Source organism: Nelumbo lutea, chromosome 3 (genome assembly GCF_056320005.1).
Source record: "Nelumbo lutea isolate HS-2025 chromosome 3, American lotus-T2T, whole genome shotgun sequence".
Classification (NCBI taxonomy): domain Eukaryota; kingdom Viridiplantae; phylum Streptophyta; class Magnoliopsida; order Proteales; family Nelumbonaceae; genus Nelumbo; species Nelumbo lutea.
Genome location: NC_142686.1, coordinates 92,405,575 through 92,477,663, shown reverse-complemented (window position 1 = coordinate 92,477,663; position 72,089 = coordinate 92,405,575). Strand labels below are relative to the sequence as shown.

At 38.7% G+C, this 72,089-nt stretch overlaps 1 protein-coding gene, 1 long non-coding RNA gene and 1 other non-coding gene across 4 annotated transcripts in view; all 3 read right to left on the bottom strand.

Moving 5' to 3' along the window:
- Positions 1-23,793: 23,793 nt before the first annotated feature.
- Positions 23,794-41,818, bottom strand: LOC148866876 (uncharacterized). The gene is made up of 3 exons (XR_016110315.1): positions 41,176-41,818; positions 24,183-24,247; positions 23,794-24,080 (listed from the first exon to the last, which is right to left on the bottom strand). It is a non-coding gene; the product is annotated as an uncharacterized LOC148866876 (long non-coding RNA).
- Positions 41,819-51,259: 9,441 nt separating this feature from the next.
- LOC148866875 (small nucleolar RNA R71) lies at positions 51,260-51,366 on the bottom strand. Its single transcript, XR_016112125.1, has one exon. It is a non-coding gene; the product is annotated as a small nucleolar RNA R71 (small nucleolar RNA).
- A 13,865-nt stretch (positions 51,367-65,231) lies between these two features.
- The window catches only part of TRANS11 (translocase 11), a 17,210-nt gene continuing 10,352 nt past the window's right edge, over positions 65,232-72,089 (bottom strand). The window contains exons 6-8 of one of the 2 annotated variants that reach the window (XM_088975912.1): positions 71,597-71,793; positions 68,699-68,907; positions 65,232-65,620 (exon numbers count right to left, since the gene is read on the bottom strand). In XM_088975912.1, the coding sequence (XP_088832038.1) occupies positions 65,438-65,620; positions 68,699-68,907; positions 71,597-71,793 (589 nt within the window). In that variant the 3' untranslated portion in view covers positions 65,232-65,437. The remainder of the gene's footprint in view (positions 65,621-68,698; positions 68,908-71,596; positions 71,794-72,089) is intronic. The other variant, XM_088975913.1, reaches the window with a different exon arrangement.

The window sequence follows — 72,089 nt, the reverse complement described above, 5'->3', positions numbered from 1 at the left end:
TTGGTTGAGGCTGATAGAGAGAAGATTTTAATAAAATACCCATTGTCCTAAACATTGAAAATGATCCAAAAACCTATAGTGAGGTCATGACCTCTAGAGATGCTGTCTTTTGGAAGGAACTATAAATGATGAAATGGATTCAATAATGTCAAATAACACATGGGTACTAGTAGATCTGCCTTTAGGATCAAAACCAATAAAATGTAAATGGGTGTTTAGAAGAAAATACAACACCGATAGAACTGTGCAAACTTTTAAGGCTAGATTGGTAGCCAAAGGATTTAGTCAAAAGGAAGGGATTGATTACTTTGACACCTATGCACCAGTGGCTAGAACAACTTCTATTAGAACACTTATAGCATTAGCATCCATTTATCACTTATCTGTTCACCAAATGGATGTTAAAACTCCTTTCTTAAATGGTGATTTAAATGAAGAGGTTTACATGGAACAACTAGAAGGATTTGTTCTTCCTGAAAACGAGAAGAAAGTCTGTAAACTTGTTAAATCTCTATATAGATTAAAACAAGCACCTAAACAATGGCATGAGAAATTTGATTCTTGCATTCTAGCTTTTGGTTTTAAACATAATAGTGCTGATAGATGCATCTACTCAAAATTCACTGAAAATTATGGAGTAATTGTGTGTCTTTATGTGGATGATATGCTTATTGTGGGTACAAATATGGTTGGCATAAATGAAACTAAAAACTACTTATCCTTTGTTTTCAAGATGAAAGATTTAGGAGAAGTAGATATCATCTTGGGAATAATGGTTAAAAAGCATAGTAGGGTCTATGCATTAGGCCAATCACATTATATTGAGAAAGTACTTGAGAAATTTAAGCATTTAGGGTTTAAAGAATATAGCGCGCCATATGATTCTAGTATAAAACTAGTAAAAAATATTGGTAGAGCAATTGCACAACTTGAGTATGCTACCTTAGTAGGGAACTTGATGTATGCTATGCTTTGTACCAGACCTGATATTGCATTTGTAGTAAGTAAACTCAGTCGATTTACAAGCAATCCCGGTGCAGAGCACTGGAAGACAGTTGGGAGAGTTCTTGGGTATCTCAAGAGAACCTTGGAACTTGTCTTGTTTTATTGTGATTATCCAGCTGTACTAGAAGGGTACACTGATGCAAGTTGGATTACCGGTAATGGAGATAACAAGTCCACATCTAGATGGATTTTTGTCCTTGGTGGGGGTGCGATCTCTTGGGTATCCAAGAGACAAACTTGTATATCTCACTCGACCATGGAATCCGAATTCATAGCCTTAGCGGCTACTGGAAAAGAGCCGAATGGATTAGGAATTTATTATTGGATATAAAACTTTGGCCTAGTCCTATACCTCCAATTTCCATTTACTGTGATAGTGTGGCAACTCTGTCAAGGGCCTATAGTGGTACCTACAATGGTAAGTCCAGACATATAAGTCTTAGACATGAATTTGTTAGGCAATTGATTCAAGATGGAGTCATCACTATAACCTATGTGAAGTCAAGTAAAAACTTGGCTGATCCTCTTACCAAGTGTTTAATCAAAGAATTGGTAAGAATGACAACCAAAGAAATGGGATTAAAACCCTTTACTTAGTCACCTGTAATGGTAACCCAACCTGAACTGAAAAGCCATCAGTATTGGGTTTAATGGGTAACAACAAGTTACAGCAATGTGACTGTTAGCACTGACATTGAGAAATTTCCCATCACAACATAAACAGTGCTCTCCGTTATGATGAGAGGTTGAGATAAACTCTTAATGAAGTTCTGAAATGTGTCAAATAACGAAGTACATAGTGGAACTTCACCTATGTGAATATAGAAGTGGTGCCACTTCTCATGAGGGTTTGGGTTTGCTCTCGGGATTGTTCATGAAACCAGGAAAGAAGCACATGGCCATAACAGTGCTGAGCAAAATTTGAAACTCTTGCAGAGACTGAACATTTTTATGTGTATAGGTGTCTCCGGTCTGTCTTGAGAGTAGTTGGTTTAAGGTCTTATCACTAATAACTTTGACAAGGATCTGAGATAACTATACTAACAAGAGGTTTAAGTAGATAAACACATTTTGTATGCATAACTGTGTCATAGTAGTTTGGATTGAGAGAGAACTATGTAATTGATCAATCAATGTGGGGGATTGTTGGATTTTAATCTCATAAGAGATTAAATCCAATGGGTTTGATTGATCAATTACATGAGAAATTGCACATGCACAATTGGTTGAAAAATCAGTTTTCTCTTACAAAAAAAAAAAAAAAAAAAAAAAACCCAGTTTTGAACTTGTCCCACATTGGATAATTACAAGGTTTGTTTTCATTATTTCAATAAGAGTTGATTTACACTCCTTAGAATTAGTAGAGGAGAGTATGGGGATTCGATACCGCACACGCGTGTGTGCACGTGTGTGTGGTGCAATTAGGCACTTTAGAGGCGCACTTTGCTCGCACTTCGCATGGCTCGCGATGGGCGGCTCTGATTTTGGTGCGTTGATGACCGTTGATCAACGGTCATGATTCGATCGGGTGTGATCAAGAGGCACAATTCAAAGTTAATAGTCACCAACTGTTAACAACTTTTTAAACAGTCACAAACATTGTGACTATTCAATGTGCCTTCTCTAAACCAACACCTACCTTTTCCCCATACCTCTTCACAAATTATTTAAGGAGCATGAATCAGACTCCAAAACATACAATTTCGAAATTCACTATCTCTCTCTCTCAATCCGGTCTGCTACTGTCTCACAGAAGGTTTCTTTGGAGACTCTTCAACTTTGCTGGTTGCAGATTCTCGTCCAAGGCTCTGTTGTATCCTGAGAACGAATTTGCCTGTAACCCAACAGAAAACTCAGTAAAACTGAGTGTGGGCAAATAACGTTCTAAAGACAGTGTCTTCAGACGCGCCTCAGAGCTTCTCCTCCTAAGTTACAGTGACCCCATCTTCCCCAACAATCACTCAGGTGCTTTTATTTATGGAAAATCCATTAAAGTTCCGAATGCTTCTCCAGAAGAATTAGAAGCAAAAGCTGCTCATGCAGCCCTTTTGCTTGCTTTATATTTCGGGCTCTCTTCCATCATTCTTGAGGAAGATTCTAGAATTGTGACTACAAGTCTATTGGAGTTTGGCTCTCATGCTCCTTGGCGGATTCACATGTTGATCGCAGATTGCAGACTTTTTATTAAAAATTTCTCCCACTGGTCAGTAAATTGGGTTGCTTGTTTTGGTAATGTGGCCGCTCATATGTTGACCAAACATGCCCTAACTATTAATCACATGCGTACATGGTCTTTGTGTCCATCTTTTTTACATTCTGCTGTCTTTGTGTAATCTTGAGCAATTGAATTAATGAATTTGGTTATGAGGCACTTCGCCTTATAACCTATTGACCTTAAAAAAAAATTGCCATTTAATTAACTAATTAAACCAACCAATACCAAACACACCACCTCAAATGATTTCATTCCTTCAATCCCGTGATCTGTTGGCCTCACTTTGATCACCTCCATTATTTTTAGTTACACTGAAAGATGGGTATATAATACTTCATATCAGATTATTAAACAATAAAAAAAATAAATGTACATGGAGCAAGGCTTTTAAAATCGGACCGGACAGGAACCATGCCAGGACCCGTTCCCTGGTCAAATGGTCTGACCATCTGGTTAGAACTGATGGCCATTCTGACTTAAAAAATAAAATATGGTCAAAACCGTTGTCCAATTTGACGGTACAACTGTCTTGATCAACGATTTATAGACCAAATTCAATGGTTTTTGACTAAAAAGTGATTTTAGGATGAAACGGAACCAATCAGATAATCGGTTCCCAGTTTTTCCGGTCCAACCCGGTTTTGAAAACCATGGCATAGAGTTATATACAAAACCCGACCACTTTTCCAATGTGCATACAAAATTTGTCATTTAAACCAATCAATACAAAACACCACCTCAGATGATTCATTCCTTCAATCAAGTGTCTGTTCTGTTGGCCTCACTTTGATCACCCCCTCTCCCCTTCAATATATCATGCACCATTGAAAAGCGATGTAAAGCGTATGGGTTCTCTCCACTACAAACCTAATCATGGGCCAGCTGGCTAGTTTTGCCATGTATGAAATCCAATCGAGCTAATCAATTAACGGGTTGTTTCCCTAACCTCTCTTCACTAAGACAAATGATCTACCATCCATTTAACCCACCAAGACCTAGCATTGATCTCAAGTGGGTCCATCCATCTGCATGTTATAGTTGTTTTTTCGATAAAGTTTTCATGCTGTAATTTTGAGGATACATTAAAATATTCATGTAAGGAGTTTTTAGACGTATACAAAAGTAGAAATTTAGATATGATGAATGAAGTCGAGAGAAGCTTTACATAATTTCACTTTTGCTGGATCTCAAATCCAATCAATCATGATTCATGAACTGCTCCTTCCCTCTATAAAAGTAGTGTCTCAAGTTAAATCCAATTTTTCCATTAAATTATTATTATTATTATTATTATTATTATTATTATTATTATTATTATTATTATTATTATTATTATACAATCAATTGCTGGGGCTGAAACCATCTTTCCCATTTGGGCCACTTGGGTCCAAAAGATATCTTCTATGCACGTGATAAAAGTATTTTAATCAACTTTTTCTTAGTTAGAGTTATTCCTAGGTTTATTTGAATGAATTTACTTTTCATCATATACTTTTTAATTTTTTCATTCATCCATCTAATGTACGTTTCTGTGGTATTCATTTTTTAGACATAGTTATACAATTCTATGCAGCCCCACGTCATCCAAAATTACCTTTGAGCAAAAACAGCCAAGGAGAGTTGAGACGGCATAAAGGAGACTTATTCTCAATCCCTTAATGTGGATAGAGCTTATAAACTGAAGTGTGAAATAAATAACTTCGAACAAGGGGAGAAGTCAGTCTCAGACATGAAATTGATCACTTGAAAACTATTGAATGGGAAAGCCAAAGAGATGCAGCAACATGGGTCCACATGGGTCCAAAAGATATCTTCTATGCACGTGACAAAAGTATTTTAATCAACTTTTTCTTAGTTAGAGTTATTCCTAGGTTTATTTGAATGAATTTACTTTTCATCATATTCTTTCTAATTTTTTCATTCATCCATCTAATGTACGTCTCTGTGGCATTCATTTTTTAGACATATTGTTTCTTGCAAAAGTAAATGTAAGATTAATTTTCAATGTTATTGTATCATTACACTTCAGCTACTATGTAGAGTTTGGGATAACAAGCACAAGACCCAAGTTCTCAAAATTGCTTATATGAAGAACATGGAATAGTAGAAGAAAATGCTTACTTGTTAAGCTTCTTGCAAAAGTAAATGTAAGTATAATTTACGACATTATTGTGCGGTCATACTTCAGCTACTATATGTGAAGAGAAGAAAAAGATCTGGTAGGGAGGATCATGAGCTGGGAGCAGGTTGGCTTATTACAAATTTGGATTAGGTAAACACAATGGTTGTGGAGCCGATGATAATGTCTATACCAGTCATAAAATACTCGGGGCCCATGGTTAATAGTTGTGAGCCCCATGTGTTTTATGCATAGTGTGAAGTATTATTGATTAAAGATGATTTTTCCTTCCAATGACATTGTGGCACATGGCATGCATGGCAGGCCCGTCATATGACACTCGACGTTATGTAGATAGTCGTGTATCTCACCAAGTCAAAGAGATGCACCCCGAAAATTAGTCCAAGGCACCTCGCAGGGTGGCTAATAGCATCTTGTCCAGGGCTGACTTGTGGAACCTCATTGTTATTGGTCCAAGGGACCTTGACGTGAGGAGCAACCTCCCTTAATGACTTGCCGACCTGATTGAGGTCCAGTTGGCGATCTGTGAGACATGCTCGCCGACCTCCTCTACAGACATCTCATCATTCTTGGGTCCTCAGGAAGTCAACTCCCGTATTGGATGTTCTGAAGGAAGGCACAAAAGCCTAATTTGCATGTAAAACTACCTCCGAGTACTTCGGACCGGTCAGCCACGTCTTTCCGGAGATTTTGGATGCGGTGTGTGGAGCTCAAGCCAAACAATACCTATATAAAGGTCTCATTTCCATCTTCAAGAGGTATATGCAATTTAGCTCTCACAACTCTTTACTCTTTCCAAAATCTCTAGTTCGTTGACTTAAATATCAGAGTGCCCACCCCGGGTAAAACAGCCTCAGTACTCTAATACTATATCTTTGTAGATCAACCCGGTGAACCAGCCAGATCAGCATCCGAGTCACCTTCCAATAGGGAGCTGCTAGATCATGCATCCTCAATTGGCGTTAAGTCGACGAAGGGCCAAATCACCCCTCATCAATGATACTCCACAACCCGATGAACAGCTATTGTGTTCTGCTAATCCTATATCACTTATGGTAGTAAGAATGTTTTAGTTTGCTCAGTCCACACCCAAGCTTGATAATATATGTCTAGGCCCAGACCTAGGCTAGGGCCAAAAAATTTCCAGGACAAGCTGGACCATGCAGATCGAAAGGATCATCACTATGGCTCAGCCCATGATCATCCATAATTCGAGCCTGCATTATTCTCATGTTTTTTAGCCTAAGATTTTACCATTGTACCAAGAAATGAAATATTCTTCTAACACATTTGATAGTACAAAATTTTCTCTCTCCATAGAAGAAAGGAAAACATTTTTTTACTCCAATCCTTACAAACTAATCCTCTCCCTATCCTTTGTTCCCCAACTCCAATTTGGTTTATTGCTGCCATTACTTCTTGTTCTTTCTGTTATTCATTTTAATAATTTGCAATTTAACCCTTTAGCATGCAAAGGCCTAAATTAACATGCATTTCTCTCTAGTGCATTTCAAATTAATCTTTTGAAAAGCAAAACAGAATTTTTGAAAAGTAAATCTAACTTCTAAAAGTTAATGAATACATGCATACTCACACAAAAAATCATAAAGCTCTTTTCTACCTGAAACATTGTGAACTGATCAATATAAATTGGCATATGGAGATGGCACCTCTCTTAGAGTGGAATGCATAACGCTCTATGATGGACTGAAGCTTTGCCACAGTGATGGTTTAAATAAAGTAGAGGTGGATTGTGATTATAAGGATATATTAAACTCTCTCATACGCTCTGGGATACGTGTGCAAGTCGGATTGGCCCGAGTTAATAGTTTATACTGTTTTTGGTTCGGGTTTTGGATTGGGTTCATTGAATTTTTGACAAAATTCCAACCCTAACCCGAAAAAGTTGCACCCATACTCTGGAAAGGTAATAGGTGTATAAATTGTCTGGTTTAAACTGATGTGTTCTTGTTTTGTTTTTGTTTCTTATTTCTTGTGTTTTGTAATGCTGTTGGGCAAGGTGGAGCTAAGAGATAGGAAGTGTGATTTTTGTATGGGCAAGGCGGCCTATGTTCTCTATTTTCATTTACTTTTTATGTTCTCTATTTTCATTTACTTTTTGATGTTGGTTGATTATAGTTAAAACAAACAAAGCTTAAAAATGTATGTGTGGGGCTGATGATTGGCATTTAGGCTGTGTTTGATTTGAAGAAAAAAGTAGGGAAAGGCAGGGAAAGGCACAAAAACCTATACAAGATTTGTAAAGATTTCTCTACATTTTTCTTCCTTTCCCTACTTTTTCCTTCAAACCAAACATAACCTATAGTTGAAACACGTATCTGTCACCAGTATTGATCAACCCAAAAAATTGCAGGTGGAAACAGCTGGTACTAAATATGCTAGAAAATCTCTGTCAACCTTGGTTATTAGTTATAAGAGGGCCAAGATGTGGAATTAAATACTATAAAGATGATGTCCTATCTTAATTCTGGTATGGCTATATATATTTTGGGGGAGGGAGAGAGAGAGAGCACTAAGAACCATTATATATTTGGAACTACATACTTATCTAGCGGATGCCCTATCCAATCAACAGTAGTATGGTTTCGTCCCCTTTAATGGCTGAAAAAAAGAAAAGAAAACAAACTATTGGAGGAATCTTGGAGACCACTAGAAAATTTTGGTTTAAGAAACCACAGTAGGTACCATAATCAAAAGCAATCAAACATTTAGGGTTTATTTGTTTTGCAAGAATAGGGGCTTGGGATCGGAATTACAATGGCCCATTCCACTTCTAACCATTTGATTAGATGGAATCAGAATCAGAATCAGATTCCCATTCTTGGGTAGAAGGGCATTCCCTCATTTGAGGGAAAGGCCATTTCTTCCCCATCCCTTGGGAATGAGAATCCAATTCAACCGGTTCTGATTCTAGCTGATTCCCATCTGAACCAAATAGCTAGGCGGGGAATAGACCATTTTCATTCCCATTCTCATTCTAATTCCAACTGTGAACCAAAAAGACCCTTGCTACTGCAGCCAGCAAATCCGCAAATGGTGTCAAGGTCTCAAACCATTCAATTTCATTGAACTAATTTCTTTTCCTACTTGATTCATAGTTAATAATTTGCAAATTGACTGGTAAAATGGTTGTGCAAATTAGTTTCAGCATCAACCCATTCAATTTCATGGAACTAATTTCTAAAGTTTTGAGGCTCAACCCATCTCCAAAGAATCAGTTATGAGCCTTTTTTTTTTCTTGAAGCTAAATTTTTTAGCTCCAAAAATCAGTTCAAAGACTTGGTTTTAAGCCCAAAGGAGAATTAAGTTTAAGTTTCAGCAATTTTTATACATCCTAACTTAAAAATTGATTCTGGTTCACTTTTGATACAAGTTTAACTTTGCTTCAGGTTTTATTCTGCTTCTTTTGCAGACCCCAAAAATTAAAATCTAAAGCAAAAAAGTAATAAACTAAAACTTGCACTCCCTTTTTCTTTTGATCCATTAGAAAAGGAGATTGGTTACCTTTTACAATTGTAAATGTTGAGGAGTTAAACCAGGCCAACGAGATCAACAATGACTTCTTGGTTCACTTTGGACCCAGATCAAAAGAAAATCAAGTTGGGAATAGGGTCACAATAAGTTAAGTGTTCAAACAAGTTATTGTTTAACTTGTAATTGTCAAAAAATGAGGACCTTGAAACTTCTTAGCAGGCCACCCATTCACCGGTTTTAGCATCCACCCTAGGGCTGCAAATGGTATCTAATTGTTCGAATTTGAATTCGAATTCAATCTCGTTTGAGGCAAGGCAGGAGGGCTCCAGTTTTACAAGGAAAACTGTCATCCCTACAATTCTAATAATTTTCTATAACTAATTAACTAACAACAAATTATAATATTTTATGATAATTTCCAAAAAATTATTGAAGTTTCTATTGATTAGTAGTAATGTATAGTAAATAATTATTTACAATAACAATAAATTAATGAAAATTATTTAATTTTTAAGGCTAAATTATTTACTATTAATCAAAGTAAATGTAATTATAGTAAATTAATGTAATTATGTTAAGTTACATAATTTTTAATTAAAAATAAACCATTTGTTGTTAATTAATGTAAAACTAGGTATGATCAAAGTCAACAAAGTGGTCTAGATTGGTGTGGATAGACTTAAAAATTTTCTTAAATTATTTAATAATTATTTATTGAAATAATAATAATGGATTGTTAGTTAAATAATTATGAAACAATTTCTGATAGATCAATTTCCTAATTTAATTTTCCTAATTTTTTTAATAATTATTTAGTTTAGTAATAATAATGGATTATTATTTAAATAGTTTTGGAGAATATTTTTTTCATAGATTAATTTTTTAATTACTTATTTAAAAATTAAATATGGACTATTTCCCTAAATTATTTGATAATTGTTAACTATGATTATTGATTTTACAGAAATTAGTAAATTATGCTAATTACTATTGTAATTTAGTAAAACTTTTATCAATAAATTATTATTGTAAAAATTTAATAAAAATTTATCAAATTACAATGGTTAATGTAAATTACACTAAACGTTGAAACTTTGGACATTTATTAATAACCAAAAATTATTAAATAATGGATTATTTATTAATTTTTGGTAGATTATTAAATTATTTAATATTTGTTAAATAATAGATTATTTCTGAAATAATTATTTCATAATTTTTTGTAGAATATTTTCCAAAAAATTTTAGTAATTCAATAATATATTATTTAAGAATAGTGAAAGATGCCATGAATATATAGGAAACATCAAATTCCCCTTATTCCCTCTCTTTAATTTTCTTGAAATCACGTCTATACATATAAATACTAGTGGGGACCCATGTGATGCATGGGCTTTGTTAAGCCAAAGTTAAACAATAGAAACACATCAGAGTATACAATTGTTTTATATTTAAAATATAATTTTTAATACGGGAAAGCGGGAAAATTCTCATATTTCTTAGTCTAAAATATTTTGTATTATAAATTTAAATTATTTATTTATTTTTTAGTAATACTGCAGTATTTTGTTAATATAAATTTAATTTTTAAGTTTGAATCTTTTGAACCGATAGACCAAACTGATACAACTCGAGTTGGCCAATTTTTACTAACGGTTGGTCAGATTCAGGTAGACATGTACACAGGTTGGGTCAGGCTAGGCTTTTCCCCTTTATACACAGAAAATGACCAGGCTTGAGCCCAAGACCAATCTAGCTAAACATTTTATATTATATTAATTATATATTATTAATAATATATTATATATTTTTATAATATTTTATATTATAATATACAATACATTTTTCACTACTAATTATATTATTATATAATATATATTATGTATTATTAATATATATTATATTTTTTACTATATATATATAATATTATCGAATCAGGTTTATTTGGGAAAGCTTGAGCTCGGCTTGAAAAATAGTCAAGTCCAATGTTTAAAGCCTGAGCCTGAACCCGTGGGCTTAAAATGTTGTCCAAGCCTGATTTAGAATGGGTTGAGCTGGGCCAACTTGTTGGGCTACCCGACCCATGAACAAGTCTAGTTTCAGGTGACCAACTCCCCAAGCCAACCAAATCAGTTTGGTTGGCAAAACCGCCAAACATCCTTTAACCCAACCTAAATGACCCATGAACACTCATAATTTTATCTAATTTCATAGTCTAATCTCTAATAAATACAATAGTTTAAACTCCAATAATTATTGAGAATTTATAGCGAAAATGCACAATTATTGAAAATTGTTAAATAATAATATTCTAAATCTACAATAATAATTGAAAATTTTCTGTTAAATAATAAAACAAAAAATAGATTTATAAATAATTGTTAAAAATATATTTATCACAAATATAATAAATAATTACTGAAAATACACTATATATTAATTTTAGCATATACAAATATATAATAAATATAGATAAATATTTTAAAATTATTATTCATAAATATTGTTTTTTTGGAAGTTATTACATAATTTCCTTATTTAATCTATTTTTAATTAATATTCAAAATATGATTTAGTTATTATTTTTTTATATTTAACATATTTAAAAATTAGTTATTTACAATATTATTTAGTTAGTGAAATAATGTCCTTATTTATAATTTTAAAATATTAATTACTTGTTGAATTTAATAATCTATAAAATTATAATATATACTATTATTATATAATTTTGCTATTACTTAAATATAAAATTATTATTAATTCAAATATTAAGAAATCTATTATAATTACTTTTTCAGTTGTAAGAAATTGTTTAAATTTTTTACGTAATTCTGTTATTTTAACTATTTAAAATTTAGCTATGTTAAATATTTTGTTATTTAAAGTATTTAGTTATTGGTTCAAATTACACTTTCCCTTTTCATTACTCGTTTATCTTTAATAACTTTCAATAATTTTCAATAAATCTATCAAATGTAATAGTTTTTTCTTAAAATTTACAAAATATTCCAATAATTTTTTAATACATTTTAAATAAACTTTTAAAAAATTTATATCTTTTAATTTCCAAAATGTTAATTTTGTATTTTTTTTGAAAATTTTTATTACATTTGTGTGATTGTGGAGATTTATTGAAAATTATTTTTAATTTTTATTAGATAATTTACTAACAAAATTACACTAATTTGTCTTTTATTTTCCAATATAAATTAATTAATAATTTCATTTTCCAACATTATAACATTTTATTACCCCATCTGCATTTGGTTAATAACTATACTAATAGCAATAACTAAAATTTTTATACTTTTTGATAATTATTAAATATAATTCTCAATTTTATAGAAATTAGTTAAAGAGTTTTCAATTTCTATAAAATGTTGTTAATTAACATAACAGTATTTACCCAAAATACTTAAAAAAGTCATATGAGTTAATTAATAACAATATGTATTAAGTTTTGGTAATTTACTAACCCTACTTATTAACTTTTGGTAATAACACTATTTAATACTCATTGAGTATGGGTTGGATTAAATATTAATAATATTTAACTATTTATTAATTAAGAAGAATATTTTAAATGAGAGAAAGAGAGTGGATATAGAGTTGGGGGGGGAGAGATTTTACGAATCAATTGGGGAGTGGGGTAACATGATAGTTCCTAATGGATTAGAGGAGATATCAGATATCATAGGAGATAGACTCTAGGAATATTTTTAGATAGTTGGGTTGGGAATGGTGACATGGCTTAATGGGAGTGGTGGGATGGAGAGAGGAGAGGAGAGAGAGAGTCAAGGAGAATGCAGGGTGGAGGTAATGGGGCAAGGAGAGGCATGTTGATGTGGACTGTCTGGGAAAGAACACATCCTGACATGTCCAGACTCCTTACTCGTGATTCAAGCGCTTCCTTGAATCACTTCTTCAAAGTTTCTCCTCTAAAGGAGAGAGATTTAGGCTATGTTCGGTTTGATGGAAAAAATAGGAAAAGGAAGGGAAACCTAAAGAAACCTATATAAAGGTTTCCCTACAATTTCCTTCAAACCAAAGCACAGCCTTAAAGAGAGATGAGAGAAGGGGAATGGGAGGAGAGAATTGCTGATGTGGAAGCTAATCCCTAAAAAACCCTTATGGTTTAGCTAACGGGCTAACTCTACCCTTATTATTTACATATTGTCTTATTGTCTTATGGTTTAGCTAAGTGACTAACCAAAACACAGCCATTAATTTTCCCTCACATGACTTATAGTTCATTTTAAAATTCGTAAAATGACATCACATGACTAACTGTTGATCATCCTCAACCTTGGAACGAAAAATAGAGCGGCAGTGACAAGAACCCCTTCTCCTTCTGATTCCTCTCCATCTTCTCACCTCTCTTGTTCCCAATGCTCACCAACTGTGCATCTATGCCTACCACATCCGGCAAAACACAAAACTAGATAATATGATACACAATACAACACACCTACCATGGGCCATGGCTCTTGGCTCTGGCTCTGTCTATTTTCGATTTATGTGGCTCCTTCCTTTCCTGTTCATACTCTTCTTCTTCTTCTCCTTTTTCTTCTAGCTCATCCATTTTTTCTTTCCTCAATCGTAACTAGCTTTTCCGCCATTTGTCAACACGTACACTCTTACCACTTATTCAATCATTGTGCGGCAAGGGATCTTCCACATTAACTAAACTAGCCTTTCGGTGGTTAGTTTAATTACTCTTTTCTTTATGAATCGGAAAATTTTGAAAATTCCTGTGAACCTATAGAGAGGACAGAGGAGGGGAGCTTTGACTTTGAGCAATCGCTGAGACTTCACAACTTTGATCCTTTTATGGGGATTTTTCTTTTGTTTCTGTTCGAAAGCTTTAGAGAGATGGCAATTCAGTCTTTCTTGTTTTCTCTATTCAGATTTGCGATTCTGGGTAAATGAAGATGTTCTCCATTGGGCATGAAGTGTGAACAAGCATAGCTCATCGATATCTGGTAACAAGAATCGAATACTAGACCATTTGGTCAAAATGACTCTGATACCATCTCAAATAACCATTCAACCTAAATGCTTAAACTGCTAGGTGAGATCCTTAAATAGATTAATATTCTCAAACATCCCGTAATACATAACGGTTGATTGAATCCCATAATACCCAATAGAAAAAGAACCTTCAGTTTTAGAGTCCTTGCAGAACACACCACTGCTCTGCAGGCCCATGATCACCACCACCGCATAGGAGAGTCTGCATTTAACGAGCATTACAGATTTGAAGAAATTTTCAAGGCCAGGATCATTGAATTCGCATCGTCGTCTTGCATAGAACAACAATCCTCTCCCATTTTTAATCCAGACAAGGTGACAAAAAAGCCTAGAAATCAATCAAGAACATAGATCCTTTTCTGCAATTCTTTTATGTGAATTCCTACTCGTAGTCCCACTTAATAGGTTGCAAAGGTGGCTGAATTCTTTTGTGTTTTTATTTTCCTTTGTTAATTTATATAGGTTGTCATTATCAGGGCGGATCTTGCGATGCCACCGACTTCTGCTTCTCCGCTCCTAAAAACTTCAGCTTTACCGGCAATGATGTTGTACATATCGGCACCTCCTCTGTTGTCGTCGATAGCGTCAGATCATCTTCCAGCATAGCTCTTTGCGATCTCTATACCATCAAAGAATGGAAGATGGAAAGGAAGAGGGGAGAGCCAAATTTCCATCGATTGAATTTTTTTTTGAAAATTTGAGAAATAGTGGAGGATACATTTGACATTTTGTTGCTTTCCGTATATACTTATCAATTGCTAAAAACAGTAGGAGTATTCGTAGTTTTCAAAACTTGACTGGACTGGATGGTCGGACAGGAAAAACTGGCTCCCTTTTCCCTCAAAACCATTGACTTTGACCAACAAACCATTGAACCGACTGGTTAATCATTCGAATGGTTTTGACCGTTTTCAATTTTTTTGTTAGAATGAGCCAGCTGTTCAGGTCGAATGGCCAGACTGTTAAAACCGATAACCAAACCCCTGACCTGTTCAATCACCGATTCGTTTTCAAAAACCATGAAAGTACTTTAAAACAATATGAATATGAATAGTTTAAGAAATTTGCCCTACAAATTATCCTTGACATGAAACATTCTTTGAATGCTATATATGATAATAGGGCCAACCTGCAAAGTACGTAAAAGACATATCAACAATTCAGCATCACTCGCCCCTACTACAATAAAAACAAAAAAGAAAAAGAAAAAATCACTTCCATTACAGGTCAGTTTCCACGTCCTGTAGAAAAGTAACGACACATGTCTTACCAACATCACTGTCCCTACAATTCATCACAAATTTTCTAATTAAACCTCATTTCAACTTAAATCAAATCTGAATGTTTTGTTTGAGATTTGCGATGCATCATCCAATACCTATTGTATTGATACACGAAATTCACGGTGTTTCAGGGTAAACCCGTTTGATTTGAAGAAAAATGTAGAGAAAGGTAGGGAAACTTTTATAACCCTTGTATTGATTTCCCTATCCTTCTCTTCTTTTCCCCATCTTTTCCTACAAACCAAATATAGTCTAGACAGATTCTATGATTTAGTTAAAAAAAATTAAAAAAAAAAGGGGAAAATTCTTGATGAGTACCTTGAATTTTAAAAGTTGTCTCAAGTTAATGCCCAAATTTCAAATTATATCTTTAAAGTATCCGGACTTTCAGAATATATCTAATAGGTCACTCTCCATTAATGTATGTTAACGGTTAAATGAAACGACAGAAATACCCATCAAATGTCATTTAATTTTCTTTATCTACACGTAAACCAATTTAAACAAAACTCCTTCCGTTTAAATTTTGATTCTAGTAAACAAAACTCCTGTACCCCACCTTTTGTCAATGATACGGTGGATGGGAAAGTTCCCGATACTGAATGGTTCTTTCTTGTATCCATGACTAGGGGTGTCAATTGATCGGTTTTGGTTTGGATCCAATTCGATCCAAACCTTATCAAATAGGATTTGGACAGTCCATTATAATTATTGGATTGGGCCAATCCAAAATAAATTGGTCCATATTCTTATTGGTTTGAATTGGACCTAAACCAAATTTCCAATAATTCGATAATGAGACCAAACCCTTGTCCAATTTGAAATCAATCAAAACTGAAGCCAGAATAAAATCACTTTTATGAAAGTAATTTTACAAAAACACTTTTACAAAAATACTTTTATAAAAGTAATTTTATGAAAAGTATTTTTATAATAAAACGCCTTTATGAAAGCACTTTTACAAAAGTACTTTTACACGAAAGCACTTTTGTGAAATCAGTTTTAAAGAACTTTTAGAGAAGTACTTTTATAAAAGTACTTTTATGAAAGTATTTTTACAAAAGCACTTTTATGAAAGTACTTTTACAAAATCACTTTTACAAAATACTTTCAATAAAGTGCTTTTATAAAAGCATTTTTATAAAAGTACTTATAATCAAAACACTTTTTTAAAAGTGCTTTTTCAATGCCAAAACTGCTTTTGTATAATTTTTTATATTTTATTCGGTTTGGATTGGATTCAATCCAATCTATTTACATTTTAATGGATTGGATTGGATTGGATTTAGACTGTATTCCGTCCAATTCATTTGTAAGTGGACTCACATTGGACCGGATCGGGTTGGACCAAATCCAGTCCAATTGACACCTCTATCCATTATTACTCGGTCGTTTATCAACGGTGTTGGACTTCCGTTTGTAAAGGATAAAATATTGCATAAATAATACATTAACAGACTGAATGAGAGGGAAATCAAGTCCGCATTAGAGGTTCATCGATCTACCAATCTCACAGAGCAGAAAAAGGAAATGAAAACAGCACAAACTGAGCGGCTGAATAGTAATTAGTCCAGAAGGAAAGAAATGAAAAACCAAATAAAGATAATGGTTGTCTCTCTAAAGTCTAAATAGCCAGCAGATTGGAATCTATGGCGGAACTAGGTAGGTGTTGAAGGTTTAGCCAGAATTGGTTCAGCAAAATAGTTTTTGGACAACATGATCCTAAGTTTGATTTGTAAATTGTAATAATAGGAAAATGACTAAAAAATTAATTTTTTGTCTTGCTTTTATTGTTTAACTGATAAAATATTAAAATAATAGATCATTCATATGCTCCTACCCTCCTATCTAACCGTTTCTAGCCTTCCCTCCTAGGCTAGTTCAAATCGGTGATCCACCTCAAAGCCGGATCAAAACAACTGGTTTTTTATAAATTTATTAGTGGTGGTGGTTCTAATTCTCTGATCAGTCACATATTTCTGTGCAATACAAATACAGATTTCTATAGATCTCTCTCCCCAACTCTAACTTTACTTCAGCAAGAAAAAAAAAAAAAAAAAAAAATCTGACTTCTTTGCCTGAAATTTCAAACGCCTTGCAAGTAGGCTGTAGGCTGTAGGCTTCTGATCATTGGAAACCGATAAAGTTTATCAGAGTTGCGGTTTCCGAGCTGCAGTCAGCGATGCAAGCCGGTTAATTAAGACGCGCTGGAGCAACCCTGGAGGGGCTCCGGTGGGCGGTGGCCATTCCCTCTCGATCTTCCAACTGGCTTTCTCTCCCCTCTCCACTAGTAGGCCTGTGCACCTGTTTTAGCTTTTATTTATAGCGGTGGCACGCTGTACGCGGCATGGACAGAAGCCTCCCACAGATAGGGTGGCAGAGTAGGAAATTGTATCATCAATTGATTTGGTTCAGTGAAAAGGTAGAGGATAATAAACAGTATCTTCTTTCGAAAGGTTCTCTTACACAGATTTTGGTTATAAAGACATATTTTGAAGTTCATAAAAAAACAAATATAACATGTTACAAAGTCCAATACGTCCCATCCAACATATATATATATAGGATTGTATTTGTATGGATACTTTTAACCTTTTAAAATATGAGTAAATTTTTTTTATCATGGTTTTCAAAACCAGACCGGATCGGACGGTTGGACCGGAAAAATCAGGAACCGGTCACCTGATTGGTTCCATTTTTCTTCAAACCTGCTTTTTTTTCAAAATCATTGATTTTGGTCAATAAACTGCTGAACTGGCCGGTTAATTGTTCGAATAGTTTTGACTATTTTTTAAATTTTTTTTATTTTTTGTCAGAACGAACCGACCGTTTGAACTGGTAACCAGACCCCTAACCGGTTTGCTTACCGTTTCAGTTTTAAAAACCATATTTTTTATGATCATCTTATGACTCTATGCATGTGTGTAATTTCATTAATAAATACTAGTGGAGAGGCCCCTGGCGTTGCATGAGCAAGTGGAAGGTAAAATATTAAAAAAAAAACGTGTAAATAAGGGTGGGAAAAAATAATAGTTTGAGTAAAACCATAAAATAGTCAAGTTGTTTAGTCATATTCTCAACCACGTATGTAGTATAAATAGTGATTCAAAATCATAAGAGAGCCTTTCAGAAGGTATTCCATCAACTCAATAAATCATTAAGAGATAAGACAAAATTATTTATGTATGATGGCCCAATGTAGAGCTCTTAAGGTTATGAGTTTAATTAACTATTTAAGCTGTGTTTGTCGTAATTAAAATACATGCTAGAAAATTCATTGCACAGCTGTGTCGACACGTGGGCTGAAAGCTAAGTTCTATACATTCCAAGAATAACACGTGGGCTGAAAGTTAAGTGTCGTTTGATTGTAATTTTTAGATGTCTGAATTTGAAAATGCTACTTTTCAGATTTTACCTCTTGTTTGATTGTACCTCTTAAACTTTGATTGTACCTCTTAAACTGGGTCTGAAACTAATTTTCAGATATGAAAATCATAGACCTTGGGCTGGTTCTTAATGCGTTCAGACATGTTTCAGAGTCGGCCCAATGTCCAAAATATCTTTATAATCTTTTGTAAATGACTCGAGTTACCCTTGATACTCCAAACCTAGAAAACCAAAACATTCAACTCTCTCTCTCTCTCTGCACTATCTTCTTGCCACCACCACTACAAGTTGCAGTGGCGGCTCTCTCTCTCTCTCTCTCTCTCTCTCTCTCGCGCGCGCGCGCGCTCGCATTGTTCGCCCTGTATTCCCGCCACCGCCACTACAACTTGCAACAACGGCTTTCTCTCCCCATGTCTTCTCTCACTCGCTCTCTCTCTTCGCCCCTATATTCCCACCACCACCGCTACAACTTGCAGCAGTCTCTCTCTCTCTCTCTCTCTCTCTCTCTCTCTCTCTTCCCCCTATATTGCCACCACTACCACTATCACTATCTTCTCTCTCTCTCACTCTCGCTCTCTCCCCCTGTCTTCTCTCTCTCTCCCTCCCTCCATCCCTTGTCTTCCCACCACCGCCACGACCACTACAACAAGCAATAATGGTGACTCGGTACTTCGATGAATAATAATAATGTTTTTATTAATTAATTATTTTAATATTTTTTATTAAATTTACTTATGTCATTTATTAATTATTAATTATTTTTATTAACTAGTAATTTTTAATTATTCTATTAATTTTTAAAAATTATTTTAGTTTTTATTTGTGTAAATTATTAATTATTTTAATATTTTTATAATCATTATTTTTTAATTTTAATTGTTTTATTTATTAATTAGTAATTATTAATTTATTATTTTTTATTTATATTGTTTCAATATTATTTTGAGGTTGAAAATTATTTTTTATGAGATAATGTAAATTGAATTCAACATTTTCAAATTGTATATTTTAGGGGTAAAATAGTAAAATCAATAAATTTCAGATGGTAAAAGGTTGATCCAAAACAAACAAACTCATGGATTCAGATCTGAATTTTCAGATTTATCAAACGCCACCTTAGACCATGGAAATTTACATGGCTTTCTTTTGTGGTGAACTACTTTGTCCAATGTATAATTTCCTACGAACACCTACAAAAAGTTTAAGCTTTATTAGAAATGAAGAGAAACCATTGGTAACTTGTGTAATTGTATTTACCTTGTAGAGAATGATGTTGGGTTGGAAATGTGGTGGTTGTAGGTGAAGATCTCTACAGCTTGCAAATTGACACTACTTTAGAAGATAGAAGACTGTGGCTGGAAGAAAATCTAGGCAATTTGCTGTAAAATCTTTCTACAATAAATTAACCCCAGAAGAAGAGGTAGGATTTTCCTATGGGCATAATCTGGTGCAAATATATTACCTCAAAGGTAGCTTTCTTTGTTTGGTCTGCCTATCTGAATAAGATACTCGCTAAGGACAACCTGTTAATTAAAGGAATGATGTTTGATTCGGGTGAAAGTTGTAAAGATATTTGCTCTCAAGGGATCTTGTCCAGCATCTATTGAAAACTTTTTGAAAGGCTGGCAGATCAAAGGACTGAGTAAGAAAGGAAATGCAATTTGGAAAATGATTCCATAAGCACAGTTCTGGGTTGTATGACAGGAAAGGAATGCAAGGATTGGTCAAGGGTTCAAAGCATAGATGCATTGAAAGAGGGGGGTTTTCCTAAACCTGCTACTGTCCATATCATTATCTCTATCCTGATGTTTCCAGTTTAATATTACCCATCTAACTGCATCATGAACTGCTGCCTTTTGGCAATAAAATTATAATTAAAAAATGAATTGCATATTCAAAAGAATGAGATGGGTTAGGTATGGGCTTCTTTTTGGTCAGTAACAACATTTTCTTTTGGTGTACCAATAAGAAATTTTAAGCAACTAAAATAATACATTTTTGAAAATCACAATCTTGGACAGATCATGTGGGTTTAGTTTTACTCAAGCTACAGGACAAGGGGAATCATAATGTATGTGCTGGGACCTTAACAATGCTTTGGGAGCAGCAATTGATGTTGTCTTTGTGTTGGCGGCATGTTAAGATGGAGGGAGACTTGCAGAATGCCGTAGGGTGGATGAGAGATGGTGTTGAAGGGCTCTGGTATTTACTTAATCACATTAGAGAGGCCACATCTTTAGCAGCCAGAGTGAAATATCATTGATCTGGGTGCTTAGATCAGCCAACTTCCTAGATGATCCATCATTGAGGAGTTGAGAGATTGGAGTTATACTGGGGCCCTACTCCTAGAGTAGTTTGTATAGGTTCTCGTGTTTTGTTTATTGCTTAATTCTGTTTTTTATGGTATCCTCTTCTAGGCCTGTTTTTGCCTTCTGTGCTGTTGACGGAGGTTTATATACTTATTTTATGTTATCTGTTTCAGTTATCTATTGAACAAAATCAATAATAAATAACTAATCACTTAATGTGGTCAAGATCTGCAAAATTATCATGTATAAAATAGGGTATAACCTGTTTGTTATAACCATCTGAAGATTATCCTAATTGTGAACACCAAGTTGGAATAAAGACAAGATCATTGATATTAGACAGAAAAATTAGAAAGCAGAAACCATGCTATTGTTTGAAGATGTAATCGGGAAAAAGTTTTTCCCTAATCTGTTAAAATTTGACTTATTGACATATATATTTTCTTCCAATAGCCAACTTGATAATTTCAATAAGGGTGTTGATATCCAGCCTTTTGTCACTATATATTCTTCATAATTTCTGTTAGAAATTAAAAAAAAAAAGAAAGAAAAGCAGGTTCAAGGCTCTTAGTTATGGAATATAGTTGCAAGGGCAGATGAAAAACCAAACATTTTTTTATGAGACATGAGAATCTAGTGTGAAGTTAAGGGCAGTGATTACTTTTTTTTTCTCCATATGACTGATATTTGCTGGGATTAAACCCTCGTCCTTGATTCTTAGCTTTTTTACTAACTGTCTAATCAAAACATTGTGCACCTAAACCCAAAATGTCAATCCCAAAATTTTGGGGAAAAAACCTCAACATGACCACAACAACCATGCTGTGGTTAGTTTTTGCTCTCAAGGGATGCTGTCCAGCATCTATTGAAAACTTTTTGAAAGGCTGGCAGATCAAAAGACTGAGTAAGAAAGGAAATGCAATTTGGAAAATGATTCCATAAGCAGTGCTCTGGGTTGTATGGCAGGAAAGGAATGCAAGGATTTTTTAGAACAATGCTTGCCAAGCTGAGGCAGTGTGGCAGAAAGTAGTGGGCAAACTTTTCTCTTGGTCAGCAGCTCAGTTCCGTTTGGATAGAACAAGTTATAGCTCTTTTTTATTTTGAAAGTGCTTTTGTAAACTCAAAAGGGATAGTGGTCTAATTTCCATGAGACTGACAAAATAATAAGAATGGAATTATAATAAGTCAATGATTTCTGGGTCAAACCACTGCATTTGGCTATGATTTCTGGGCCAAACTATTGATTGGAAGAAGGGTTTTGTAGATTGGAAGAAGGCTATGATTTCTGGGCACATGTTCCCAATATACACAGCTGTAGTATCAGGTGGGAAGAATTCTTTTGGGCAGGAGATCCAAGGTTTTATTTACCAGGAATAAAATAATATGGTCCCTATCTTGCATGAGGACTTTCCCTCGGGTCCATTTCTATGCCTGCTTGAAATAGAACTGGGGGATCACAGAACCACCCTGATCAAAGGGCTCAGCCAGTTCAGTTACTTAAAAGATTGAGAACAGGGGTACCAATCAACAGGTAATGCATGTGAATACATGCCAGCCAACTATAGCCTTTCTACCAAAAAAAAGACAACTACAACCCCAAATAAAAATAGAGCTTACCAAATTTGTCCTTCAACAGAAAAGAAATCTAAGAAACTCCTTAAGGTCACCAAGTGAAAGCACTCAAGACCTTTGAGCCTAAGAGGAAAACACAGGATTATTCCAAAAAGGAATCCCATCAGGAGGCAATAAAGGAAGCAATGTAAATCAGTGCTCAAACAAAGGGACAATGAGGAGTCCCAAGTGTGTAACTCCCACAGGAACACTGTGGAGTCAAAAGAACTGGCAAACTCTATGTAACTTGGTACAGATGAGTGGCCAACTACTTGAGTTTTTTAAGTCCAATTAAATGTTTGTGATATTCAGACTTTAGAGTAGATCTAACACATAATTTTAGATCTTTTCAAAACATTAATGAAAGTTTCTATATTTCTCCAACAATTTTCATGCATTTGCCATTTGATATATAGTCTATGAAATATGAGGAATGTAAGTCCCCTGAATACCATGATGGACCCTACACTCATGCAGATAAAAAAATGATTTAGTATTGATTGCAGCAGTTAGTGTTCAACTATAAAAACATAACAGGTGCATACTATTCTTTTTTGTTTTGGTAAAAGAAGGTAAATATTCATATTTCCACTTCTTTGTAACCTAACATTCCAATCTTGGATTTCTGGATGTTGAAAGTATACAACAAGAAATATCCAAATTCACATATCAGGGCTTTTTTAATTTTTCATCCCCTATAGTTGGGACAAGGCCTTTCTGAGCTAAATAGATGCCTAAGAATAGATGAGGCTCATAAACAACAGTTATTCACTATGGACTGACTTATCATTTACTAAGACATTTATTATTACTTTTACATGTGGTTTTGAAAGAGAAATCTTTATGTTATTATTGATTAAGGTGCAAAGATACAGAGAAATTAAGAATTAGAAGATGGAATAAAAGCAAGTGAAACAACCATTATAGGGCTTTCTTTTACTGAACCCTTTGACAAGAAATTGCAGAATCCACAAATGCAGTTGGCCCTTAGCTTTCAAATCCATTAAATAAACCACAATCACAAATACATGATACATCTGTAGTTTAAAAGAAAAGAAGGGGAAAGAAAACAGATATCTCCACAACCACTAAGAGAGTTGAGCAGTCTGAGGTGAAAGATGATTACATGCATTAGACCTTTTATCTTCTTGTTTCTGTTTTTTTTTTTTTTTTTATAAGAAACAATAACTTTCATTGATTAGAATAACTTGAGTACAACTGGCATCACCCAAAGAATGGTGGAGAATCCTCGAGAAAGAAACATATAGCAAAATAAGTAAAAGACAGTTTCGTGCATAAGATTCAAATATGGTGTGACACATAAAATAATGTTTTAGTAATTGATGGAAAATTGGGTAAGATTGTTCTAAGAGAGAAGTTGGCTCAACATATAGAAGTCAACACATAGAACAGACAATCTACATCTAATTAACTATCATACAAAGCAATCTACATTAGGAACAAACATCAAGTTAAGAACAGAAGAACAGGCAAGAACCAAAAGTCACTACATTAGGAACAAACATTACGAGAAGAACCTGGAGTAAAAGGCAGAAAACCCAGGCAAGAACCAGAACGACCCACGCAGCAATGAGAAGAACCTGGCAAAATAAAAAACAAGTCAACACATAGAAAATAGAAACACCGGAAGAACAAACACCAGAAGAACAGAAGAACACTAGGATGAATCCAAGCGGCAGTACAGAGACTGTAAAAGGCAGAAAACCCAGGCAAGAACCAGAACAACCCACGCAGCAATGAGAAGAACCTGGCAAAATAAAAAAAAAAAAAACAAAAAAAAACAAGTCAACACAGAAAATAAAAACACCAGAAGAAACACGAGATATACAAACACCAGAAGAGAGAAGAACACTAGGATGAATCCAAGCCGCAGTACAAAAGATCCCAAGCGACTCCAAGTGGCAAAAACAGAAAACAGAAAGTAGAACAATAAGAACCCCAATTGAATCTATATAAAGATCAAGAGAAACAGAATTGATGGTGCACGATCTGGATACTCCTAGCTGGAAGACGATTCGAACTCCAGTTGCACGGCGAACTGGACCAATTTGCAAAATAGTGGATCAGAGAACCCGGGGTAGCTAACCCGGTGAGGTCGCTCCGATGCTTAAGTCAATACTGTACTGTGGATGCGAGCTGAATACTTGAGTGTTTGAATGCTAGTGAGTAAAAAAGTCACACGTACCATTGCCTTGGGGTTTTATGTCCTTATATAATGGAGTAGTCGTGAGCCTTACGAAAGCGCTCCGGGATCTTCGGGCTGTGCGAATAAGATCTGTTCCGTTTTTGAAGGAGAGCAAGGTGTTGATAAAGTTTATCATCTACCTCCGATTCAGGCAGAGCTAGGATGAGTCTCATCGTGATCCGAGAAATTCAAGGTCCATTGGGGAGACCATCCGAGTAGATTACGTGGCGTTTCAGCTCTTTAGCTCCGAACTGTTACTTCGGTTCTTTAGTCCCGAACTGGATTGGGTGTCGAGGTGGTTTTTGGGCCGAGATCGCTAAACATCCGAGCTCTGAATGTTGCGGGCTAGGTTCGTTTGGCTAAGTTGTCACCCCTCGAGTAGATTGTGTCTACGTGCCCCCTTCTTACTAGGTCGTGCCAAATCACCCTTCATCAATTGCCCCCCACTCCCCATGTCAGGAGTCCCGACCCGGTGTGGGGAGTTCATGACGAGTTTAAGTGGGTTTGGAACGAAGTCTAGGCGACTTGAAGGGAGAACCGCTGGTCGGACCTGTTCAATCGTCTGGCTCAACCACGAAATGACCCAGATCACGTGTCGGACACGCGCGGACGTCACACTATTTATAAATTCCGCGGACGCCGAAGGGCACGCTCAACCAATTTCGTCCTCGGGTAGCATGCAGTCAGTTTTCATGGGAGTCGTTGGATCATACAAATCTCAACCGTTGATTGCTGAATGTGGTGGACTATAAATAGAGGCTCGAAGGACCCATTACCTTTGCCATAAGTCGTGTAATTGAGCTCTCCTAAGGTCGCATTGGAGTCCTTCAGCTCTCCATTCTTTCTCTTGTGTCTGAGGTCATTATCGTCTTCTTTGGTGAGTTCATCTTCTTTCACTAGTTGTTCCCTTTTCCTTTTCTTGTCCAATATGTCTAGCGCTAGCATAGATAGGTTACTTAGTGACTCTAGCGAGCCCAGGGGTGCCAAGGTGCGGTCCTCAGCTCTCGTCGGTGAGACCAACTCTTCGCTAGAGAGCTCCTCTTTAAACCTTTTAGGAGAAATACCTTTACCTACGTCATGCAATCTCAACTTCATGAACCCAAACCTCAGGTAGAGCGGTCGGCCTCCGGAGAGGGAGTCTCGTCTTCTACTCGAGGTTGGAGTCCGAGCAACCTTGGCCCTTCCATGATGACCTCGGACAGGTTGTTGTCCTTGATAGCTCGTTACCATCTCCCCAACACCCTTGTTTTCAGCATGCCTTTGGGTCAGTACCCTTGGGTTCACTATCATAACAAACTCGCGGTTTTTGAGGAGCAGCTCATAGCTGGGCTGGGCTTCCCGCTCCACCCCTTCATCGTAGAAATCATTAAGTTTTTTAACATTACCATTGACCAACTACACTCGAACTCCATCCATACCATTATTAGTGTGATCTCACTTTTCCACCAGTATAACTGACCTCTTTAGACATCTTTAACTCGATTTGTTCCATTAAAAAGAACTCTTCTTGCCTGCACGGGGACACCCGGTAGAGTTACTATATCTCACCTCGCCCCGGGTTCAAGGTCCTATTGGGTAAGCCAAACAAGGTATCGGCTTGGAAGCGGAGGTACTTTCTTGTTCAAAACCCTGAAGGATGGCCATTCCCGACTCACTGGCGAGTGGCCATTAAGGACCCCGGAGTGAGGCTGGATGCAGAGATTAGGGCGGTCATCCACTCTTGGAGGGACCTCGGCCTTGAGATGGAAGATTTCCTAGCCGATGAGAAGCTTATACGAGCAGGGCTGAGTCCTCCTGGTAGGCCTCCACCTCGGCACACACATTACTTCTCATTTTTCCTTTTCGCACTTACTTCAGTCCGCAACTAACTCTTTTTCTTCTCTCTTGCAGAAGTTATGACGGGTGTTGACGTCTTTAACCTTTTAAGGAGTGTTCAGAAGGGGAAGAAGAGAAAGGCCTCGAAGAGGTCCCATCGAGAGGAGGCCACCTCTTCGATTCCTATCGAACTCGAGGCCGCAGCGCCAGAGCCACCCTCTACCGAGCTTCTAGGGGAGAAGGTTCGCCCCCAACCTCCGGTTGTTGATTTGGACGAGGATCAGGATGAGGGGACCCCACCTCGCGAGCCCGAAGGTACTTCGGTGCCTGAGCCTCAGCCCCCCTCAGCAAAGGAGAGCATAATGACTCCAAGGCTCAGGCTCCTTAACAGCAAAGATGTCATGTTTCCTGTGGAAGTTGCAGAGTGAGCTGACATGCCAACAAGTCAGCTCGGAAGAAAGGTAGCTAGCTATTGTATGGTGGTAAGTAACTTGCCCCTTTGTTTTCTTTCTTATTCTTCTATCAATGACACTTATACTTGCTTTCTATTTTTTAGGTGAACTCCGCTATCCACTCACTCGTCTACCAATCTGAGATCCGCTTACATCAAGCTCGGGAGGCCAAAGAGAATGCTCAGAAACTTTACCGCGAGCTAGACTTAGCTCGGGGGAAGTTCTTAAAGCCAAAAAGGGAGCTTAGAGCAAGGAGAAGTTGATCTTGGTGCTAACAAAGGAGAAGAAGAAGCTCAAAGGGGAAGAAGGAAGCTCTCCTCCAGGAGACTGAAAACTTGAGGCGATGATCAAGGAGCGCACCGAGATCTTCGACACCGCCATTCAGGAGGCGAGGATTCAAGAAACAAATTGCGCCATCAAGGAGTTCAAGGAGTCCCCTGAGTTTCATGACCTCCAGGTCGAGTATGGCTCTGGCTCGTACTAGTCGGGCTTCAAGCTCTACAAGTCGTTGATGCGGCAGAAGTTTCCCGAGCTCAACTTCAGATCTATTTCCATGTCCACCGTTACTCTTGAGATGGCGAAGGAAGCTAACGAGGAACCTGACTCCTCCGAGGGAGAAAGCGATGATGAACTTCTCGAGGCAAGACCATCTGGGGAGGCAGGTCGGGATGTCATGGAGGAGGACCACATGGAGATCGACCTACCTACTGGAGGGGATTCTGGCATATCTGATGTTTAAACATGCCTCTTTTCTTGGAATCCCCCCCCATATAGTGTATGTCCCAGGCTCCGAGCCCGGTTATAGTAACCATGTATTTGGAACCTTTTTGTTAATGAAATATAATGATTCAAAAAATCTTGTGCAAAAATCTTTCTAAGTAAAAAAATTTTCCAAAGTTTTGGTTATCCCAAAGTGCCAAACTAGTGAGCTGAACTCCAAGTGGGATTAACCTTATGTTGTTGTACACCGAGGTGGATAGACACTATAGGGTATATACCCGACCTGTCTATGCACGGGCTACTTAGAGGCGATTGGTTACTTCGAAGTGCCAGACTGGTGAGCTAGACTCCAGGTGGAATTAACCTTATGTTTGTTGTACACTGAGGTGGATAGACACTGTCGGGTATATACCAGACCTATCTATGCATGGGCTAGATACTTGCCCAAGCCGAAGAGGTGACTGGGGATCGTTGCACCTATGCCGAGGAAGCGATTAGGACTTATCTCCCTATGCTAAAGAGGCGACTAGGACTTGTCTGCCAATGCTGAAGAGATGACTAGGACTTGTCTGCCTATGCCGAAGAGGCAACTAGGACTTATTGTAGTATTGAGGTCTTTTTGTCAGCTCGGCACCATAGCCCTTAGGCTTCTGGGAGTGACTCACAGTCCTCCCTCCAGTCAGTTGTCTTTTTTATCAATTCAGTGGTTGCATAGACTTAGACAAATTTTGCCTTGGGAGTCACGGGCTCATAAGTAGTACCTTCTTAGGTTATCGATATTCCATGGTCGAGGTACCTGCTTCCCTTCCAAAGTCTCGAGCTCATATGTACCCTCACCGAATACCCGCTTGGCATGGTGTGGACCTTCTCAATTTGGTCCAACCTTACCTATGCCGAGATCAGGTACCACAACTTTTCGAAGAACCAGTTCGCGGACATGGAACTATCGCTTTCTGACCCAAGCGTTATAGTACTGAGCTACTCTCTGTTGGTTGGATACGGTCTGAATGTAAGCCAAGTCCCGCACCTCCTCTACCAGGTCCAGGTTGGTACGAAGCTCATCATCGTTTGAAGGGGGTCTCAACCGTCATAGTCTTGATAGTAGTTTCATAGGCCCAAAGGACACTGGGTAATTCAGTCCGTGAAGTATTGCCCTGTTAATTACTTTTGCCTGTCCGTTCGCTTGGGGGTGTGCCACTGAGGTGAAGTTTTGTTGAATTCCCATCTCGGCACACTAGTTTTGAAACTTAACATCTTTGAACTGCTTCCCATTATCGGATATCAGCACCCGGGGTAGTCCGAAGCAGCATACTATGCTTTTCCAGAAGAAATTTTGTATGTTACGGGTTGTGATCGTTACCAAGGGTTCAACTTCCACCCACTTTGTAAAATAATCTACTACTACAACCAAGAACCTCCTCTTCCCTGTTGTTGGCGGGAAAGGACCAAGGATGTCCCCCACTGCGCAAAGGGCCACAGGCTTGTGAGGTATTTCAAATCAGTAGTAGGTTGGTGGTGGATGTGTCACACTTTTTGACAAGCCCGAGTGCATCAGCCTTCATTGTGTGCCAATAATAGTCTTGCCTTAACAATTTCTATACGAGGGCTCTGCCTCCCAAGTGTCCACCACACAAGCCTTCATGGATGTCGCAAAGTACATGCTCAGCTTCTGAGGGTCGCAAGCAGCACAGGTAAGGGAGCATGAAGGATCTTCTGTACAACTGTCCGTCTATGAGGACATACTTGGATGACTAGCGCTCTACACTCCAAGCCACATTGCATTTTGTAGGTATGGTTCCGTGGAACAGATCACTCACGAGTGGGTCGATCCAGCTCGGTTCCGCTTGTGACACGGGATCGACCTCTTATGCTCCCCTGAGAATGTTGGGCCAAGGTAAGTCCTTTATGTACCCAGTTCGCATAGTGTTGCTGATCGTGCTAGCTAGACATGACGAGGCATCAGCCTCAGCGTTCTCGGACCTCATAAGTTGTCTAATAAAGCAGGAGACGAAGCTGCACAGGATCCCTCTGACTTTGGCCAAGTAGTCTACCATAGTTGGGGTCACGGGCTTCGTACTCACCATTGACTTGGTTGACCACTAGTTGTAAGTCGCTGCATACGATGAGGTGCTTTGCTTTCATTTTCCTTGCTAAGGTTAGCCCAATGATCAGCACTTCATATTTTGCCTCGTTGTTCGATGCCTCGAATCCGAACCGAAGAAATACTCCAACTTCACCTTGCTTGGGTCGTACAGTATCAATCATGCATTGCTTCCCTGCTGGTTGGACGAGTCGTCAACATGGAGGATGCAGGGCTCCTCATCCCAGGTCGGTTCCATTCTAACTAGGGATGACGCCGCACTGGTTGATGCTCCCATCGTGTGAGTGAGCTCGATCAACTCGGGGGTCATTGCGCCGAACATGCACTCTGCTACAAAATCCGCCAATACTTGAGCTTCGACTGTTGGTCGAGGCTCAGACTAAATATCATATCTTCTCGGCTTGATGGACCACTTCGTTAATCTTCCAGACACCTCGGACTTGAGCAGAATCTGCCTCAGGGATTTATTGGTGAGAACAACGATAGTATGGGCCTAGAAGTATAGGCAGAGTTTTTAGGCTGCTATGATCAGTGTGTATGCTAGTTTCTCGATCTCCGAATATCTAGTTTCTGTGTCCTGCAAAATTTTGCTAACATAGTAGATGGGTTGTTGAACCCGATCTACTTCTTTGATCAGTACTGAACTAACCACTTCATCGCTCGCAGAGAGGTATAGTTTTAACACGTCCCCTTCTTCGGGTCGTGTTAAAACTGGGGCGGCACCTAAGTACTTCTTTAGCTTGTGAAAAGTGAATTGGCATTCTTCAGTCCACTCCAAGTCCTTGCTCTTTTTTATAGCTTTAAAAAAGGGTAGGCATCGATACCTATCCGCCCAGTCAGCCTCTGGACCTCTTTTATTTTTCGAGGTGGTCTCATATCTAGAATCGCTTTTATTTTGTCTGGGTTGGCTTCGATGCCGCGTCGGTTGACTATATAGCCTCATGCACCATTTTTCATTGTCTTTTTTCACTAGAACCAGGTTAGCCACCCAGCTCGGGTAATGGACTCCCTAATGAAGTTTGCTGCCTAGAGCTTCCCAACCTCTTCATCAACTACCCTCCAACATTCCAGGGCAAGGTTGCGTTTCTTTTGCCTTATTGGCCTGAATAAAGGGTCAGTATTAAGTTTGTGAGTTATAATTTTTGGATCAATCCTGGGCATTTTTGTCGCAGATCAAGCAAAAATATCTAAATTTTGAAGTAAGAAACTTACTAGCTAGTTTCGAAGTGGTTCGCTGATCGAGGCAGTGGTCTAAAGAGTTTTGGCTGGTTCGGTGGCAGAGGTTGGTATGTGGATTGTCTCTTCTTTCGGAGCAGCTCGTTCGTCAGTATACTTCACTAGTCGCTCAAGCTTGACATCCTCTGCCAGCTTCGCTTTTCCTTTTAAGGCAACCGCATAGCACTTGTGGGATTCAAACTGGTCACCTCGCACGACTCCTACTCAGTAATTAGTTGGGAATTTTATCGCTAAATAGTAAGTGGATACTATCGCACGTAAAACATGCATGATAGGGGTAGTGGGAGATGTCCCACAAGCTCTAGATAATAAGCAACCTAGGAGATCTTCCTAGGTATCTAGGCCTCCAGTTCATTATGGCTATGACCAAGAAAGTTACTTAGTGAAAGATCAATGAGAAGGATCTTGTGATTTATACGGAAGCTATGTTGGACATAGATTCCTTGAAGTTGATAGATTCCATGAGATCTGAGATGGACTCAATGGAGACCAATGGATTTTGGACTCTGGTAGATCCACCCCCTAAGGTAAAAACAATTGATTGCAAATGGATCTATAAGAGGAAGAAGGGCCCCGATTGTAAGGTTGAGACCTACAAAGCTAGTCCTGTGGCGAAAGGGTACACTCAGAAAGAGGGAATCGACTGTGAAGAAATATTTTCACTTGTGGCCATACTTAAATTCATTAGGATCCAGATAACTATAACATAATTGTTGGACAATTTTGTATGCCCTTAGCTTCAATCAGAATGATGTACATTATGAGTTTATGGTAAATGAATAAAAGTACATATTTGATTCATGTTCCCTTGGTATGTTTCTGTGTAATACCCTTAAACTGGACACTTAATGAGACTCATGTTAGTTTAGAATGTTCACGGCCAGTGGGTCGGTCTGGAAAGACCTATCCTGATAAGGTTGACACTGTTGTGCCACCAAGTAGGTTGGGGTGGCCTGTCTCAGCTGCCAGGGTGAGACCCTAGGCAAATACAATGTAGGATTAGTTGAATCTTTGAACTGGACCAGATTTCCAATATTACCCTGGACCTTGGAGATTAATGGGCAAAACTGAAAAGTTACACCCGACCCCTAAACTCGATTATGATACTGCATTAGGTGTTGGATTGGGCTGTCTTTAATGTACCAATCAGCAAGATCCTTAGCAGGGGTCAAAACCTAGGTATGTTGGGACAGTCTGAGAACTCATATGAATGGGTGATCATAGTGACAGGATTAGCCCCTTTGTCGGACAAAGGTAATGATCAGGGATGCACTCTCACTGATGGAAACCAAGACTGCCTGCAGCTGATTTCAATCATTGAGATTTGTTTTGCAAAGTATTTTTTATATGAGATATAAAAGTATATATATTATGGTTTCTAAAATGTTTGCAAAAGGTTTTAATTCCCGGGATCCATATAAGCAGAGAGTGCAACACTGTTCCTTACAGCCGAGGGAGAGGTCCTCTCTTGTCGGGTAGTGTTTGATCATTATGTGTTGAGAGTTTGAGTGTAAGACCATTAAGGGCAATACCTGATGGGATAATCTTGCATCTGCCCACAGTCCCTGGGTGTTACAAAGTGGCTTGGCCCAGGGACCACCTAGGGTAAGTGTTGGGCCCATAGAGCCCATTTGATTGGTTTCAGGGGGTGCACTGTCCATAGCAGTGTATTCGGCCAGGCTTTGTAAAAAAGGTTGGGTCGAACCCATGTGGCTGATGTGTAGATCAATATTTGGGTCACACGCCATACGAAGAAGCCCAACTAGGTAACAGTTTGGAAGGCTAAGTGAGCACACAACCTTAATGGGCCTAAAGCCCATTTCGAACTGGGCTGATTTGATCAGTTTAAATGAGGGGCGGATCTGGGATTAAATCAGTTGATGGGATTGGGCCTTGACCCTATCCACTCAGAGAGTCCAAGATCTAAATAAAATTTAGATCTAGGAGCCTCCTAATAGGATTAGGAGAGGGCTGATCTAATCTACAAATAAGATAAGGGTTCTTCCTTATCACTTAAAGAGACTTCTAATCCAAATATGATTTGGATCAACAACTCCTAATGGGATTAGGAGATGATCCCTTTAAGCATATAAAAGGAGGAGGGGGCGGCAGCCTTTAGACAACAGACAACACAAGAGAGAAAAAGGTCTCTAGTCTTCAGAGCTAAAATCACAGAAGAAAGATTTCTGCAATCTCTGCAAAAACTCATTATTGTCGCCTCCTTCCTGCCGCTGCCAGACCTCCAGTTTGATCTCCAACTTTGTGAGAGAGATCAAAATTCGATCTTGATATCAGCCCTTTGTGAAAGGACTGATTAAAAGCAGTGCTCACGTGCTATCCAGCTATTCTTACAAAGGATCAGGTCCTTGGAGAACATTGTTGATTCTGCTCCATCCTACACTGCGCCATCTTCAGTGGGAGCAGTCTTTGGATCCTTCCTTGGGCGTGAACACCTCCATTGAGAGATAATACTTCTCTATATCAGATATACCTCTCTTCTACTTCTTTTGGTTCAGATCTGGTTCAGTTCATGGTTCAAGATTGGTCCTAAAAAATATGATTTTCTAAATAGGGAATGCGATTTTGAAATTCACCCCCTTCATTCTGCAAGATTTGGGCGTTCATACGATGGATCTCTCATCCCTTCAAGAATTCCATGACTACGAGATTTGGCAAATGGATGTCAAAATCACATTCCTGAATGGAGATCTTACTGAAGATATCTATATGCAGCAACCGCAAGGTTTCATAGCTGCTGATGTATCCACAATTTACATATAAATTCTGGTGTTTATGCATGGTTTTGATGCTGATTTGTGTGAATTCTTACTACAATTTAGCTTGACTTCAGGAAATTATCAAATGGGACAAGTCTAGGGGGAAAAGAACATAAAACCATGATAAAAGAGGCCAAATTGGATAAACACTCTTTGGGAGCAAGGCCCAGCCGAGAGGTCAAAAGAGGGTTATTCGGCCCTTAAAGCCCATGCAACACTCTTTGGGAGAGCCCAGCCGCAGCCTTCCAAGGGAGCCTATTCGGCCCAACAAGGAGGATGCCCATTTACAGCTCAAGAGCAACCCAAAAGAAGCTAAGGGCGGAAACTTCTAGAAGGTTCAAGATAAACTAAAGGCGCCAAACTTTCTAGATGAGAGAACTATCTAGATGAGAGAACTTTCTAGATGAGAGAAAGGGGCTGAAGAGAAGACTATAAAAGGAGAAGAGAAAGAGGGGAAAGGGGGTTGAATACCTTTTGGGTCAAAAACCTTTTGGGGAGAAGAGAAACATAGGTGCAAGAGAGGAGAAGAAATGAGAAGATTCAAGAATATTCAAGAGATGAAGAAGCTGATTTCGAATTTGGAGAAGAAGCCATTGGAAGAGACCAATCTAGGTTGTCTTCTTCCTTGATTTCAGCATAAGTGGTAATCGAATTCAGCTAGGGCTTTGATGTTTATTTTCTCAATTAATTCAATATTTCTTGCTGTAATTGAATGGTGTTTCATGTAATTTCAGATCTGTAATTATTTCTCTAGGGTTATTCGAATGGATTAGATTCAATTTTGATGTTTCTTGATTAGAAATTTAATTGTTGGAACTGCTAGCCGAATTGATCTTAATCTTTGTAATGTCTGAATTGCTTGAGAAAGAATTTAGACAATCTCAATTCTGTTTGGCCAAACTGTTATTCGTTCTTGGAGTTTTTAGATTGCTTGAGAAAGAGTCTAGAAATCCGGATCTGCTAATCAAGAACCGAATTGAGTGCAAGGTTAGAGATAACTTGCACAATTCGGTTGGTGATCATTCAATCTGAAATGATGCCCTAGAATTTCTAGACCTTTATGCATACATGGGGATTAGATTCTTGCTAGAGATAAAATAATCACCACTCATGCATAGAATGAACATGCGCTTGAGAGAGGCTATTCATTGCCTTGGGGTTTCACCAAACCAAGGCTGAATCCTAATCTAATCGAATGACTTAGAGATCTAATTGTTGAATCAATCATGTGCATAATTAGCTTGTCTTCTCAATTTGCTTGCAAGGTGTTTGATCCAACATGTTAGAGGTAGTTTGCTAGTTAGGATTTCAGTTTTGCATTAGATTTACAATTCGGCTAATCAGATAAGAGTAGGTTGATATACTACTAGTAGTTGTTGCATAAGTCCTCATGGGAAACGACACTCTATTACTTGTGCGGCTAGTGCACTTGCTAGTGTAGCAAATACGCATAAGCTACAGGTCAAGAACATATGGCATGTAAACTTAATTGATCCATATATGGACTTAAGCAAGATTCTAAGAACTAGAACATCCGATTTGACTCTACTATCAAACAGTTTGACTTTGGGCAGAATCCGAATGAGCCCTTTGTTTATAGGAAGACTAGTGGGGATAAGGTTATGTTTCTAGTTCTATATGTAGACGACATTCTACTCATTGGGAATGACGTAGGAATGTTAAGTACGGTGAAAGTAGGGCTTTCAGGGCAATTCTCCATGAAAGATCTTGGAGAAGCCTCTTATATCTTGGGACTATGACTCTATAGAGATAGATCGAAGAGGATAATAAAATTATCCCAGTCTACTTACATTGACAAAATAGTCAATAGATACAGTATGGAGAACTCCAAGAAAGGAAATGTTCCTTTCAGGCACGGAGTCACTCTCTCCAAGGGTATGTCTCCCAAGACTCCCGAATAGATTGAGGGCATGAAAGAGATTCCATATGCCTTAGCCGTAGAGAACATCATGTATGTTGTGCTGAGAACTCGTCCAAACATTGCTCAGGCAGTGAGTGTGGTAAGTAGATATCAATCTAACCCAAGGCAGGAGCACTAGACAACTATAAAACACATACTAAAATGCCTTCGAATGACAAAAGGAGTTTTGTTTGGTATTCGATGGTAGTTCACTATAGATCGTTGGGTATACTAATACCGACTTCCAGTCAGACCGAGATGATAGAATGTCTATATCCGATTACATCTTCATGATGGGGTCTTGTGTAGAAAGAATAGCAGATTCCACAACCCAAGTCGAGTACATTTCCTGAAGTGAGGTTGCGTAATGAATGAAGGTGTTCATTCAAGAATTTGGAATTCAACACATCACCCATTCCACTGTTGTGTAACAACACTGGACCTACGGGAGATCGGTGTTAAAAGTTAGCATCAGCGGAGAATGTGGCAGACCCATTGATTAAACCACTGACACAGAAAGTGTTTGAGAAACATGTAAAAAATATGGGACTCTAGCTTGTACCCAATTGGACCTAAGTGTAGTGGGAGTTATTAAACAATATATGTCATTAGTTTCAATCATGTTGATGTACATTATGAAATTTATTGTAAATGAATAAAGTGCATGTTTGATTCATGTTATTATGGTGTATTTCTATGTAATACCCTTAAACGGGGCATTAATGAGACTCGTATTAGTTTAGAATCTTTACAGCCTTTGGATAGATCTGGGGAGATTTATCCTGCTAAGGCTAACACTAATGTGCCACCAAGTTGGTTGGGATGGCTTGTCTTAGCTGCTAGGGTGAGACCTAAGGTACATGCAGTGTGGGTTTTCTTAAAACCCTAAACCGAACCGAATTCCAGTGTTGCCCTGGACCTTGGAGACAGATGGACAAAACCGGAATGTTACACCTGACCCCTATACTCGATAATGGTACTGAACTATGTGTCAGATTGGGTTGTCTTTGATATGTTAATCAATGAGATCCTTAGTGGGGTCAAAACCTAGGTATGTTGAGACAGTCCGAGAATTAACCTTAGTAGGTGATCATAGTGATAGGATCAGCCCCTTTGTCGAACAAAGTGAATGATCAGGGAATGCACTCTCTCTGATGGAAACCTAAACTGTTGGCAGTGGATTTCAAATGTGTTTGAAATTTGGTTTTGTAAAATATATTTATATAGAGATATACTTATATATTATGTTTTCACAAATTGTTTGCAAAAGGTTTTAATTCCTGGGATCCATGTGAGTAGAGAGTGCAGCATTGTACCTTGCAGCCGAGGGAGAGGTCCTCTCTTGTCAGGCAGTGTTGGATCACTATGGGCTGAGAGGTTAAGTGTAAGACCATTGATAATTATACTTGATGGGCAAATCTTGCATCTGCCCACAGTCTTTAAGCCTTCATAAGATGGTTGGACCCAATGACCATTTAGTGTAAATATTAGGCCCATTAAGAGCCCATGGTGATGGACTCAATAGTTCATTATGTACTACAGTGAATTCGGCCAGTCCTTATAACTAATGTTGGACTGAACCCATGCGGTTGATGTGTAGATCAATGATACGGTCCCACAGCATACAAAGAGAACCAAGCTACCTTGCATTTAAAGGAAGTGAACCTGAAAACTTAATGAGCCTAAAGCCCATTTCGAACTGGGTTAATTGGATTAATTAAATATGGGACAATCTAGGTATGGATCAACAGATAAGTATAAAAGGATAACTCTTATCCACTTAAAGAGTCTAGATCCAAATAGATATTTGGATCAGGAAATTTCTAATTTGATTAGGAGTACATGATCTTGATCTGCAGATAAGATAAGAGATTATCATTATCACTTAAAGAGTTCAGATCCAAATAACGATTTGGATTAAGAAACTCATAATCCGATTAGTTAAGGGCTATACATAAAGAGTAGGGAGGACCTGAAAAGGGTTACATAGTTTGACTGTTTCTGCCTCCAGTTTTCTCTCTCTGCTCTTGTTGCCCTACCCTGTTCGATCTCCATTTCTTGGAACTTATCAATATTTGATTTTGATATTGTTTCTTGCTAGAAGAACAATTATGAAGCTGTGCTCACTACCCCATTCGATTTTTGCTAATGAATCAGAAATTATTGGCGAAGAACCACTTGCTAATCCTGCCTCATCCTAAGTTGTGTCATCTTCAATGGAGGGAGGATTTGGTACACTCTTTGGGCGTGATACCTGCATTGGAATGAGCTTTTTGCATGGATTTCGTATCAAGTATATCAGTCCCTAATTTTGGTTTCGGATTTGGTCTACTTTGGTTACAAGAACGAACCTTGAAAATGTAGTTTTCTAAATTAGGAATACAATTCTCAGATGGGAGTAAGAAAAATTTTGAAATTTCATCCAGTCACCCTGCATGGTTCGGTCATCCATATGATGGATCTTCCATCCCTTCAAGGGAAACCAATACAAGGTTTGTAAAGGTTTCCCTACCTTTCCCTACATTTTCCTTTAAAGCCTAAAGGGTCCTTTCCCTACATTTTCCTTCAAAGCCTAAAGGAAGAAAAGATTTAGTTGGTTTTGGTTGAATGGAACCTACCAAAAGGTTTCAAAAGAATGAAATGCTACATTATAGAAATTATACCCTGAAGAAAAAAAAATGAATTACTGATAAAGTAAGAAATCACAATTAATACTTTTAATATTGTTAAAGTTTTTAATGTGATTGACAAATACACCTTATGAAATGTGATTCAATGAAAAGTTAACATTGAGATTTAATGTGTCACAAATATTTATTTTTGCATTGTAGTTGGACTCTTTTAAATATTGATATATCTAAAGGGGATATTTTATTAGCTTTCTAACTGTATTATGCATAGCACACGTGAAATGACCCAGTGCCATTCAACATGTGCTAGTTTATTTTGGTTTCCTTAAGCTTTAATGATATTTGAGTTGATTTCCTAAGGTATACATGTATGTTTCAATTCTTCCATTATTTCCAACATTTCCTTAGTGTATGCTAATAGTATACACTTGACATACACTAGTGTTTCTTATATGCCACTAGTGTTTATTAAATGTTTATACATTATTTATAGTAATTTGAGTTTTAAATTTAATGTTATTGATGTATTTTGGTTTTTTGCAAGTTTTTTAATATAACTATACCAGTGTAAGAGCATGTGTTATATACATGTGGGAAAATATTAACTGTATATGATATATGGTATTTGGATTTAACTTCTATGATTTACACAGAACCTAAGGCAAATATATGCTTTATATAGTGTAGATGTATACTCTAATCACTCCATTGTATCCAAGGATTAAATTATTGATAAGCATCAGCACCCGTGTTGGTTATTGGTGCATACCAAAAGAGGTTAAGGATTTAAAATATTTACACTGACACTATAGTCGTATCATATTAATATTTAATTTGATGAAGAATAAATTACCTGACTTCTCTACTGAAGAACAGCTCAGACGAACAATTGATAAGGTCAGTGGACCTATCTACAAGAAATAGGACATTAGAGTGTCCAGGGGGTTCAGACCAGGGCTGAGCACTCCGATGCTTAAGTTAGCCGAGCTACAAAGAAAGAAAGCTAGGGAACTCAGAAAGCAAGAGAGTTGGTTTTTTGCACTTAATCATGTGTACATTGTGAAGGCATGGAGGTGCCTTTTTAAAGGCCTCAGGGTCTAAGAACCATGTCCGAGATATCCGAAAGTGATAGGCCCCATTGGCCCGTTATCTTCAAGGCAGGTTGTACCAGAATTGGCCATGATCATCATCCAATCACTCCGTAGCGAGCAAGGACTGGGGTGATCCCTACCAGGTGGATGACATGTTGTCGTCTATTTCAGAACCAATAGGCATGCTAATCGGATTAGGACAGCCCGCCATGTAGGTCAGTACCTTGAAAGTTAGATGGCTACTCAAGTCGTTGGCTGCCCAAGTCGGGGTGGTCAAGCCAGCATCAAAGGTCATTGGTTTGATCTCTTAAAGTGATATGCTCCACCCTATAGTGGAGCAATCCACTGGTCTTCCTTCAATCCAGATATAGGTCGGGTTAGTCGGCTTAGGCCAACCTATGCAAGTGTGACCCATCGCCTCGTGGAGCCAAGGTATCATTAGATGATTTAGATTTGCCATGTGTCTCTTCAAGATTGATCAGCATGGTTAACCCTTATCAATTTGCCCCCACTCCCGAGCCCGAGGTACCAAGCTCAACAAAGGGAGTAGCTTATTCCAAGGTGATCACAACTCGATACCCGGTTCCAGTTCTTCATTGGGTCACAGTACAAGATCAAACTGGTTCACCTAACTTAGACCATCTAATAGGTTGCGCCCCAAGCACACACAGATGTCACACGGTAATTAAGCTCTATGGACGTCGAAAACATGCTAAACTCATTTTTGGGCCTCAGAAGACAAACCATTGCACCCTTCCAAGTCATTAGGTCAAATCAATCTCAATCATTGACTGGATGAGTTCCCGTTCTATAAATAAGGGCCCTTGGGGGGGTCCCATTTGCACTTGTCTTTTGATCTTTGGGTGAGGTCGGAGAGCACGGCATAGTTGAAGGTCGATGAGGTTGGTCAGTGTTCAGTCATCAGCCCAAAACCAAGTCAGTGTTCAGTCCAACCGAGCTCACACCCGATGAGGTGATGTAGCTCATAAACTGATAGACAATCCCCGACTAGTATGAGTGATGCCTTCTGATCGAGGGCTAAATGCCTTGGGAGCATGAGAGAAATGAAGTTTGCATCTTCGAGCAAGCACTAATGGTTGGACTCAGGTTCCCATTCCACCCTCTCATTGCCGAGTGTGAGCATTGGAAAAATCACCCTGACATTTCACTTCATGGCTAATGCTATGGAGTCGCCACCCAAAAGGAATCAATAATGGGGAGCGATGGGTATCCCGGATTTAAATTTTAAGAAATCATTTAGAATTAACAATGACTCCATTCAGATCAACCAGGACAAGGCCATTCTGGGTAAGTTGAGAAAGAGGGAGAGAAGGGGTTAGGCACCCTTCTCTCTGGTCGGTGTGAATACTGCATTCCCCTTCTTTGCTTACAACAGATATAAGAATCAGGTTCTCTAGAAACTTAAAGGAGCATAGTGTTTCTTTCTTCTCTTCCAGACCGGTCCCCTTTTGGATGTAGGGGCCTGAGCAAAAGAATGAGGAATCCCTCACCCCTTTTTTATCAAAGCCCACACCTTCGGACTCATTAGACCGATCTGAAGAGTGATGAAACACGCTAGCCTCTCGGTTGCAGGAGAATATTCTGATTGTAGAACTGAACCAACATAAAAATAATAATAAAATAATAAATAAAGAAATAAAAAACAACAAGTGAAGATTGAACTACACTAGCGAACCGCTAAACCAACTTCGAGTAGGGGGAAAGAAGATGAGGTAATAGATTTTACCTTTTGTGGTCTGTGAGTCAAATCGGCGATGTTGCAATAGAGATATAGATTCCAATTTTGTTAAAAAAGGCTTTCAAATGTAGATGCTTCAATCGAATTCCGAACCAGAATATGGTGGAGTCTGAACCGTAAATGCGAGATGAGATGAAGACGATAGGAACAAGGGTTCTTAGGTTGCTAAATGTTACCATGACGCCTTCCTAAAGTTGGACGAGAAAGAGAAGGAGAGATGGGGGTTGAACCTTCGAGTTGAGCTCCCTTCTTGTTCAAACCCTTCTTTACCTATTGTGATCTTTGCAAAATCCTTCTTCATTTCCCTCTCTCTATCCTCTCTAGGATTTTTCTCCCATCTCTCTCCATTTTTTCTCTCTCATCCAAACTTCCTCCCAAACCCTCTCTTGCAAGTACTCTATTTTTCTCTCGAAACTCTTTGCTCACCCTCTTTCTCTCTCTCAAACTCTCGGCTCTCGCTCTTTCTCTCTCTCGAAACTCTCAACTCTCGCTCTTTCTCTCTCTCGAATTCTTGGCTCTTGCCCGACCCCTTACTCCCCCTTCAACCCCTATTCTCTTCAAAAACTCGACTTCTCTTGGGAATGGTGCCTATATTTATAATGGAGGGCAAGGGAAGGTTCTCTCATTTCTCAAAAATGAAAGGGGGCTTTAGGCAAGTTACGATTTAAAGGGATAGGAGGGTCCAAAGGGTAATTTAGAAATTTATGGTAATTTGGGGTGAAGGGCATTTTGGTAATTTTAGGTTTAAAGGGTATTTTGGGGATTTAAAGGAGAGGTATCTTGGAAATTTGGACACAATGAAGGTATTTGGGAATTTCAAATGGAGTAATTTAGGAATTTTAGGGTATGAAGGGCATTTGGACAAGGGTATTTTGGTAATTTGGAAGGAGGGAATTTTTTATAATCTTATTTGAAGGGTATTCTGGTAATTTGGAATGGGGATATTTTGGTAATTTGGTATGAGGGGTATTTTGGTGATTTTGTTAAGGGTAAATTGGGAGTTTGGAGAAGGGTATTTTGGTAATTTTGTTTGAGGGGGTATTTTGGTAATTAGTACAAGGGATATTTTTGTAACTCAACAATGAGGGAAAGGTATTGTGGTAATTTAGAGAAAGGGTATTTTGTAATTCGGGCAAGGGGTAATTTGGGAATTTGGTCAAGAGGTATTTTGAGAATTTGGTGGGAAAATTTAGGAATTTGGTCAGGGGTATTTTGGTAATTTTGAGGAAATGGATCAAACTAGGTCTAGGAGGGTCAAACTAGGTCTTTTGGTTCAATGGCAAGGATTTTTGGGTGTTTTGGAAGGATTGGAAGGGTTTGATCGGGGATTTGGGATGAATTGGGGTTCAAGCGGCAAACTGAGCAAAAATCGGGTGCTGACACCGAGGTGCTAGAGTATTATAACATCTCGATTACTTAGTTGCACCCGAACTCTATTAGGACCCTTGTAGGCGCCATTTCATTCTACCAATACTATGGTTTCCCTTCGACTCTTAAGAACTTCATCGACTTCTGTCACCTAAAGAGAAATCTTGCTAAGAAGTATAGTTTTTATCAATCTTACAACCCCATTTGCAAGTTGTTGGGCAGCTTCCCATCCAAGGTGTCAGAGTGGAAGAGAAGATTCTTTTTCCTCGGTCCTCATGACAGGTGCCCCTTTAACCTAAAGTGGAGGATGGCCATAAAGGACACCAGGGATGTCTCCTTGAGTGAGGCCATGCAAGAGCAGGTGAAGGGCCTGGTTGAGAAGAGAGTTTGTGTTGAGGACTTTCTAACTGAGGAAAAGTTAATCAATGCCAGGATAGGTCCTTTGAGTAGAACATCCTTCAATACTTAGGCACTTTGCTACATTTGTTTACCACCTTGATAGTTCATTTTATGCTCTTTACTCCTTTTTATCTATGCAGAAAGCATGACAGGGTCAGGAGCCAACATCATCAGGCTGTTTGGCATGAAGAACAAGAGAAAGAAGAGGAAAACATCTAATTGGGATACTCCTCAAGCCGAGGAGACCATGCAACATAGATCGGCAGAGCAGGAAGGGACTAATGTCATCATTCTCATGGAAGATGAGCCCTAGGGAGAGCTAACACAATGTTCGAAGATGTATAGGCAACTGAGGTGCATTGTCTTATGTCTAGCATGGAGGGGGCCAGTACCTCAGACCCCGGTACTGGGGGGGAAGCACACCGTTCTTGACCCAAAGACTTCCCTATAGCTAAACAAGTCCATCATCTTCCCCGAGGAGGTGGAAGAGCACAACCACTAATGTCCTACACCCATCAAGGGTAAACTGCTCCAGTACCTCATCGCGATGAGTATCCTTCGTCCTAATATCCATTCATTTTATATTTTTGTGGCCAAGTGCTGACCAAGAGCTTCTTTTCTTTCATAGTTCAACTCTCTGGCACAGGCCCTAATTGGCCTGGCCAAGGTGTACTATCACCAATGCAACTCTCTTCAGAAGTACGTGAAGAGTCGAGATGAGTGGCTGGAGATGGTGGTGACACACATCGGGGAGCTTAAGGCTAAGGTGGCAGCCGAGTGGGCTAAGAAGGAAAGGCTATACAAGAAGGTCAATCACCTTGCTAGCGAACTATAGCATAAGGAGGTTGAGCTTGCTGAGTGGAGGTCGAATTTTTTCAAGGAGTTTGTCAGGCCAAGGATTGTGGCATCAAGAAGTACCTTACCTCAACAGAGTTTTAAAAATCCAAGGACGACTACGCCACCGTTTCCTTTTGCCAAGGCTTCAAGTTATGCCATCTCCTACTCTCGTCAATGTTCCACAAACTCAACACATCGAAGATCAAGAGCTTGGACGTACATAGGAAATGCTCAGTCAATCTGAGAATGAGCCTGACTCTGAAGGGGAAGTCAAGGGCAGTGATGGGGAAGAAGGCAACAATGCCAAGGATGAGGAGACACAGTCTAACGAGGACAAGTTATTGTCTTGCTAGGAGTGAAGATCTTGCCTCTTTTCTTGGATTTCCTGTACATACATGATGTATCCTAAGCCTCCAAGCTCAGTTTTCTGCTTTTGTTGTTTTTCTTCCCTTTTTTTGTAGTAGCAATGTACTTTTTCTTGCACCTTTAATTTTTCTAAGATAGGAAAATGTTTCGCAAATATGGCTAAGTGAAAATGATGATAGGGTGTCCTAGTATTTTACAAATTTAGCCAAGTCAAAACGATGTCGGGGTGTTTATGTGTCAATGTGCTTACGAATGGTTGACTTTATAATTTGTGGGACAAGGTGCTTAGAGCATATTGGCATTTGATTCTAGGGAACCGAAATGCGTAGAGTGGGTTGGCTGGACCAAGTCACATGAGCGGGTGGTTGCATAGATCGGAACTTGGGATCACTAAGTTGTTTCTTACAACACTTTGTGAAAATTCCATAGTTAATATAGGTGCTCGAAACTTCAAATGTAATACCTTCTTAGGTTATCAGCATTCAACATACGAGGGACCTGTCACCCTTCACAAGTTTTGAGCTCATAAGTCCCAAGTCCTACCACCTTAATCACCTTGTAGGAACCTTACCAGTATGGGTTGAGCTTTTCCGAGCCTGGGTCAAGTACCATGACCTTCCTCAACATGAGGTCAGCAACTTGGAAGCAACACCTTTTGACTTTAGCATTGTGGTATCAAATTACCCTCTATTGGTAGGCAATGGTCTAGATATAAGCATGGTCGTGTACCTCTTTGACTAAGTCAAGGTTGATCCAGATGTAAATTAGTCCTCTAAAACTGATGTAAACTTGGAAAAATTAGAGACAAAAAGAGGAAGAAAATAAGAGAACCACAGTGCAAGAGAAAGAAGATGGAGAAAAGAGGAGGAAGAAGAAGTTCGATTATCTCTTCCCTCCCTTCTCTAATCATTTTACTAAACTTCAATCTTAACATAATTACAAGTATACCCATAAGTGGCCGGCCAACTAGGCAATAACATAAGGAGAAATAGCAAAAAGAAATAACGGGCCCATGAGCTAACAAATAAATAAAACATACTACAAGAAAAGATACTAAGTTCCATTCAGCCCAATCTCTTTACACTCCCCCTCAAGCTGAGCATAGACGTCAATCATACCTAACTTGCTTATATAATGTGTCAGCTTCCCTCTCAGAACTCCCTTGGTCAAAATATCAGCCAAATTCTCTTCTGAGGTGATGAATGGCAAACCATCTTCTCCTGAGGAAACTCTTTCACGTATAAAATGTCTATTAACCTCAATGTGCTTAGTTCTATCATGTTGAACATGATTATGTGCAATACTGATAGCTACTTGGTTGTCACAGTAGAGCATCATTGGCTTCTCATAGTCAACCCCCAATTCTTCTAAAAGGGATCATAGCCACAAAAATTCTGACACACCATGTGTCATAGCCTTATATTCTGCTTTAGTAGAGGATTTGGCAACTACTGACTGTTTCTTACTCCTCTATGAAATAATGTTCCTTGCCACCAAAGCACAATAACCCAAGGTGGATCTCATATCATCAATACATCCTGCCCAATCAACATTATTGTATGCTTCCAGTTTCATGTGTCTATGTTTGGCAACTAGAATACCTTTCCCTGGAGTCCTTTCAAGTAATACAGAACTCTTTCTACAACAACTAAATGAGTATCTCTAGGAGAATGCATAAATTGACTAATAACAACTTTCCAAACAGTCTCTGAAACCTTCCCTTATCAGATAAGAGTTCATAATCTGTAGCAGAAAGCTTATGATTGTGATCGATAGGAGTGAAGGTTGGTTTAGCACCAAGTTTACCAGTCTCAGCAAGGAGGTCAAGGACATATTTGCATTGAGAAATGAAGATATCATCCTTAGATCTAGCAACTTCAATGCCCAAAAGTATTGAAGATCTCCTAAATCCTTGATCTCAAATTCAGAGTTAAGAAATCTTTTGAGTTTACTAACCTCTTGTGTGTCATCACCCGTGACCACAATATCATCAACATAAACTATCAGAAAAGTCACTAGAGAGCCATTTCTTTTCAAGAACAATGTATGATCAGATTGAGTTTGTGTGCAACCAAAGGAGACAAGAACAGTCCTGAACCTCTCAAGCCAAGCCCGAGGAGACTGTTTGAGACCATAAATGGATTTTTGCAGTTTACACACCTTCCCTTGCATTTCCTTTCCATACACCCCCAGAGACAAAGACATATAGACCTCTTCATATAGATCTCCACTCAAGAAGGTATTTTTAATAACAAACTAGTGAAGAGGCCAATCAAAAGTAGCAACTAGAGATAACAAAACCGGACTGAGGTCATCTTAGCCACAAGAGCAAATGTCTTAAGATAGTCAATACCATACATCTGAGTGTAGCATTTAGCAACTAACCTGGGGTTAAACCTCTCAATGGAGCCATCAGAGTGATATTTAATGAAAAATACCCATTTACAACCCACTAGTTCCTTCCCTTCAGGCAAGTCAACAATATCCCAAGTATGGTTCTTATGCAAAGCATCCAGTTCAGCCATCATAACATCCCTCCTTTTAGGTTTAGATAAGGCTTCTAGTACAGACCTGGGTACCACATGGGAAGAAACAGAAGCAAGAAAAAAGTAGTAGGTAGGAGATAGAAGGTTATAAGTTAGGTGTTTGGAGATACAATGGGGTGTACACTTTCGCTTGTCCTTGCAGAGATCTATAGGAAGATCAAGGTCTGGGAAAGAAGTAGATGGGTCAGAGGAAGGCTGACCCATTACCTCAGTAATGATGGGAGGAACAAGAGGCTCTTCTGTTGGAATGGAAACAACTTACTCATGTCTAAATTTGTACTTTTGGTACCACCTTTGAAGAACAGGATGAGGAAGAATTATAAAAGGATGAGATAGAGGAGGAAGAGGAACAGGAACATTGAAGGTAGGCCTAGTGAGAGAAGTGGACACCTCATTAGATGACTCAAAAGAAACAGGAACATTGGAGGTAGGCCTAGTGAGAGAAGGGTTCCTCAGGTTTCTCCTCCTCAGGAGGAATACTAAAGAAAGGAGTAGACTTAGAAAATGTGATATCCCAATATACAAAGTGAGTGCCATTAACTTGATCAAAACAGCAATATCCATTCTATGTGAGGGTATTGATGAACCTACAATTTATCTATAATTTTTGAAGACTTTAGCATGGATTTTTATGCCGGTTTTATTAATTTTTGCCTTAATTTAGCTTAATGCTAAGAATAAGTTTCAAGGGTAATTAATCTAAGAAAATGAAGGAAAAAGGCAAGAAAAGAATGTTCAAAAAGACCAAATTCGGCCCAGCCCGATTGTGGAAGCAAGAGATAGCACTTCGGCCCAATAAGAGCAAGTGGATTCCTTGAAAAAACCCAAGAAAAGAAAGCCTAACTAAGAAAAGAATTCGGCCCAGCAAGGAAGGCACATTCTCAGCCCAAAAGCAGCTCAATGTATAGCTATCATGTGCTAAGAGAGAGCCTAAGTGCAGCCCAAATAGCAGTCCTTAGGAGGCTTTCAGGAGAGCTCTAGAAAGTTCAAGAAATGGGTGTAATACACCCCATTCTAGAGGCTTCAAGAAGGGGCAAGAGCCCCCTTGAAAAACTATATAAGGAGGCCTCTAGAAAGTGAGAGAGGTGTTTAATTGCTGGAGAGGAAGGCTCTCCCACTCTTAGAGGTTCGACCACCTTGAGAGAAGAGAAGAGAAAAAGGTTAGGCGCAAGGAAGAAGAAGAATAATGGCTGAAGGAAGTTCAAGGCAAGCAAGCTAGAAGAGAATGTGAGTTCGAAATTGGGGGTTTGTGATTCAAAGATCATTTATAATAACTCAATTATAGTTTCATTCTCTTTTAATTTAAATTATGTTTCTTTGTTATTTTTTCTTTCTTCTTTCTCCTTCTTCCATTCTTCCTTGATGTATTTCAGCTTGTAAAATTTCAGTTCAACAATCTAATTCTTTTTTATTCATTCGAATGGTCATGAATTGTATTTGGAGTTTCTTGAATAAGGGTGTTATTGTAGATTAATTCGGCCAACTAACTTTCAAAACTCAGAGATTGCAAGATCTGAATTGCTTGAAAGAGAATTCAGATCTGCAATTTTGAGATTGGCCGAATGGATCTAAAGCTTGGAATTCCTAGAGTGCTTGAGAGAGACGTTAGGAATTCAGATCTACTATTCAAGAACTGAATTGGATGCAAGATTAGAGATAACTTGCACAATTCAGTTGGTGATCAATTCAGTTTTGAATTGATGCCTTAGAAATGTTTGAAAAAATGCATGCATGGGGATTGGATTTTTGTTAGAGATAGAAGAATTGTCACTCATGCATAGGATGAACATGCGCTTGAGAGAGGTTGTTCATGACCTTGGGGTTTCACCAAACCAAGGCTCAATTATGATTTATTCGAATGATCAAATTGATAGATTGTTGAATTCTGAAATTGACATTTACTGCTTACTCTTCTAACCTGATTTGAAGGCAATTGGACCAATGATTTAGATAGATTTTAATTTAGGATTCTTTTTAGCTTTCATTAAAGTTTTGATTTATTTGTTAATCAGATAAGAAGTACTCAATTTAGTATTGATACTTGTTTCCTAAGTCCTCGTGGGAACGATACTTCACTCACTACTTTATTACTTGAACGGCTAGTGCACTTGCTAGTGTCACAATGAGCCACACATCAAGTTTTTGGCGCCGTTGTTGGGGATTTATAGAAACAATATTAGGAGCGATTGATCATTCTTAATCTGGTTTTTAGCATTGCATTCATGGCTGGTTTTCAAATTTTCATCTTACATCCCAGCCTTGAATGCAAGGGCTGCATTGATGGAGCCATGGTTCTTCTATTGATATTTGATTGTTCCATCCTTTGTTTTAGTTTTAGTGTAGCTGAAGTAGATCTAATTTCTCTTATTTGTGATTCTATTACCTCCAAAAAGAAAAAAAAATTATAAATCTCAAAATGAGTTCAGATCTGAATTGCATTCAGCAATCAGAGCTACACATCCAAAAAGGTTTTGGTTGCATTGCTGTATTTTGTTTTAGCTTTCTTCCTTTCTAAAAAAAAAATATATATATATATATATATATAGAAAAATAAAAGAAAAAAAAAACAATGAAAGAATAGCATGAGAGCTTTCAGATCTGAACTTCAAATCTGAAACTCAAATCTGAAGTTCAGATCTGAGTTCAGCCGAGTGCAGGTCTGCATTCTGCTAGGTTCAGATCTGAGTTCAGTTGGTTGCAAATCTGCTAGATTCAGATTTGAGTTCATCTGAACTCAGACCTGACCATACTCAATTCTGATGTGAATTTGGCACCCCATTCACAATGTGAGATATCAGATTTGCTTCAAGAATCAAAGGGTAGCAAGGAATGAAAAATATTTGAAAGAACAACATGTGAGCCTTCAGATCTGAACCTCAGATTTGAACTCAAATCTGAGCTCAACTGGTTGTAGGTCTGAATGCATTTGGGTTCAGATCTGAGTTCAGATGAACTCAGACCTGAACCCACTCTATTCTGATGTGAATTCGGGTAGTGATAGCACCCAATTCACAATTTGATGCATCAGACTTGCCTCATTGATGAAAATATAAGCCATGAATGGTAAAATCAGATCTGAAATGCATGAGAATCTGAGGCAGTATGAGTACATGATCTGAAATTTCTTTGAACTTGATGTTTTATTATCATTTAAATCTCTTGCACCCGATCTGAATTGATGTTTGGATTAGATTAGGATTGATGTTTGTAAGGCCTGAAAGGTCCAAAAAGAGCTTCATATTTTAGATTATAATATACTGGCATTCAGATCTGAATCCAGGCTGCTTACAGTATAAACATTGCAGACCTGATTTCAGGTTTTTGCAATCACTGAACATGAGCCACTCAGGCTTGGATGTCCATTTCTAAATTTAAAGTTTTTGTTGGCCAACTCTGTTTTCTAATAAAGTTACAGATATGAAGTGCATGTGGTTTGATATGAGATCTGATCTGAAATATCTTTGGACTGAGTTTTGTTCTATAAAACTGCTAACATCATATCTGAATTGCAGCAATTAACAATACCAAACATTGCAGACCTGATTTTCAGGTCTTAGCAAGTGTTTGATATGCATCAGCTATACAGGTTTGGGCTTCAATTGTAGAGCTTAAAATCCTTAAACCAAGCCTAACTCAGGACTGGTTTTAGTTTATTTCAGGTCCTTTTAATATATTTTTCAGATCAGATCTGATATCAGCCCTAAAGCATCACAAATTTGATTCCAACCTTAATGGATGTATATTGCAGTGTATACCAATGAGTGTGTATGAGATATACAGCTCAGATTTGAATTATTATTTGTTAATTTTCTCTGGACTAACAATACCAAAGACTTGCAGATCTGAACTCAACTAAATTGGATCTGAATTCAGATGTTACAATCGATGGATGTAGATAAAGGAACCTTGAATAAGATGTTGATCTGCTTTTAGTTAGCTGCATTTATTTGTTTTAGGATGTAGGTTTGTATATTCCAATACTTCACTATACATTTTCAGTCGTAATAAGGTTAGTTATTCTGTGAATATTGGCTTGTTTATTGCCTTGACTTTCGCAGTTTCTGACAAGCAGAGTCGAGCTGGAGGAAATCCTCTACGACCCGGAGATTGAAAGAAATCTTTGTGTCCGACTAAGAGCAGCCAAACAAGTCCAGCAAGAAGCTCAAGAAGCTCAAGAAATGGCTGAGCAGAGGACTATGATGGACTATACCAAACCCACTCTCACTGGAGCTGCCTCCAGCATTATCAGGCCCAATATTGCTGCTAACAACTTTGAGATCAAACCTGCCATCATACAAATGATTCAAAACATGGTGCAATTCTATGGATTGGCCCATGAAGATCCCAATGCACACATTTCTAACTTTTTAGAAATTTGTGACACCTTCAAACACAATGGGGTAAGTGATGATGCCATTAGGTTGAGGTTATTCCCATTTTCTTTGAAGGATAAAGCCAAAGCATGGCTGAATTCATTACTGGCAGGATCAATAGCTACGTGGGATGAAATGGCCAGCCATTTTCTCTCTAAATATTTCCCCCCTTCTAAAACTGCTAAAATGAGGAATGACATCACTACTTTTTTTCAGCAAGAGGGGGAATCTTTATACAAGTCATGGGAATGATACAAGGAGCTGTTAAGGAGAGTTCCTCACCATGGCCTCCCCATTTGGCTGCAAGTGCAGACTTTCTATAATGGTCTTACTGATTCAAATAAGACCATATTAGATGCTGCAGCTGGAGGGTCCATAAATAATAAAACTCCTGATGTTGCCCATGCACTTATTGAGGAAATGGCAGTCAAAAACTATCAATGGCATTCTGAAAGAACTCAAACTAGGAAGTATCATGGCTTGCATAATGTTGATACTTATACGGCACTATCTGCACAAATAGGAGCACTCAGTATGAAAATAGATGAAATGCAGATAGCTGCCATGCATGTGCAGCCTCTTAATTGTGAATTGTGTGGGGGAGGCCACATTAGTACTGAATGCCAAGTTGGCAATCAATTCAAGCCATCTACTGAACAAGTTGACTTTGTCAGCAATTAGTCAAGACAGCAGGGTTATCAGAGTCACCATACTTTTCATCCAGGATGGAGAGGACATTCAAACCAGTCCTGGCCAAATCAGCATACTTCCAAGCCGTTCTACCAGACTTATCATCAGCCTGAACCAAAGTCCAATTTGGAGGAGCTGATGACAAAATTTATAGTAGGTGCAGAAACCAGGTTCCAGAACCAGGAAGCCTCAATCAAAAACCTGGAAAACCAAGTGGGGCAATTGGCACAATTAATCTCTTCCAGACTACCGAGAACTCTTCCAAGCAACACTGAAGTGAATCCACGAGAGCAGGTGCAAGCTATTACCTTAAGGAATGGAAAAGAGTTGTCCGAGGTAGAAAAGAAGAATTGGGGTGAACCTAAGGCAGAAACAAGCCTTGGGAACGGACAACAGAAGACTGAACAACCAGAAGCACAACAAGGGATGCACCAGCAGCCACAAGTTCCATTCCCTAACAGGCTGAAGCAACAAAAATTGGAAAAGGAATTTGGTAAGTTTCTTGAAATATTTAAAAGTTTACATATTAATATTCATTTTGCTGATGCTTTAGCCCAGATGCCACACTATGCAAGGTTTTTGAAGAAATTATTGGCAAATAAAAGGAAACTGGGAGATGTGGCTACAGTTGCTTTAAATGAGGAATGTTCTACTATCCTTCTGAACAAGCTGCCTCAAAAACTCAAAGATCCAGGGAGTTTCACTATTCCTTGTACCATTGGCAGTTTAAAAATTGAACAAGCTTTATGTGACCTGGGAGCTAGCATCAATTTAATGCCATATTCTATCTTCAAGAAATTAGGGTTGAATGAACCCCAACCCACTAGAGTGGCATTACAATTGGTTGATAGATCCATTAGACATCCTAGGGGGATCATAGAAGGTGTATTAGTTAAAGTTGACAAATTCATTTTTCTAGTTGATTTCATTGTGTTAGACATGCAAGAAGATGTGGAGGTCCCGCTTATCCGAGGGAAACCTTTCCTGGCTACCGGAAAAGTAATGATTGATGTCCAACAAGGACAACTCAGCCTTAGGATACAAGATGATGAGATAATTTTTAAAATGTCTGATGCTATGAAACATGCACCCTCTAGTGATGATTCTTGTTTTATGATTGATGCCATTGAATTGACAATTGATGAATGCTTCCAAGTAAGTAGAATAACTGATCCTCTTGAACTCTGCCTCCAGTAGGGAGAACTTGAAGAAGGAGAAAATGAAGAAATAAACCTCATGATAGCATACCTGAATGATAAAAATCAATTCAAGGGAAAGGGGTTTCTTAAATTAGAGAACTTAGGCAAGTTGCCTGGACCATCAGGTAAGCCATCACCCCAAGAACCCCCCACCCTTGAACTGAAGCAATTACCATCCCATTTAGAGTATGCTTTCCTTGAGGAACCATCAGATCTCCCCGTGATAATTTCCGCAGCACTGAATCCCTTACAAAGAGAAAAATTATTAAGAGTGTTGCGAGAACACAAAAATGCTATAGCTTGGAAGGTAGAAGATATCAAAGGCATTAGTCCATCAATCTGCACTCACAGAATTTTGATGGAAGAGGACAGCAAGCCTTCCGTTCAGCCCCAAAGGCGCCTGAACCCCAACATGAAAGAAGTGGTAAAGGCTGAAATAACTAAGTTGTTAGATGTTGGGATCATTTACCGTATTTCTGATAGTTCTTGGGTAAGCCCTGTGCAAGTTGTGCCCAAGAAAGGTGGTATGATTGTTGTTCCAAATGAGAAAAATGAACTCATCCCTACTAGAACCGTCACCGGATGGCGTGTGTGTATTGACTATAGAAAATTAAATGAAGCCACCCGGAAGGACCATTTCCCTCTCCCATTTATGGACCAAATGTTGGAGAGGCTAGCCGGGCATGAGTATTATTGTTTCTTGGATGGATATTCAGGGTATAACCAGATACCAATTGCACCAAATGATCAAGAAAAGACCACTTTTACTTGCCCATATGGAACCTTTGCATACCGAAGGAAGCCCTTTGGGTTATGCAATGCCCCAACAACCTTTCAGCGATGTATGATGTCTATATTTTCTGATATGGTTGAAAAATTTATTGAGATCTTTATGGATGATTTTTCAGTTTTTGGCTCTTCGTTTGATGCATGTTTGAATAATCTGAAACAGGTGCTTACTAGATGCAAAGAAACACATCTTGTGTTGAATTGGGAGAAATGTCATTTTATGGTGCAAGAAGGCATAGTGCTTGGACACAAGATCTCTCAAAGAGGTATAGAAGTCGACAAGGCCAAGGTGGAGGCAATTGAAAAACTGCCACCCCCAACATCTGTTCGTTCGTTGAGAAGCTTCTTAGGACATGTCGAATTCTATAGGAGGTTTATTAAGGATTTCTCAAAAATTGCCAAGCCATTATCTACCTTGCTTCAAAAAGAAGTGACTTTTGAATTTTCAACTGAATGCCTTCATGCTTTCAACATCTTGAAAGACAAATTGATCCATGCACCTATCATGGTAGCACCAGATTGGACCCTCCCATTTGAATTAACGTGTGATGCGAGTGATTCTGCTATAGGAGCTATTTTAGGACAAAGAATGAACAAACATTTTCAGCCAATTTACTATGCTAGCAGAACCTTGACTGGACCCCAACTCAATTACACCACCATAGAAAATGAGCTGCTAACAGTAATATTTGCACTTGATAAGTTTCGTTCATATCTGATATTATCCAAGGTTGTTGTCTACACAGATCACTCGGCATTAAGGCACTTGCTTACCAAGCAAAACTCAAAACCAAGACTGATCAGGTGGATCCTTTTATTGCAAGAGTTTGATATTGAGATTAGAGACATGAAGGGTGCTGCAAACCTGGCTGCTGACCATCTCTCCCGGTTAGACAAGGTAAGCTCAAAAGAGGAGATAACCAACAACATTCGAGAAGAATTTCCGAATGAGCAGCTGTACTCAATACAGAAATACTCATATCCTTGGTATGCTGATTTTGCTAATTATCTAGCTGCACAAGTCCTTCCTCCTAATCTTTCATATCAACAGAAAAAGAAATTCCTTTCTGATGTAAAATACTATCTGTGGGAGGAACCCTTTTTGTATAAATTGTGTGCAGATCAGATCATAAGGAGATGTGTCCCTGAGGAGGAGATGGAGTCGGTACTTCAATTTTGCCATGATAAAGAAGCAGGAGGACATTTTGGAGTTAGTCGCACTACAGCCAAGGTTTTGCAATCAGGTTTTTATTGGCCCATACTTTTCAAAGATGCCCATAGGTATGTGTCCACATGTGACAAATGCCAAAGATTGGAAAACATTTCCCAACGGAATGAAATGCCCATTTCCAATATTTTGATATGTGAAATCTTTGATGTTTGGGGTATAGATTTCATGGGACATTTCCCGAATTCTTTTGGGAATAAGTATATCCTTGTTGCAGTTGACTATGTATCCAAATGGGTAGAAGCCATGGCTTTACCCACAAATGACTCAAGAAGAGTGGTACACTTCCTAAAGAAGCTATTCTCCCGATTTGGCACTCCGCGAGCTATAATTAGTGATAGGGGAACTCACTTCTGCAATAGCCAATTTGAGAGGTTAATGCAGAAATATGGAATTACACATAAATTAGCTACCCCTTATCACCCTCAAACTAGTGGCCAAGTGGAGTTGGCTAATAGGGAACTCAAAAGAATTCTGGAAAAGACCGTAGCATCTACCAAAAAAGATTGGTCCATCAAATTAGATGATGCATTATGGGCATACAGAACTACATTTAAGACACCCATTGGCATGTCCCCCTACAGATTGGTCTTTGGTAAAGCATGTCATTTACCAGTTGAATTAGAACACAAGGCCTATTGGGCTCTTAAATTCACTCACTACTTTATTATTTGAACGGCTAGTGCACTTGCTAGTGTCACAATGAGCCACACATCAGGCATATCCCAAAAAAACACATTTACGAGCCTTAGGTTCAAATTTGTGTCTTTGATGGCTATGAATATGCACATAGCAAGTGCACCCAAAAACACGGAGATGAAGAGAGAAGAGATCATCATCCAGAAAGATAAGGCTAAAGGGGGTTTTGAAGCCAAGAACCCGAAAAAGCATACGGTAAATCAAAAATGTAGCAGTAAGGACAACATCTCCCCAAAATTTTATAGGAACAGGGAATGCAAAAAGGAGGGATCTGGCAACTTCAACCACATGACGGTTCTTTCTTTCTGCCACTCCATTCTATTGTAGAGTGTAGGAATAAGAAATTTGATGAATAACCCCAAAAGTTTCAAGATAGGCTGAGAGGGTTTTCTCAAAATACTCCTTAACATTATCAGAACAGAATATTTTGATCTCGATGTTAAACTGGATAAGAATGAGTTAATGCACTTTTTGCACAATAGTTGGTACTTCATCCATAGATTTCATGAGATAAATCCAAGTGTAATGAGAGTAATCATAAAAAAAAAAGGATAATGTACTTGTAACACCCCATATGGGGCAAATGATATGGCCCCCACACATCAAAGTGAATAATATGAAAAGGAGAAATAGATCTTTTATTGCTTACTGAATAAGATTGTCTACAATGCTTTGCCGAAAGTGGCATAACATGACTTTGTCAACAGACTCTAACAAGACTGACTCCAAGGCAACTCCATAAGGTGGTTCAAAAGCTCTATCAGGTGTGTCCAGCAAATATATTCCGTTCGCTTCATGGCTACTCCCAATCATCCTATAATACTGTAAGTCCTGAAAAACACAATGAGTGGGAAAGAAGGTTATGCTACAGTTTATGGATTTAGTTAAGCTACTAACAGATAAAATAGTTGTATTAAGTTTAGGAACATGAATAATAGAGGATAAATAAAGGGTGTCAGAGGTCTTTATACCCCATTTTCCAAAAATTGAAGCAAGAGACCCATCAACAAGGGATATTTTCTTTTTACCAGAGAGAATTTGGTATGAACAGAAAAGGTTAGACAAGCTAGTCATATGGTCTAATGCACCAAAAACAATGATCCAAGGGAGTTTATGATTACCTAAGTGAGCAAATGTTACTGCTGATGATGATGATGTGTTGCCTGAAGAGTGAGATGTAGAAACAGTAGCATCCAAGTGATTTAATAGCTTTCCATACTTTTCAACTTTTGCCTTCATTGCTATCAATTGTTCAATGGTTAGCTTCTCTTCACTCTCCTTACTTCCTCCTTCCGGTACTATGGCAACATTAGCTGTCTTAGGCTTTCCTATCTAACTACCCTTCTTAAAATTGTTGTTATTCTTAAACCGATCAGGAAGAAGATCAAGATGAAGCTTCCAACAAGTGTCCTTCGTATGCCTTGGTTTCTTGCAATATTCACATATCTGCTTCGTCTTCTCAGTTAGACCCTTCGATTTTATTCCAGCATGTGCAAAATGTTCTATAGGTGGACACTGTAATTGAACCTGCCGCCTACTCACCTCACTGCTCACCATAGCATATGCCTGCACAAGAGTAACCTCATCTTTGGCCAGAATATTCTGCCTAATGATGTCAAACTCAGGGTTGAGTTCAGTAAGAAATTCAAAAACCTTGTTTCTTTCCACCAACTTCCTAAACTTTTATGCTTCATTCTTTCTCTCCCATACAACTATCTCCATAACATCAATTTTCTGCGATAAGGATTTTAGTATAGAATAGTAGATTACCACAGTCTTCTCCCCCTGTCTTAGGTTCTACACATCATTTTTCAGCTTGTAGACTCTATCCACATTCAACTTCTATGAATAAGTTTCAATAACACTGTCCCAGATCTCCTTGTCCGAGGACATCCAGAGATAGTGCTGACTTATATGAGGCTGCATAGAGTTGACTAACCATCCTATGATAGTATAGTTCTCCTACATCCATTTCTTAAATTCAGGGTCTGTCTCTTCGGATTTCACTTTACTGCCTATGAGGTACTCTAATTTTTCTCTACTACAAACATAAATCCTTATAAATTGTGCCCAAGCAAGATTATTTTTCCCATCTAGCTTGATTGTGGTCACACCATTCAAAATGGAATCTATCGAGCCAAGCCTGGAAACTGGCACCTGCTTGAACTCACTTCCGTATTGCTCAATTAATCAAACAAAAATCAAAAAACCAAAAATTTGGTCTTTATAAATTTACTTGAAGTCAAACTAGTACCCAGATGCTTGAAAGAGAGAAGATGCAGCCGCTCCTACCAGAGCTTCCCAATCTCTTCTAAACCTGAACCACCCTCTTTTAGAAGTCAAAAGACACCTCCAAAGCATAGAGCGTCACACCCAAAGCTTCACTTTTACTTGTAAATTCAAAAATCTCTAATCGGTTAGGGTTTTGGGCAAAAATAGTACAACACCACTTCTTGGCAATATCCAGGCAGATTTAAACTCTCCAAACCCTCTACCAACTAGGAAAAAGATCCTCTAAACTATAGAGAACCTATCTCTCTATACACTCTCTTAATCGAAGGGTGTATGGGAAAAGAGAAAGAAGAAAAGAAGGAAGAAAGGAACCTGCTCTAATACCAAGATGCAAATCAGTCCTCTAAAACTAATGTAAACTTGGAAAAATTAGAGAGAAAAGGAGGAATAAAAGAATAGAACAGTAGTACAAGAGAAAGAAGATGGAGAAACGATGAGGAAGAAGAAGAAGTTTGAATATCTCTTTCCCCCCTTCTCTAATCCTTTTACTAAACTTCAATCTTCACATAATTACAAGTATACCCTTAAGTGGGCGGCCAGCTAGGCAGTAACATAAGGAGAACTAGCAAAAGGAAATAACAGGCCCATTAGCTAACAGATAAATAAAAAATACTATAAGAAAAGATACTAGGGCCCATGCGGCCCAATCTCTTTACAGGTCCTTAGATCATCATCATTTTCTTCCTCATCATACAATTCGGACCGTAAGGTTAGTACCTCAATCTCAATAGGGATAACAAACTCCATTCCAAACATTAGGTTGAATGGAATTTCACCCATTGTCATTATGTTCGATGTTCAATATGCCCATAAGACATTGAGAAGCTCGTTGATCTACAATCCCTTAGCTCGGGCCAATCGAGCTTTCAGGCCTCGCAAGATGGCCCTATTCATGACCTCATCTTGCTCGTTCGCCTAGGGGATAAGCGATTGAAGTGAAATGCTATTTGATTCCCAACTCAACACACCAATTTTTGAACATTATGCCTTCAAACTGCTTACCATTGTCCAAGATCAATATGTGGGGCAGCCTGTATACATTTCCAAAAGAAGTTCTGGACATTCTGAATTGTGATAGTCACTAACAGCTTGGCCCCAATCCATTTAGTAAAATAATCTATGACAACAACCAAGAACTTCCTCAGCCCGATTGCTAGTGGGAAGGGACATTTTGGTAAGGTACTGCAGATCAGTTATCGGTTGTCGGGGTATGTTGGTGTAACACTGGTACCAATCTCCGTGTTGTACGAAATGGATTGTGTCGGCCCTCATTATCAACTAGTAGTAGCCTTGTCGATGGGATTTCTAAGCCAACACCCTGCCCCCCCCCCCAAATGTTCACTATAGAGTCCTTCATGGATCTCCTAGAGCACGCACTTGGCCTTCCTAGGTCAGAGACATCACAAGTAACGAAGGGTGAAAGGATTCTTGTACAACTATTTGCCAATTATGACATAGCAAGTTTACTTGTGTTCAATCTTTTGAGTTGTGTTTCAGTTTGAAGGCAACACCCTATGGCATAAATACCCAAAAAATGGATCCATCCAACTCAGTTCTACAACCTACATGAGAGTGACCTCCTCCACCACCGCCTTCTCTATGCTAGGGCATGGTAGGTCTTCTATGAAGACTGTTCTCCCAATATCCGTAAAGGAGTCAAATGATCTAATCATATAACACACCTTCATTCAGTATCTAACCATCGTTGGCTCCCAAGCTTCTTATTGTCCATTTACGTGGTTCACCATGAGCTAGGAGTTACTATATACCTCTACATTCCCAGCAGCGATGACCTCGTACTCAACTTCATTGTTGGTCATTTGAATTCTGAACCATAGATCGTACTCCAACTTCACCTCATTGGGTCCTAGAAAAATCAGGCCAGCTCCATTGCCTCTTTGGTCGAACGAGCCATACACATGGAGGATTCAAGGCTCTTCATCCAATCGAAGAATGGTTTTGCATTGATGAATGCCTCCGAGGTGAATACAAGCTCATCTAGTACCTAGAATGGCAAACTAAAGGTGCATTTGGCAACAAAGTCTACCAGGACCTGTGCCTTGATCGTTGGCAAGGTTCAAACCAAATGTTGTACTTGATGAGCTTGGTGTCCCACTTCATCAATCTTCTCGAGACCTCCGGCTTTTGCAGCACTTGGCAAAGGGGTCTATTGGTGAAGGCGATGATAGTGTGGGCTTGGAAGTAAGGATGAAACTTCCAATCTGATACGATGAGTGCGAATGCGAGATTCTCTATGTTTGGGTATTTAGTCCTGACTGCATGTAAGACCTTTCTTACATAGTAAACAAGTCGCTACACTTTATCTACATTACAGACCAGTACCGAGTTGACTACTTCGTCGCTCGTGGAAAGGTACAATTGGAGTTCATCCCCAAGCTCTATCCTTGTTAATAACGGTGGAGAATTGAGGTATTATTGCTTGAGCTTGTCGAAACCAAGCTGACACTCCTCAATCCAATCGAAAGAATTAGCATTTTTTTTCTTGGAAGAATGGAAGCAACTACCCTACCAACCTTGACATGAAATGGTTAAAGGCAAAGATGTAGCCTGTTAGCCTTTAGACTTCTTTTATGGACCTCAGGGGTTGTATATCTAATATTGCCTCAATTTTCTCAAGGTTCGCTTTGATGCCACGCCAGGTGACTATGTAGCAAAGGAACTTACCCAACATGACAGCAAAGACACACTTGTTCGGGTTGAGCTTCAAGTTATACTTTTCTTAAAATGGCAAACACATTAGAATTGGAAATTTTACTTTTTGCAAACATATCATCTACATAAACTTCTATTTTATTTCCAATTAAGTTTGAAAAATCTTGTTTACAAAACATTGGTAGGTTGCCTTGCCATTCATCAAGCAGAAAGGCATGACTTTATAACAATAAAGCTATGTTTTAGTTACAAAAGTAGTTTTCTATTGGTCCGCTAGATCCATCTAAATCTTGTAACCAAAATAGGTATCCATGAAGCTTAATAGTTCAAACCCTGATGTGGCATCTACTAGCCAGTCTATCCTTAGGAGTGGGAAGATATCCTTCAGGCAGGCTCGGTTTAGGTTGGAATAGTCAACACACATATGCCACTTCCCATTTGCTTTTTTGACAAACACTACGTTCACTATCCCGCCTAGGTGCTCTACTTCTCTGATGAATTTGACACTAAGGAGCTTCCTGACCACCTCGTCAATGGTCTTCCACCACTCCACGATGAAGTTCATTTTCCTCTACTTTATAGGTCTAACCAAGGGATCTATATTAAGTTTATGGGTAATAATAGAGGGGTCTATTCTAGGAATATCAGTAGGTGACCAAGCAAAAACATCTACATTTGAACGTAAAAAAACTTAGCAATTTGGAGCGCAGACATTCCTTAAGTCAAGATCTAATCTAGACTGTCTTCTCAAGCTCAGTGTTTGAGATCGGCACTAGGACGGTGTCTTCCACTGGTGAGCTTTGTCATTGCCAGACTATGGGAGCGGATCTAGGTTGACCGCCAATGACTATTTTTCCTTGCCTTTCAAGACCACCACGTAAAACTTTCAAGACTCTAACCGGTCTCTACGTACTACCATAATTCCGGTCTTGGTGGGGAATTTCATGGCTAAGTGGTATGTGGATACCATGGCTCGGAGTGCATGCCGGATGGGGCAACCAAGAATAGCATTGTAAGGAGAGGGTGTGTCAACAACCAAAAAACTATGGCCAAATGTAATCATGTTTGGCACGGACCCCACTGTAACCAATAGGTTGATTCTTGGTGGCTACTTCAAGTAGTTGGCCAACTTGATCTCCATGGGATCTCTCCCCTCCTTGCGTTCAGTGGAGTGTAGTTCTTGTACTTCATGGGGGGGAGTCATGAAGTGTCATGCTAGTGACCTAGAGCAACGGGGCGATGGCCTGAAGTGGCAAGGAGATTAATTGGATATGTGGCTTGGCAACACATTGTCCCTCCAGTTGTGCATGCTAATGCTCTTGCCTCGATCATCGTCGTGTTCCTTCCTCTTTTCAGCTCTAGCGAGCTCTTCATGCATGTGCAGCATTTCCTCGACGTTCATGTACTTTTGAGCTCGCTTGAGGAACTTCCCCATGTCCTCCGAGGGTTTTTCACAAGTGACCTCCTCAAAAAGGGGCCTCGAACGTCGTGGATCACTATGGTCATCTGTACGACGGGGTCGTGGTTTGGATTTGCAAAGATTCTAGATTGAACCTCTACATATAGTCTCTAATGTCTTCGCCGAAGCATTGGTAGACCATCATCAAGTGGTTGGTTGTTCGGGTGACGTCTGCTAGTGGCGAAGTGGGTGGTGAAGACCTAAGTACGACATCTGGGCAGCCTGGTGGAATGTGGTAAAGAAGGCGAGGCATAGGCTCGACTTGTTCGCTCTGTGCAACTGCATCATGGCCTGGAAGCTATCGACGTGGTCGATTGAGTATGTCATTCTATCGTAAGTTTCCAGGTTCGATGCCTTGAAGTCCTTGGGCTAGGGCTTAGCAAGGATCTCAGACGCTAGGGGCGAAGTCCGAGTGAGCTGCAGTGTGGTTGTGGTGTTCGACCAGCTGACCTCTTGGTCTTTAGCCAGACTCTTCTACTGTTCCTCCACCTTGGGGCCGAGTGAACTCTTAACAGGATCATGCCGCCTTCTATGCTTGTTCTTCGTGGACCCTGATGTAGAAGCGGTATTATTGGACTTGACCGAGGTGGTCGCCTTATTGGTCTCCTCATTAGGGATGTACGTGACGTCTTGTGCTTCAAAGGTCCAGGTCCTCGTTAGGTACTCTGAGATGTCGAGAGGTAGACATTTGTCTTCTAGTGGGAGCACCGACCTATTGATGTTTTGGTTTTGATTTTTGTTCTGAAGCAGCAGTTGCGTCTACGATGGCACCTGCGACGGAATTTGCCCGAGAACAGTGAAGCATTTTTCTAGGACCGAATGCACAGGTCCATACTCCGAACATACTGCATCAGCTCCTAGAATTGGTTGTGATCCACTCCAACAGGAATCATCAAGGGCTTAACTACCTGAGGTCAACTAGCTACTCAAGTTATTGACTGCCCAAGTCAGGAGTGATATGCTCCACCCTGTCGTGGAGCAGCCCACCAGTCTTCGGTCAAGATGAAGGTCTGGCTAGTCAGCTTAGGCCGACCTAGTCAAGTGCAACATGTCGCCATGTGACGCCGAGGTGTCATTAGACAGTTTAGTTCTCTTCGTGACTGGTCAGCCAGATTACCCCTCTTCATAATCTTTGACTGTATCCATAAGTACCTAAAGAACATTTCACTATATATCTTAAAATTGTATTGCTTATATGCTTGAGATACTAATATTTTGAGTTCCGATTTGCAAAGGCTCATAAAAACAAAAATTGGCATCTATCTTAAGTTTAAAAGAAGTGTAAGCTTAAAATTTTAAATACATTCATACTTTTTGGTGATTACAGTAAATATGATTGGCCTAGACGATTCAATTAAAATCGCACAGTTCATTGAAAATCTTATGATTTTCACTAAACCGACCAAACAGGGGTGAAAAAAGGTTTGTATGAGTTTTTGAAAATTCAAGACCATTACATTTGAAAACCGAAGTCCTTAGTATGGAATGGATAAACTGATTTGACCATCTGATTTTGTCCAAATGTGATAATGCTGCTATTTCGAGTGTTACCAACTTTTAGGCTTTCTTTAGATATGTTTTTGCTTTTCTTTCATCTTTGGGCCAAGGAAAACAAAATTGAGCCAACAAGTTATTTTGGGCATTTCGTTAAAAGTTGCTTTTAAAAATGTTATAATCTGAAGCCAAAATGCTTTTAAGTCCAAAAAGTACAAGAAATGCTTGCCTGTATGGAAAAAAAAATAGTATGGGCTGTTTTGAAGCTTTTTTTTTTTTCCATGATACATCACCCCACTCAATTCAATAGTCTGGGCTGTATGGAAAGAAAAAAAAAAGTCTGGGCTGTTTTGAAGCTTTTTTTTTTTTTTTCTATCGTACATCACCCCACTTAATAGTGATTGCAATTTAGTTTTTTTACCCCATATCCATGCTAATGCATCATGCACACAAAGCTTCAAAAGAACCAAACTCATGCCTGAATGCCCATCTTAGTTTAAATGGAATCCCCACACGGAGAGCGCCCCATAGCATATCACCCCGTGCATTGGGAACCGTCAATACAAATTTCTCGTCTAAAAATCCAAATACAAAAAAAATGATGATAAATATCAATTTTTTGAGATTTGGTAAAATGGGATACAAATCTCAATTCTTTGAGATTCAATCTCTTTACAATGAGAAAGCCTCCAATTTTTTTCTTTAAACATTCAATCTGAGGACTTGAAAAGCTTGTTCTCCGATGGATCTGGAAGTGTATAGGATCCAATCCAAGAATTGATGAAGCTTCCTCCCGAACCGGTTTTGTAGATCTTGTAGCAATTGCACCTTAAGGTCTTTTGTAGAGAAGCTCCAAGGATTTCTTTAACTTTTGAAGAACTCTAAAACTTTTGTCAATGAAGAACTTTAGAGGTCTTCTGTATATGAAGGTCTCTGACTTCTTATTCTCCCAAAGATCTCTTGTGAATTGGAAAAATGATCCTTTCCTTATGAATGAAAACCCTTTTATAGAGGTGGATTGAGAGAATCTTAGTTGGTCTCAACCTTTTTGGTGAAAGCTTATCCTTGGAGTTTCAATCAGTAACCTAAACTTGTGGGGCCCATGTGGCTAAGAGAAGATTTTCTTCTTATTTGCAAAGTTAAGGTTGGAATAACCATTTTGAATAGGATTTACTCAACCTTAACTTTTTATCTAGATTTCTTTCTAGATAATTTGAGGACTTTTATACTGTTTTAGTGGGTTCCACTTGAGTCCATTGAATTTAGACTTTGTTTTGTAGAATTGGGCTTGGTCAATGCCCATTTAATTTGGACTTGAGTTATTGGAGAGCTTGGGCTTCCATCTTAAATTTGTAGATCCAGCCTAATTGTAATTGGAGAGCTTGGGCTTCCATCTCCCATACTTATCATGGGGAGGTGTTCCCAATGCACAGGGGAGATACCTATGTGGGGAGCCCCTCCAATTCCCATCTGAGGGCTGAAGAGCCCATATTGACTGAACCCGATCTCGGATTTGCTCCTCTAAGAGTGCTCCTCACAGCAAATCGCAGCCATTCATTTGGCACATATCAAAGAAAAAAACAAACAGTTCAAAGCGGTGGCGCCAAAATCCATGTCCACAGAGAGAGAGAGTTGATGGGATGAATGTAATCGGAGATTCTTTAGCCAAAATTAGTGTGTAGAGACAGTCTACATTCCTAATCGTGTGCCATCTCTCCTTTAACAATGTCACTCATCAAAAATTAAAAAGGAAAAAATAAAGAAAATATTAGAAAAACTGAATACAAAATTTGTGCAGGTACGCCCACCACCACAGAAGGATGAAGTTTCATATCCTTTTATGATGAAATAAGGCCAATATAGCCAGCAAATACAGCCAAGATGCACGAGACAACATATGCACAAGCAACAATTTCTGGCTCTTTATACCCGCACAACTCAAAGTGATGATGCAAAGGCGCCATGCGAAACAAGCGGCGGCCAGATCCATGCAAATACTTAGTGGTCTTGAAATAGAACACCTGATCCATAAGAATAGCCAATTCTAATACATGTAAGGCGCTGCATGGTAGCCTCCAGCTAAGAAAATAAGTTCACATCTCAGGAAATGTCAATAAAAATAGAAGTCATATTGTGGTTGATGCATGCTTGGCCTAGTTTAATGAGAACTCAAGCTTCTAACTTCTGCCAAGGTATCCACGATCCACCACCAAGTTTTTTTTTTTTTACTTTTAATTAATAAAATCTGAATGGCTAGCTTCCACTTTGATGATAATATAGCGTCTCTTAACAGATTTTGTGGATTAAAATGAACAATTAGATGGTGTGATTTAACAAAGTGGTGATTTCCACTACTTCAAACAGTTGGGTTACATCATTTAATAGATATACGTGGTGCACAATATAGCAAGGACTTAGACATTGTGAGGGATATACTTTTGTGGTTAAAAAATTAACATTTTAAATATTCCGGTTTTGTTTCCCCTAAGATAGGCACCAAAACAACCGTTACCATTCAGAAAGATCACTATGATTAAAAGGATTTAGACTTCGTGAGGATATATGTTTGTTTTTTGATAAATGAGGATACATCCGTGTGTTTCGAATAAGAAAAGAAAAAAAGAAGACATGAGTTCAATTGTCACTGGTATCAGTATACTGGTGGCTTCATTTAAGCTGTCATCAGTGTCTTCTTCCTCCTCACTACAGACCACCCAACCTTCATCTGCTTCCTCGCTTTCTTCTAATCTCTCCCTTGTATACCTAGGGTTCGGGCGCTTTGAGGTGTGATGATCTTCGTTAGAATCGGCTGGGTTTTGGCGAGAAACCCACTGTAGAGAGTTCTCCCGAACTGGTTTCCGCCCCGCCCCTGCACCTCCTTACCTTCGTCACCCCTCAATTTAGACGATGATAGACGGGAAGCTCCGTCTATTGTCTCCCTGTTCCCCTTAGTCTTGCCCCGATCCATGTGACCACTTAGGTTGTCACGTGGATCTTTATTTCTATTACTAAGCTCTGTGGTTAAGCCGCCTGTACACCCAGCCGGTTCGGACAAAGCAGCTTAGGTTGGACAAACAGGGCCACAGGGTTTTTTCGCCATGTAAACATAAGAAAGCACGCCTTATCTATTTCTACCTAATTCAAAAAAAATTTAATTAACTTCCTTAATTGGCTGACCTGTCGATTGGTTCACCCCGGTTGACTGGCTCTTTTCTATTTTAATCTTCTTCTGCATATCCTTCTCCCCCATTCCCCTCCGTCCATGTGTCCTCCATCCGACCAGTTTGGTATCATCTTCAACCTCAGGTAATCTTCCTCACCATGACACTTCGACTTCAGAAGCCACCCACACCCGATACCAAGCTCCCTTGGAACATATTTCAAACAATCGAGGCAGGTTCTCATGTTTGATTGCTGCAACTCAAAGCTCGACTGCACCCAAGTTTCTTTGATTTGCTTCCAGTAGAACACCCCCCAGGCTTCAAATGATGTGTTCAAGAACATGTTCACACCACAGATTAAAGGGAAGCCCTAGCAACTTCAACAGAGAGCACCCAATTTTGGACCTGTATCAGACCACCATCTACTATTACCGTATTGAAGCTCAGCTCCACCTCACCAACGTCAAGAACAGCTTCTCTTTCTGCAAGAGGAAGCAGGAACGCTTCAATATCAGGTCCTACCTTCGGTCTTATTGCATCCAGAACTTTCATCTAGTCCTTCACTCCCTTGTCTGCCATTAGAACCATCCGTTTCTTCCACTAATCGACACCAGCCTCAACCAATGTTCTGCAGTGTTCAGAGGAGCATACAACCACAACACCAGAGGGGTGGTGGACTCTGCTCCTCAATGATATCATGCACCTCAGTTTTACTGATCTCATACACCTTGGTTTTACTTGCCTTCCCCTGAACCTTTTGACCTTTCTCTTCAATGTCTCTACCAAGTTCCTCCTCATCCTCTATCTCCTTTCTCTCTGTAGCTATAAGAAAGGACTGCATCTTCTCCACGAAGGTCATCCAATCCATCTGCTTTTTTTCCTTCTGGTACACATACCATCTGTCTTCCTTTAGTACCGAAGAACTTTGTTACGGCAATATACCATCCCTTATTATTCCTTCTCAGCTCCACTTCAAAGTTCTTCCCTGGTAATGTCATGGAGTTTTTCCAGCCTTCTTCCTTTATGGAATTAAGTGCTCCATCAATAAATCCTTTCACCCACAGAGTTGCGTCCTCAGGCAAGAAGATTGTCGCCCTATTGCCTTCTCTGACCTTCAGTACATTCTTACCTTTGGGCCATCCCTGTTCGAACCTGAAATTCTTTGCTTCAATCACTAGCTCAGATCACCACCTTCTATTCTGAAATTCTGTTGCCCCTCATCTCCGAAAGTCACACAATCTCTGTTGCCCCTCTTTCTTGAGTTTGTCTTCACTTTTTTGGAGTTAAACCATAAATGGACAAGCAATGCCAACCACCAGGTACAGGGAGAAATTAATGAAGCTGATCTTGCATTAGAGGTTCCAACAGTGACCATAGAAGGATTCTATGTACTAGTCTTTCTTACCTTTTATGGTTCAACTTTTTCTGAATTGTTCTCATTATCACTATGCTCATTTTTTGCATTATTCTGTTTTGTCTTCAATCTATTCTCTCTTATCAGGAAATATCATTATGACCTTCCATCCACAAATTCACTCCTTTATTTTTGTTTCTTCACTGAAACCCTAGTTTGTAACTTTGTATCATTGGTTCCACCCCAATAGAAACTGCTGAAACTTAGGACCCAAAGTGAAATCCCTAACCGTCATCTTCATCATCATCTAAGCCTTGTCCCAACTACATGAACCCTGCTATATTCGGATCATCCAACAAAAATTAGGGCTAGGGTTACGGCTTAGGTTGAAGTAGTAAGGAATGATTTTAAGGGTTCATAATTTAATAATGGATATGACACTGAACAGAACAGAATGGCAACACACACACACAACCAAATTATCAATCACATCTACAAAGTATTCATCTAACCAATAATGAGTAGAAAATGAGAAAATCAGCAAACAATTGATTTTATCATCAGAGGTTATTAATATGGCATACCTGCACTATAACTGATACTGCTTCCAGGACAAAGACCCCAGATGAAATAAATAATGGAAAGAACATTCCAGTACAAGCAGTCATCGCAGCCAGTGCTCCACCCAATGCCAAGGATCCAGTGTCACCCATAAATACAGATGCCTTGTACCGATTATGCAAGAGAAAACCAACACAGGCACCAGCCATGGATGATCCGAATATAGCAAGGTCTGTTTCAAGTTGTTAAAGAAATGTGGTCAAGATCAGGAATCAAGATATATTCCAAAGAAAACATGTGGTTAATACTGAAATCACATATTCTTTGTCTAGGTTAATACTGAAATCACATTCTTATTAATTGTGTCCAATAAACATTAAAAAGTAAAACAACTAAGTTAGCAGTACTAGAAGGATCACATGCTGTCAGAGAAGAAAAATTATCCAGTTAAACAGCACTAAATTTAAGACAAAAGGAGAAGGTTTAGAAACTGCACATAAGCTAATAAGCTATTTGGGTTCAATGAGGTCACTAATCACCACCCCAACACCCCCCACCCCCCCCCCAAAAAAAAAAACTGCAACAACAGCAATAGAGAAAAAAATTCACTTCTCCATACCTTCCTCAAGCATCAGCTATCGAATAGCCAACCTTGGGATCCATCTGAACTGTGTTTATACTAGAAGCTAAGATCCTGACCTCCCTAATGAAAATGTCTCGATGTCCACAGCACCTGGGAGACATTTACCATCCATAATCACCCACTGAAAATCTACAAACAACATCAAACCTGTGTTATTGGAGCAATGCCATGAGTTCTACTCTAAAGGAGTCATCTTTGCTAAGGCCTAAAAAAACCAGAATCACCATGCCCTTATGCCCTACCCCCAGCAACTTTGAAAGGGCTATGGTTCACTAATGATGGCCATCAAAATGGAGATTATAATTGGCTCCTAGGGTTGAGCAACTTCAGTTGGGGAATCACAAGGCATCCACCATAGCTTTCTACTGGGAGTTCTAGGAGTTCGTTAAGGGGACTTTTCTCTCCAATTAATTTAATTCCTTCTCACTAATTCTTCCAATTCCACCTTTAGAACTCTTCTGCTTGCCATCTCTTCCTCAGGAAGGTTCATGTAACTATCAAAATTCTATGACTCTGCCATTCAAAAAAGCAAAGATATCTTCTTCCCCCTCCCCAAAATCCCAAAAGTACCCTCCACCTCTTCTCTAAACCTCACTACATTGAATTCCCCTCATATCGCCCAAAGGTCATCCTAGAACACTAACATTATAGAGCTGATAAAAAATTCTTCCTATCACATTACAAACAAGGCCAAAAAATCCATCCACCTTATCTTTCAGCCTAACAAATACTGAAAATGCTCCCATCAACTCCTCCATACTCCATGAATTCATATCTCCTCTCATACCATGCTGTAAGACAACCCCCCAAAGGCACCTAAAGAATGCAAAGTGCCTACCCTTCTCTCGATCAGATGAAATATCAATCTTGTATCAAGGTTTTCAACTTCAATTTCTTGATCATCAGAACCTCAACACAACCACCTTAGGAAGTCTCAAGTTTTTCTAGTTTTACTCAATCCTCGCACATTCAAGCTAACAATTGTTATTCTTTTTGTTTTGATTAATGAAAAATATTGTTCTTTACCTGTATCCAAGGACCTACTGCAACTTTTACTAGAAAAGGGTTGGTCAAGAATTACCCTGGAGTCCTTCAAAAGCTCTACTTCAGTGTATCCCTCCAAGATTTTTGCGGGGTAAGGGTAAGAGGCTCTTGCTGCTCAACAAAAATGAAATGCCTAGCCAATCCAAGAGTTGATTAAAGATATTGTCAATACCAAAAAATCTAATTCTTCTACCTTCACCCTCCCTAACCTCTACTTGAATTTCACATCTGATCCCTCCAGCACAAAACCCAGCAGATTTTCTGGAAAAAAAATCAAATTGCATCGTCGTAAGACCTGCAAGTTGCAAAGTTGCATCAAAAAGGAATTATTATATTTTCAATATATTAATTTTTATCAGTATATTATCAATATATTAATGTCTACAAAGATATAGATTAAAAGACCAACCAAGTTACCATTTATCAAAAAAAAAAAAAAAAACAAAGACCAATCAAGTTACATAAAACAACACACCTCTCTTTAAGTGAAACTTTTAAGTTTCTAACCATTTCTTCAAGTTGATGGAACTGAAGGAAATAATTCTGATCATGAGAAACCTTGGAGTTTCACATGCTATATAACCTCCACAGTCACAATATCTGACTCTAGATTCTTGGGTTTGAGGATTTTCAAGGTATTACTGATTACATTGCCTTTTATATGGTGGAAGTATCAAATGTTGACAATTAAATACTTAATAAATGTAGTTATTGAAACTATAGGATTACCAAAGAAGGATAACTGCATACCTTAAAGGAAAAAAAGGGTTAGGTGTACTGTGTACAACTTATGTCCTACAAGAAAAACCTAACTAAAATCATCGCCTTTTAGATTCTTGTCTAACTCTACTAGAACCAACTAGTGCACTAGCTTCTCGTTCACTCTTTTATATTTCATTTTTTCTGATAAGTAGTCTCATAGCTCTTGGTATGAAACAAGATTCTCCTTGGAATCCTACCCTCCAACAGTAGCAGGTGTCTTTTTCCAATTTACATGACTTAAATACAAAGTTGAACTTGATGTAACTCATCTTCTTTTACTGTCACCATATATTCATTGTCATTGTTTTCAGTATACTTTAATTATCACAGGTATACCAAGTTACTAAATACTAACATTGGCATAAAAATAATCAACATGAAAATCACAAAATGCAAAGAACTTTGTAATTTTGATATTTTGGCACACACATCAAACTAATGTTCTCTAAGTTTGAGACATTTTTATACTAACCAGAACATATCGGAAGAACAGCAATTGACATGCCTATAAAAGCCAATGCAGATGTACCTCCAGCCAGTCCATCAAGGCCATCTGTTAAGTTAATTCCATTCCCCATGGAAACAAAGCAGAATGTGGTCAACAATAGATAGAGGAGTTCTCCTAGATATAGAAGTCCCAGAGGTGCAGGAAGAGGTACCAACATTTTCCTGCATTGCAAGGTGGAAAAAAAAAGTAGTCTAAGTAACAAAAATAAATAGTTTTTGTATAATTAGCAAAATGTTGGCTTAACATTTTATTTTACTACAAATTTCTTTAATCGCTACTTTGTCAAGGCCAAACCTGTCGCAGACATGGAAGAATTAGTCAAGTTACTTCATGATCTTGCACCAAAGGCAATTTTATAATTTTTGGGTGATCAAGATTTTGGTCAACTTGACTTTTTCTAAGCTGAAATTGCTGAACTGAATGACTTATTACTTTGTTTTTAAGCGAAAAAAATAAT